Source organism: Lepidochelys kempii, chromosome 1, assembly GCF_965140285.1.
Source record: "Lepidochelys kempii isolate rLepKem1 chromosome 1, rLepKem1.hap1, whole genome shotgun sequence".
Lineage (NCBI taxonomy): Eukaryota > Metazoa > Chordata > Testudines > Cheloniidae > Lepidochelys > Lepidochelys kempii.
The window spans coordinates 161772485-161826393 of NC_136380.1; the positions used below are offsets into that span (position 1 = coordinate 161772485).

Consider the following 53909-nt stretch of genomic DNA (forward strand, 5'->3'; position numbering starts at 1 on the left):
TAGAGCATATCCTTTAGGGTTTGCACAGCTCTAATTCTGGTCAAGTGCAAGTGAGCTAACATTTTTCTTGGCATAAAATCATAGAAATGTAGGGCTGGAAGGGAACTCGAAAATGATTTACCTTAATGGCAGAACCCAGTGCTTCCCAGACCTAGGCCTAGCCTGCATACATGACACACCCAAAGCTCACACTCAGGTAAACAGGCACTTATCTATGTACCAGGTTTGCCAGATCAGGGCCTCTGGAGTTCACTACTGCCACTGGCAAAAGCACACCTGGGGCTGAAAGGAAACTCATTTCTAAATTGACAGGTTTCAGAGGAACAGCCGTGTTAGTCTGTATTCGCAAAAAGAAAAGGAGGACTTGTGGCACCTTAGAGACTAACCAATTTATTTGAGCATGAGCTTTCGTGAGCTACAGCTCACGAAAGCTCATGCTCAAATAAATTGGTTAGTCTCTAAGGTGCCACAAGTCCTCCTTTTCTCATTTCTAAATTGTATCGGACAGCTGTTCTTTGTGCAGAAGTATGTTTCCCATTCACCACTGGTTTCTGCCAATTCCCTGTCTAGCTAAAGTGAGTCAATCTGTAAGCTTTGCTTTTGCTATATGTAAATGAATATTCCAAGCATATCCTAACTACCACACCCTCTGACTGCACCACAAAGAAATCAGCAATTGTTCAAATTACATTCCTTTATTAATAGAGTGGTTTAATAGACCGAAACTGAAATGGATCAAAGGAATGTTTGTCCATTAAAGTGGGCAGAAACAGTAAATATTGGCTACAGATGTCATCAAGATTTCATTTAACAAAAATTAAATATGGCCCATGGCAAAACAAGCAACCTTCAGAAATGTATTGTTAGGCTGCTAGTAGAAATGATTTACACTTTATGAAAACAAAAAGTCTTGGCAAAGCCAGTTTTAACTCAGTTAATTACTGTTTTGATTCAGTGTTAACTGCCCTCAGCTCTCTCCCTAGATATTATATACAAGCCTGCCATTAACATGGTAAAAAAACAAATGAGTGTTCAAGAAACTAATGGTCCCTAATGGAGCTGAGAAAACCCTTTTAACAAAGCCCAGCGGGCTATTAGTGTACAAGTCATTTTCTCTCTCTCAGGATAAAAGAATGTGTTTACCAGCTATAGGTTTCAGAGTAGCAGCCGTGTTAGTCTGTATCCGCAAAAACAACAGGAGGACTTGTGGCACCTTAGAGACTAACCAATTTATTTGAGCATAAGCTTTCGTGAGCTACAGCCCACTTCATCGGCTCTCCTCTGGGATATAAGAAGTTCTGCTTTAGCAGACGGCACTAGTGGATTCTACTGTGGCATTCAAGCGGACAACCAGTTCAAAATCTCCCCACTGTACTTTCCACTGCATACATCCAATGAAGTGAGCTGTAGCTCAGGAAAGCTTATGCTCAAATAAATTGGTTAGTCTCTAAGGTGCCACAAGTACTCCTGTTCTTTTTACCAGCTATAGTATGTCTGCATTGATTGAACCACACTTCTCTCACATTAACTTAGTTAAGACCACGTAAAGAGAATAAAGCACTGGTTTGAAAATAAACATTTTAAAGGAGCCTGTTTCCTTCTGGAAGCACTTGTGTGCTAGCTTTGAGATCCCACTGTTACAATTAAACCATGGCAAATACCTATGTGAAGAAATCTTCTCATGGTATCAAAGGCCACTTACCAAATGAAAAGTAGTATGTCTGATCTGACAGTTGGTACAAGGCAGATTCTCAAAATAAATCCAACTCTGTTAAATCATTATGATAAACAAAGAAATCCCACCTAATTAAAACAAATACTCAATTAACAACTTGACTTGACAAAAGGACAGGTTTACTCTATACCAAGGTACTTGCTTAAGAGGTCTCTGATGCATTTTCTTAAGAGCCATACAGTATATAATGTATGCTTTTGTTTCAGTTTGTAAATAGGCATTACTAATGTTAGAGTTTGCTCATACAATCAAACATTGCTTTGCTGTAACAACATTGTTCTCAGTCCTCTCTCTCTTTCATCTTCCTGTCTGTATCTCTCTTCTAGTTTCTGTTTTTCAGAGTCCATGCTATAAAAAGTAGTGTCTACACTTCTTCTGATTTGCTCAAACTGACTAAAATCAGCAACATATTTACCATTTTGAGAGAGAGAAACCACAGGTACAAACTCATAACCCCAGTGGATCTCCTCTGGGATATAAGAAGTTCTGCTTTGGCAGACGGCACTAGTGGATTCTACTGTGGCATTCAAGAGGACAACCAGTTCAAAATCCTTTTCTTTTAGGTTTTGGGGTGTGAGATCTCTTAAAGGGCTACTTTCATCCAATATATGATAAAAGGTTAAAGGTAAAATGAGAAAAGGACTTTCTGAAGAGGAGTCAACATGGAATTTGACACTGGCTTGGTTGAGCAGGATTCTCTCCCCTTCTTTGGTTTCATAGGTTTGAAGAAGCTTCCCAGACAGCTGACACTGAATCAGAAGGCTCTTCCTCATATTTGCCACTCTGATCACAAGGCAAAGCTCTCCATTGTGTTTGGTAATTACAGCACAATGACTGAACTTAATAGTCTCAGCCCGTTTTTTGGGTCTTGCAATTTTGGCCAAGAAGGTACCAGTGATAAAGATCTCAATCAAAGTTGTGATGACCAGCTGAGCAACCAGGAGGAATATGGCATGAGGGCACTCCTCTGTGATGAAACGGAAGCCATAACCAATAGTTGTCTGTGACTCCAAAGAAAAGAGAAATGCCCCCGTTAGTGAGTTTACTTCCTTGACACAAGGCATATGTTTGGGGGGGAAAGGATCCCTTTCTAAATCTCCATGAAGAAATGCAATGGCATAATAGATAACTCCAAAGAGGAACCAGGTCATCACAAAAGTAGCAGCAAACAGGGTAAGTTTGTATCTCCACTTCATGTCTATAACCGTTGTCCACAAATCTTGAAGGTAAAGCAGGTATATACCATCTACTTTGTCAATTCTCACATTGCTGTGACCATTTTTGGACATCACTCGGGGTCTGTGTGTCTTGAGGTCAGCATTGATGATACTGTTAATGAGTGGGGCACTCGATGTATTGATTTGAGTGGTGCCCATTTTCAGTTCCTCAGTTCTAAGAAGAGAAAAAAAGAATTTAGTTATTTAACAAAGTCAAAGTACACGAGCCTTAAAAATCATGTGAAACACAGAAGGACAGAAGGTACACAATCATGACCGCATTACAGATGTATAGTAAAGGAATGCCCCTGGAACAAAAAGCTACCATCATATAGTGTCTGATATTAAAGCTAGTTGACTTTTTTTTTTTTTAAAGTAATACCTTGACTGTAGTGACTGCCATATAAGGAGAAATGGACTATCTTTTGGTAGCTTGGAAAAGAAATTTGACCAAGCTAAAATCCTATGTTAGGACTGTATTTTTTAAAAAGGCATGAGGTAAAATTCTTCTCATATATTGTCGAGAAAGCAGGAGAGACTTGTTTTGACTACTACATTTATTCCCACTCATGCACTCAGGAGAGGGATTTCATTAAAATTAAACACATTTTGATGCTTGATTTAGAATGCCGGACTACCTTTGTCTCGCAAAACAACACAGTCAAAATAAGCAAATCAAATTTTGTTCATGGCTAATTAACTTCCATAAGTGATTTAATCAATCATTTCTAGCTCTTCCCTAAACATAGAACTAAGCTACAGGGAAACAGCATAGTCCTGTGAACACATAAAGGAGAGTTTTGGAAAGAAATATTTGCACCTGAAAACTCTTCAAGGCTCTTTGTAACATATAGCACTCCAATTTCAAACAGTCAGTGGAAAACAGGAGGCAATTCACAAATTCAGCATTCTAGCATTAGGCCCTGACCTGTGTAAACACAGGACTCAATGGAGCACAAGACTCAAAAGGTTTGTTTACTGTGAACCAAGTTCAGTGCAGATGGAGATTAAGTGGGAGTACATTCAGGACAGAACAAAGCCCACAGAGTGCAGGAGAAGGTTGCCTGTGCCAGTTTGATGAGGCAAATAAAGAAACACTGCTTCCAGGACAAGACAGTGGTTGCGTAGTGCAAGGACAGGGGATGTTACAGTGGTAGTTTCCAATAACAAAACTTCCTGCTCTAAAAAAAGCCCCCATGCATCCTTTGTGCTTTTGGCAGTTCGTACAACAAACATCGGTTTGTTCCATTGTTTTGCTTAAAAAGAAGCTTTAATAAGTGTTTCTTTTTTATGAACCACAGGAAAAAAAGTTCTCCCTTGTAACTACTTAAAAGAAACTTGCAGGAAACTCAAGACCTATTTGTGGGGGGGAGGGGTGCCTGCCCCGGACAACAACATAATTGTTCAGTGTTGTAACTTTCCTGTTATGTCAATAAAAGAGAGTTTTGTTTACTAAATACACTGATAACCACATTACAGGTTTTTCAGGGGGAAAGTAATTGCAATTTTATTTGTATTGTCACACTGTAATTCATTCAGATTTTGTATTAATCGTTAAAGCTCATTTTAGGCTCAGTTCTAAATTATGATGATCCCAGCAGGAGACCTTTTATGGGACAATCAAACCACCACACAGACTGGGCAGCATGTCCAGATAAACAGAAAAAAAGAAGAAAAAAAAATATCAAGTGATCTTAAAAAGAACTACAGGAGGAAGCAGAAAAAGCAAAACAAAACACAGCAGCATATGAGCAACTGCTATTTAGACAAGCCCAGAACTCAAATGGTGCTGCCAGAGAAAATACAGCTTATGTAAGTATATGCAACATGCAATGCAAAACTCATGAGGAAAAAATTCATGCCATACAGTCAAGAAGCTCCATTGCCCTCATCAAGCATTACCATGATAAGATATTGATATAAAAAGTGCCTAAAATCTGTCCTGGTATCAATCCTATCTCCTCTAATGCTCACTTCTCCGTAGTCTCTGCTTCCATTCACGAGAAGTGATGGGTTACAATCAGTTCTCTGCCACAAGTAGCTTTAATCTTCTAAAGGCCAAATTGTACCTGGACTTTGAGGCCATGCAGCAGAGTAAGGGCCAGCCCACTCCCCTGTGCAGCCCACCAGCATTGCTGCTTTGTGTGCAGGGGGCAGAGCAGGCTCCCCAGAGCTGCTACCTCCTCCCAGTTGTGCAGTTGTGTGAGGCATGGGTGGAGAGAGCCAAGGACCTGCTCTCTCCCCTCAGTGCACCAGTCAGTGGAGTTGAGCTGTGGGGGGATGGCAAATGATGGGCCTGTGAGGTGGGAAGGTCCCAGAGCTTGGGCATCTACACCGTAATTAAACAGCCCCTTTGCCTAAGCCCCGGGAGCCCAGTGTAAACATACCCTAATGGGCTATAGCAAAACAGTCTCCTCCAAGACAGCAGGGAGGAGCCAGGGAAGAAACTGTGATTCTAAGGCGTGATTCTTTCTCAGGGTTGCTCGGAGCAGGGAACAGTTACAACTTGTGCTGCCTCTTCCGAAGACATCAGATTTCAGTTCAGCTGTAAGTGACCTACAGAATGTTCCAAGTAACCTCCCATTCACCCTTTCACTCAAGCGACCTGACGCTCTGTTCCTGACATCCCCAGCCTTTTCTCCACTTCTGTGGTGGGGACTTACTGATCTGTAGGTTGCTGGATCTCCCTTAGCTTATATACGCATGATAATAGCTTCATTCTGGTCTTTGCTAGGCTCCTCTCTTGATTTTTTTTCTATATTATCTCAAGGCTCTCAGCTCTTCAGATACTTCCTTTGGTATTCTGGAATGGATCCCATCTGATCCTGGACTTTTTTCTGACTTCCTGCATTTTCCCTGTTACATCATCTATTCCTGCACAAGTTTGAATTCCTTTATTATATTTATTCCTCTCATGGGAAATTCATGTTGGTTTTTTCTTACTGTAAAAGTACTTTGCTTGGTGTCATCCTTGCTGCATGACAGAGGCATTGCAATACTGTACAAGACCAGCAGCCCATCTAATCCAGTGTCAGATTCTTCAGAGGAATGAACCCTTTAGTAACTAGTTATGGGATAACCTGCACCCAAGGTAAATTTTCTCCAAACCCAAATAGTTAGAGATTGGCTTATACCCTGAAGCTTGAGGGGTTTTATCCCTTCCAAAGCTCCTGGTTTTAAAAATGGTTTCTATTTTAACAGGATAGTCTTGTTACTCACATAAATATCTAATCCCTTTTTGAACCTGCTAAACTCCTGGCCTCTGTGATATCTCGTGGCAATGAGTTCCACAGGCTCACAGTGAGCTGTCTGGATAAGCATTTCATTTTTGTATTTGCCACTTTCCAATGTCATTGAATGTCCCCTTGTTCTTGTGGAGATTAGAGAGAAAGATTGAACAGAAGATGCCAATCAACCTTCCCTAAATCATTCATTATTTCATATACTTTTATCTGATCCCCTCTTAGTCAGTTCCTCTCTAAGGTTAACAATCCCAATCTTTTCAATCTCTCTTCATATGAGAGCTTTTCCATGTCCTTAATAGTTTTCATCACTGGTCTCTGAACCTCCTCTAATTCGGAAATAGCCTTTCTGAGATGGGGTAACCTGTACAGTATCCCATATGAGGGCAAGTCATTGAGTTATACAATGTCATTATAATATTTTCCTTAATATTCTCCATCTCATTCTGTATGCATTTTATAAACAGGCACCTTAAAATATTTCTACAGGGGGACTTCCTTACATCTGGAAGTTTTTAGTTCTGTCTTGATTCCCTGCCCAGCTTTTATTCTACTTCTTTTCCTTTTAATTTTTTCCTGAATCAGCAAACATTCCTAAAACAACAAATTTACATTTTTCAAAGAAACATTCCCAATAACAATGACATTTGCTAGTTGTAAGGGAGCAAACTAGTTGATTTATACTGAAGTGAAAACTATCAGGTTACTTAGCCAAAATACCTTGTTAAAAAAGAAACCAAACCCGCCCCAACTCTAACATTTGAATTAATTGATAGCTTAAAGAAACAGTAGCATAATAAGGGCAGGGAAGGAGTAGTCTCAGATTTATTTTGTACTGTAATGCCCAACAGTTAGCCCCTCCAGATTTCTGGTCAGAACTTTGTAACCACCAAAAAAGAGATTCCCCACCAGACTGTGTACTGGTAAAGGACTTTAGTACACACAAGATCAAGAAACCTTAGGGTATGTCTACACTACGAAATTAGGTCGATTTTATAGAAGTTGATTTTTAGAAATCAATTTTATACAGTCGATTATGTATGTCCCCACTAGCACATTAAGTCGGAGGACTGTGTCCTCAATACCATGGCTAGCTATCCCACAGTTCCCTCAGTCTCTGCTGCCCATTGGAATTCTGGGTTAAGCTCCCAATGCCTGATGGGGCAAAAACATTGTCGCAGGTGGTTTTGGGTATATGTCATCAGTCGCCCCTCCCTCTGTGAAAGCAACAGCAGACAATTGTTTCGCGCCTTTTTTCCTGGGTTACCTGTGCAGATGCCATAGCACAACAAGCGTGGAGCCCGCTCAGCTCACCGCTGCTGTTGTGAGCATTGTAAACACCTCACGCATTATCCTGGAGTATATGTGCAGACCTGGGCTAAGAGACGCCAGCATGAGGACAATTGTGAGGAGGACATGGACACAGACATTCCTGAAAGCATGGGATGTGGCAGTTGGGACATCATGGTGGCAGTGGGGCTGGTTGATACAGTGGAACGCTGATTCTGGGTCTGGCAAACAAGCACAGACTGGTGGGACCGCATAGTGCGGCAAGAATGGGATGATTCACAGTGGCTGCAAAACTTTCACATGTGTAAGTCCTCTTTCCTTGAACTTTGTGAGTTGCTTTTCCCTCACCTTGGACTTTATGAGTTGCTTTTCCCTGCCCTGAAGCGCAGGAATACGAAGATGAGAGCAGCCCTGAAACTTGAGAAGCGAGTGGCAATAGCCCTGTGGAAGCTTGCAACACCTGACTGCTACCGGTCAGTTGGGAATCAATTTGGAGTGGGCAAGTCTCCTGTGGGGACTGCTGTGATCCAAGTAGCCAATGCAATCAATGACTTTCTGCTATCAAGGGTAGTGACTCTGGGGAATATGCACGTCATAGTGGATGGCTTTGCTGCAATGGGTTTCCCTAACTGTGGTGGGGCAATAGACGGAATGCACATCCCTATCTTGGCACCAGACCACCTTGCCAAGCAGTACGTAAACCGCTAGGGCTGCTTCTCAATGGTGCTGCAAGCACTGGTAGATCACAAGAGACATTTCACCGACATCAACGTAGGATGTCCAGGAAAGGTGTATGACGCTTGCATCTTTCGGAACTCCAGGCTGTTCGAGCAGTTGCAAGAAGGGATTTACTTCCCAGACCAGAAAATTACTGTTGGCGATGTTGAAATGCCAATAGTTATCCTTTGGGACTCAGTTTACCCCTAGCTCCCATGGCTCATGAAGCCATACACAGGCAGCCTGGACAGTAGTAAGGAGCAGTTCAACTGTAGGCTGAGCATGTGCAGAATGGTGGTAGAATGTGCCTTTGGACGTTTAAAAGCTTGCTGGCACTGTTTGCTGACTAGGTCAGACCTCAGCGCAACCAGTATTCCCATGGTTATTCATGCTTGCTATGTCCTCCACAATATCTGTGAGAATAAGGGGAAAACGTTTATGGCGGAGTGGGAGGTTGAGGCAAATCGCCTGGTGGCCCATTTTGAGCAGCCAGACACCAGGGCGATTAGAAGAGCATAGCTAGGTGCGCTGCACATCAGAGAGGCTTTGAAAACCAGTTTCATGACTGGCCAGGCTTCAGTGTGACAGTTGTTGATTTTAATTCCCTGTAAGCCAACCACCCTCCCCCCTTCGATCATAGCTGGCAAAGGAAATAAAGTAACTATTGTTTTGAAACCAAGCATTCTTTCTTTATTAATTAAAAAAAGGTGAGATAACTGACAAGGTAGCCCAGGTTGGGTGGGGTGCGGGAGGAGGGAAGAACAAAGCCACATTGCTTATTGTAGCCACACTACAAATCAAAACTGTTCAAATGACAGCCTTCTGTTGCTTGGGCATCCTCTGGAGTGGAGTGGCTGGGTGCCCGGAGCCTCCCTCTCCCTGCGTTCTTGGGCATCTGGGTGAGGAGGATATGGAACTTGGGGAGGAAGGCAGGTGGTTATACAATGGATGCAGTGGGGGTCTGTGCTCTTGTTGGCTTTCCTGCAGCTCCAACAGATGCTTCATCATATCCCGTTTGCTCCCCCATTAGCCTCAGCATCGCCTCCTGCCTCTGCTCTTCGCACTGACTTAATGCTTTTACGGCCTCTGCCACTGAATGCCTCCATACATTCAGCTGCACCCTATCAGTGCGGGAGGACTGCATGAGCTTGGAAAATATGTCATTGCGAGTGCGTTTTTTTCGCCTTCTAATCGGTGATAACCTCAGGGACGGAGATGATGGGGAAGCATAGAAACATTTGCACCTGGGTGGAGATAAAAAGGGAGAGTAAAATGTAAGATGATACATTTCTGAGAACAAAAGGGAGACTCTTTCACAGCGAATCAAGCAATCTGCAGCAGATAGCACATGTGCTTTAGGTAAAGGTCGCATTTTCCCTTTTATATTGAGCACCTGCCGGTATGGTGACACATTGCACATGGTTGGGCAACAGAATTCGGTTTCCAGGCAGCCATGGTAAGCTAAAGGGTACGCAGGGTTGGCTTCCTACGCCTTCATAACATGTGGGAATGGTTTCAAACTGCAGCGCCCTCCTTTCCCATAGCAAGCAATGCTGGCTGGATTTCACATTTAAAAGGAGGGGCTGCAGTTTTCGGGTGGATGTGCAGCACACACCTCCCCCCAACCCTACCGTGTGGCTGTTCTCTGGGATAATCCCTTCACCCCTCCCCCCACCACGTGGCTATTCTCCAGGATGATCCCTCTTAGCCAAGCGCAAACAACCCAGCATGAACGGGGTCCTTTTACTGTTCCCTTACAAAAATTCCCCTATTTCAACCAGGTGACCATGAATGATATCACTCTCCTGAGCCTGACACAGAAAGATAAAGACCAAATGTTGCTTGAATGCAACCAAAACCCAGAACCATTCACTGCCATGCTTTGTGCTGCAGTGATTCCAGACTACTTGGTACTGGCTTGGCGTGGTAAAGTGTCCTACCGTGGAGGATGAAATAAGGCAGCCCTCCCCAGAAACCTTCTGCAAAGGCTTTAAGGGTACCTCCAGGAGAGCTTCATGGAGACGTCCCTGGAGGATTCCCACTCCATCCCCAGACACGTTAACAGACTTTCCCAGTAGCTGTACTGGCCGCGAATGCATCCCAATTCTTCAGGGCAAATCAAACACTAGTTTCTATACCCCGTACTGTAGTTACAAATGTGTACTCACCAGAGCTGTCTTCTCTGGCTTCAGGGTCGGGGATCCCGCTTTGGGAGGGTTTTGGCTCCAGGGTGATGAAAAGGTCCTGGCTGCTGGGGAGAACAGATTCACCGCTTGCGTGCTGCACATTCTCCTCCTCCTCCTCGTCCTCATCCACAAAATCCTCCTCCGTGTTGTGTGAGACTCCCCCCTTGCAGGTGTCCACGGGACACCTACTCCTCTCGCCGGGGAGGCATACCAAAGTCGATTTTAAGAGCCCTTTAGGTTGATGGAACGGGGTTGCTCGTGTAGACACATTCATTATAAAATTGACCTAACGCGGCTACATTCAACCTAACCCCGTAGTGTAGACCAGGACTTAGAGTTATGTATCAAACCACTGACAATCAGTATCTTGATGTTAACACTGACGCCAAGGGCCACATTATCAAAGAGCTGAGACCCACTTGCATACACACAAAAATGTCCTCACCATGCAACTAGATATGCTTGTTTAGGATCTGCTTGGGCCTACACAAATCAATTAAAGAAGTACAAAAGCATTATTTGATCAAATGGCCTCAAATGCCTCCTTTCTTATCCATCAGATATGCTTTGCCAATGGAGCCTCCCCCACCCTCCTCTTGAATATAAATGGCTAAAACTTACATTGCTCTTTTAGCCATTGTAAGCTACCAGCATTTGAAAAAAAGAAAACAAACCTTTTTCATCTTGAGATCTTTGGCAGGTCACACATAGGGTTGCCTGGTGTCCGGTTTTTGACTGGAATGCCCGGTCGAAAAGGGACCCTGGCAACTCTGGTTGGCACTGCCAACTGAGCCATTAAAAATCTGTTCGGCGGCACAGTGGGGGCCCGGGGCTAAGGCAGGCTCCCTACCTGCCCTGGCTCCTCATTGCTCCTGGAAGTGGCTGCCAGGTCCCTGCAGCCCCTAGGCGCTGGGTCAGACAGTGACTGGGAGGCTCCATGTGCTGCCCGTGCCCCAACTGCTGGCTCCGCAGCTCCAATTGGCTGGGAACTGCAACCATTTTGAGCTGGGAGCGGGCAGCACCTGCAGGCACAAAGGCACCGTGCACACCTGTCTGGCCACCCGTGCGCCTAGAGGCCGCAGGGATCTGGCGGCCGCTTCCTCGGAGCCAAGGTAAGTGATGCCGGGACCCTGTAGCCCCGCCCACACCCCAAACCCCTCATCCCCAGCCCCACCCCAGAGCCTGGTGCCCCCTTCTGCACCCAATCTCCTCATCCCTGGCCCCACCCTCAGCCAGAGCCCTCACCTCCCCCACACACATACCCCACCTCCCTGCCCCAGCCCGGAGTCCCCTCCCACACCCCAAACCCCTCATTCCCGGCCCCACCCCAGAGCCTACACCCCGCCAGCTGGAGCCCATGCCCCCTCCCAAACTCCAAACCCCTTGGCCCCATCCTGGAGCCCCTTCCTTCACCCCAAACTCCTTATCCCCAGCCCCACTCAAAAGCCTGCACTCCCAGCCCAGAGTCCATACTCCCTTCCGCACCCCAACCCCCTGTCCCAGCCTGGTGAAAGTGAATGAGGGTGGGGGAGAGCAAGCGAGGGAGGGAGGGGGGATGGAGCAAGCGGAGGCAGGGCCTTGGATAAGGGGTGGGGCATGGGCAAGGCCTCAGAGAAGTGAGCGTAGGGGGCAGGGCAAGGGTGCTCGGTTTTGTGTGATTAGAAAGTTGGTAGCCCTAGTCACACAAGGTTCAGAGGGTTGTAAACATGTCTCAGAAATTCTCACAACTTTGTCCACCATCCCTCTGGGCTACACAAGTGCTGGACGGTGGCAGGTTCTGCTCTGTGACAGTCGACCAGCTAGACCCTCCTCCATGTTCCAACACATGGAATCAGAAAGGTGGGCAGTACCTGAAAATGAGCTCCTCATCTTCCCCAGGCTGCAGCATCCAGTAATAGAGCCTTGTCACCTGAAACCCTGGACTCTTCCAGTGACTGTTACTTCTAGGCTCCTGGCTAGGCTCCAGGCTGGAGTAACAGTCTTCTCTACAGCTGGGAGAAGGGAAGAACAGGCTGGTAGCCCATCTGATCAACAGTGCCAATATGTTTTTTAAATGAATTGCCTTTTATTTGTAAAAAGGCTGGACTCTCATGCCTATAAATATATCTGCCTGTGGCTGATAGATCAGTTCCTAAAGCTAGCCCATCCATTTGCCTCTCCCCAACCACAAGTTGATACTAAGGCACATAAAACAGAGTCCAATGGATGATATGAATAGCTCTATCTGACTGAACTTAGACATGCATCTCTCAGCAAAGGGAGTAAAACATCAAAATCCAGTCATAGGTCTTCATAAGTTTTTCTCTGCCTGACTGACATTTGATCAGTCAAGGATGAGGTCAAACCAAAGAAGTCTGGGTGTTCCACTGTGTCCGGCAGAGATTCATATCTCTCCAAGGCCATTGCTATTGCTTTTATGTGTAAGATGCTCAGGTACCACAATGACGGGCAGAAGAAAAAGAAAGCAAGCAAGAAAGAGAAAATCCATCCAAGTCAATGGAGAGATTCTGTTGTTTTCAATGGGCTTTAGATCAGATCCCCAAACAGGTTTGAGGAACATAGACCCTGCAGTATGGAGAAGCTTTCACTGCCACTGCCCATGTTCAGAAGATAAACAGAGGGTTTTGCTGTCCACAGAGCTATCAATCTGGAATCCTTCATGAGCACCATTTTTTAAAACAAACTAAACTGTTACTAAAGTTTGTTTTTCTGTTGTATGAAACAAGTTATAAAATGCTGCTGGAACAGAGACAAACATTTATGTGAAGCATCACCAGAAACCTGTTATATTCAAACCTTTTTATGAATGACTTTTTCTCAGTTACAAAATGTTCAGTACTTTTTTATGTGGCTTTTGCTGGGGTATTATTTTTTCAAATTCCTTAAGTTCAAAGTGCTTTCATCTTTACTCTGTATTAGTATAGCCAGGCATTCTGACTCCCAATTCCTGAGTGGTACTCTGCCCTCCCATCATCCTTCCCCCAGTTCATTCTGTGCAAACCTTACCTGTCTCTTTAGGAGGGCAAGTCTAAACAGACACTAGTTCATTATGAAGTCACACTTTCCATTTCTGAGGCTCGGAGTGCTAGAATTAAACTGCAGGTTACAAAGAGCCATTATCAGCTGAACATGCTTATCATAATAATACTTAGCACTTCCCCACTGTATCACTTACAGCTTCAAAGTGCTGTACAAACACTATTTAATGCTCACAACACTGCTGTGAAGCAGGCAAGCATCCCTAGCCCACTTTATGTAAGCAGAAAGGAGCAGAGAGAGAGGCCAATGTCTTATCCAAAGCTGCATAACAAGACAGTAGCCGAGCCAGGATTAGAACTCTGGAGATCCTAGAGACTACCCATTTTCTTGTCCAGTAGGCATTGCTGTATGAGGTTCCCCATTTTTTTTCTCCTTACCTTGTTAGTGTGCCCTTCTGGGGGTCCTCCATTCCCATGTCCTCTCCCCCTTCCCTCTGGGGTGTGTCTTTTCCCTGTGAGGTATTCCTTGGTGTCCTGTTTTCCCTGGTCCTGGGAGGTATCCCCTTCCTGTCCTGCCCTCCTTAGCTCTTTGAATTAAAGGGACTCTACATATTTACATGTGTGTTACCACATTCACCACCACAGTATCTTGGTCTCCTACAAGTTTTATTTATTGCTTTACAAATATCGTATGTTAGGCAAGACTGATAGCACCACCTACAGTGAAGGTGGTCCGACACTTCCCATTATCACACCCTGTTTTCAGTTATAACTGCCAAACTTTAACCATTTGGGCTCAAATTTTCCATGCTCTGTGTCTGCTGCAGGGTGAATTATTTATGGGAGTTTCCGCCAAAATGGTTCAACCGTTTCCAAGAACGAGGCTAGGGAAAAGTATGTTGTTTTATGTAGTGTCAAGTGTCTACAGTTCTGGGGCAGCCCCATTGTGTGGCTGGCTTTGGGGATAGAGACCTCAGGGCTTCCAGGGTCCATGGTTCCAGGGCACCTCCTCTCTGGCACGGAGCCAGGAGCCTGGAAACTCTGGGATCCGCTACTCTAATTATGGCTTGGCTCCAGTCTCCATAGCAAGGAGCCTGGAAACCTTGAGGTTTTCCCAGGGCTTCTAGGCTCAAGCTGTGGAGCCATAACCTGGAAACCCTGTGGGGTTCTCAGGACTTCCCGGCTCCCTGCCATGGAGCTGGGAAGTCCTAGGATGGATTTCCCAAATGCAGCTCCTGGGCAGCCCCATCCTACAGACTGTCATGGGATATGGAACCCAGGGCTTCCAGACTCCCAGGCCAGCTGGCTCCTTGGGAGCCTTCTGTCTGGAAGTCCTGCCATCCCCAGCTCAGGCAGTCCATGAAGCAGGGCTGCGCCTAGCCGCAAATCCTGTAAGCCCTTCCCTGGCAGCTTGTGGTGAAATTGACAGGATTTCTGTCAGATTTACTGCTGCTCACTCCTGAATCCTATCAAGATTCCTGTCAAGACAAGAATCCTATCAATTTCATGCAGCCTAGGGGAGCCTTTTTCATTTCAGAAACACTCTGAGTCAGCATTTTCAAAACAAACCATTTCTGGAGTTTCAGGTTCACAGAAAAATGTCAAAAAATTGTTTTAGTCCAAGTCAGAATGAAAAATTTTTTTTAAAATGTCAAAATTTCTTGTGAACTAGAAATTCTCAGTTTAGGCCGTCGCTAACAAAGAGCTAATTTCTAAGCAGCCAGCAGCAATTAATTGATCTTAGACTATTAGTGGTAAATGTGCCCAGTGGCCTGTGATGGGATGTTAGATGGGGTGGGATCTGAGTTACTACAGTTCTTTCCTGGGTGTCTGGCTGGTGAGTCTTGCCCACATGCTTAGGGTTCAGCTGATCGCCATATTTGGGGTCGGGAAGGAATTTTCCTCCAAGGCAGATTGGCAGAGGCCCTGGGGGTTTTTTGCCTTCCTCCGCAGCGTGGGGCACAGGTCACTTGCTGGAGGATTCTCTGCACTTTGAAGTCTTTAAACTACAATTTGAGGACTTCAATAGCTAAGACAAGGGTTAGGGGTTTGTTACAAGAGTGGGTGAGATTCTGCAGCCTGTGTTGTGCAGGAGGTCAGACTAGACGATCAAAATGGTCCCTTCTGACCTTAAAGTCTATGATTCTATACTCAAGGTGCTTAGCACTCTTAGCTCACTTCACTGTGAGAAACAATGCATACCAAGGACTTTGCTGCAACAGACAATGCAGAAGACTTTATGGTATGGGACAGTGAAGGGGACAACAGTTCATTGAATGGACGCCCCTTAGTAAACCTGAATTATCAAAATGGGTTAAGTGGTGGTACCTCCAGGCAGGACCAGGTAAGCTGCTCCTTTGGGACTGGAGAAGACCTGCAAAGGGACACTTGGACTACTGATTCCAACAATGAGTGGGTCTTGGTGGATGGGTGAGGCAGTACAGTCAGGGGACGCCCATACCAGGGGGCATGGAAGTTAGGCAGGCAGACGACCGCCAAAATTACTGAAATGGGTTGGGTTTATTTGCATATACATTCTGGTGCTGTGTTTTCCCAACTTTAGCACTGGGTTCTCTTTCCCCTACTAAAGATTTTCTTCTGCATACGCAGTCGCAGAGAGCTTGTGCACAAGGAAGTTCAGTCTGACTGTGAATGGCTAGGATGCATTTAACTTTCCCAGGTTACTGGGAGGGGGCTCAAGACATCAGTTTAGTTATTTGGTGAGAGGGACCCTACTTGTATTGAACCTCGCCCTTATTGCTGCTGTTAACTTCCTGGCAGAAGGATTACCTATGTATATACCTTAAGAGACACTCACACTGTTGCTACCAATGAGGACTAGAACTGGTACCTGCCTCCCCTGCTGTATGCTGCAGAATCAGAGACAAAACTAGAAGAGGAACAGTCCCAATGGGAGGTGGAGGAATACAGTGCAAATAGCCAGACAGATGATGAAGCAGAAAGCAAGGCAACAGTTGCTTCTTAGACAGCTCCTGCACAAAGGGACCCGCTGCTGGCACCTGGGGAGCAGCAGCACTAAAACCTCACGCAGGGCTTGTCTTCACTGCCATGCTAATTCGGTGCCACTGCATCAAGTGTTTTCCTGGTGACTTAATTACTTCACCTAAATGAGAGGCAGAAGCTATGTTGGCAGGAGAGCATCTCCCACTAACGCAGCGCAGGGTAGATAGCGCTTTAAGTCGATGTAAGTTACATTGGTCGTGGGGGTGGTTCTTTCACACCCCTGAGAGATGTAACTTATATCGACTGAAGTGGCAGTGTAGACGAGCCCTCAGTCTCAGTTGCCTAGGAACCAGAAATGGGGCAAATCAGGACTCTCCCAGGCAAACTGGGCAGCTGGTAAGTCAGGCTTGATTTTTGCTAAATGCTGATGCTCAATTTTGCGAAATTGATCAGGATGGTTAATTCTGGATCTCAGCCTCTGTGGAAGCAGAACTATCACTGGTCAAAACCTCTATCCAGGGGCTCAGCAACCTTGGGGGCGAAGGGGAGTGAGACAGCGGCCTCCAACTGCAGGCAGATCATTCATCCAGTTGTTGGCTGGACACTCCTGTCTTTGTAAAGTTTGTCTCCCTGTCCAGGACTGATATAAAACCGGGCATGGTTTTGTCCAGCATCATCGCGACGTGGATGCACGGAGAACGTCATTGTACAGGGCATGCTGCCAGCATGGCCTCACCATTGCGCCCCTGGATGGAGACTTTTATCAGTGATATTTCCATTTGGTTTATACCATGTTATGTATGACACGGTCGCTGAGCCCCAGAATTTAACATTGTCATCCATTTAGCAAAATTGATCACCAGCACTTAACAGCAAGTCAGGGTCACCCTGTGGCATGACTGTGCATGTGAGGTCACGCTGCTGGGGGCGGGGCAGCAAGCTCTGCAAAATAGCATCCTCTGTGTAGTATGACTGAGTAGCAGTGGGGTCATGACAGCAGGGGTGGGCCCACACCATTCCAGAAGTTCATGCAACCAAGCTGGATGTCCTGTATTCTGGGGATGCATCAATGGCCTTCCTACCCCCTTTGGCCCCTGACCAGAGCAGGAAATTTGAGTGGCATTGCGCCCCCATGCACCAGATTGCAACTCCACTCCCTGGACAGCAGGGCCACATTGGAATAGCGTTGCAACCCCATGTGCCTGCTTAGCCCCCCAACTTTTGTAGTCTTTCTGGTGCCCATGGGCATAGGGGCTTCCCAGCTCCTGAGGAGAAGTGGAGCAGGAGGTACCTGGAATTCCCAGCATGGTGGGAGGGCTTTCAGTGCTTTCTGGGGAAGTGGAGATGCAGAAGGGATCTGGGGCTCCCAGAGCTGCCTAGACCCTAGTGAGGATGGTACTCTTCAGCCTGACTGCCTCACTGGGTAAGAGCATGGAGCTGGGTGTGGGGGCAGAGAGACTGCGGGCCTTGGTGCAGAGCACATGGGGCTGAGTGAGTCTGGGGGCCACAAGAAGGGACTGCATGTGGAGCTGGGTGCAGGGCGACAAGCACAAGTCTAGGTGCAGAAGGAGAGAGCCTGGGGGCGGGGTGCAGGGCTGGGGAGGGAGAGTCCTGGGCCCCTCCTTAGGAAAATTCTGGTTGTACCCCCCCCTTTATCCATCTGCCATATCTATACTGCCCGCATTACCATATTATCTGAGTATTGTATTTATTAACAACACCTCGGTGAGGTAGGCCAGTGCTATTATCCCCCTTTTACAGATGGGGAAACTGAGGCAGAGAGAGAGATTAAGTGACTTGTTCAAAGTCACACAGGGAGTCTGTGACAGAACCCAGGGCTCTCAAGCCAGCACCCTAACCACTGGACCATCTTTCTTCTCCCCAAACCGATTTATTAATGTTAATAGGAATAGGCTCTTCGATGTTTACTTCAGCCATTTTCTACTTAGCACCATTCCCCCTCCACACAACCACATAGTAAGAGACACTCCCTGCTCCGAACTCCTCAGAAGCCAAATAGACAAGGTAGATAAAGATTGAGAAGAAAAACAGAGGCACAGCAAGGTAAAAAGTGACTTGCCCAAAGTCCCACAGCAGGTCATGGCATAGTCAGAAAGAGAAACTAGGTCTCCTGGCCTGCAGATGAGTGTTCAAGTCACTGGCTAACAATGCATCTAAAATTAACTAGATTACACTAGTTTTTCACGTTTCCATTTAACTTCTCAATGATTTCAACCCAAACCAGCTTTCCCAATGCAGCACTGTTGCAGAGTGGAGAAAATATATTTTAAAGTGTTCCGCTTTCTGCTGGGAGCATAATTGTTGACAAAATTGACAACTCGGTAACTCACAACAGTATTAACTTACTCTGGGCTTTTCCTAGTTAGGAGTTCAGCAAATAGATGAGGAAGCAGACCAGAGTTTGTCTTAGGCTCCAGCGATACTTAGTGAAATGGAGAGTATAGTCGCACCTATAGGTATCGCTTTTAAATGGGCAAGGTTTCTTCATTGTAAATAAATTAGGAATAAACAACAACCTGGATGACTCAGAGAATTCGTACCAGAGCTTTGCTAGGTCACAGGTTCAATACTGGCCCACATGCACTAGCAGTGACCAATGTGTTACCATTTGTTTGGCTTTCTGGGAACTATATAAGACTGGAACTTAGCTGGTGTAAATTGGGGTAGGTCCATTTACTTCACTAGAACTTGGACAGTTTATAACAGCTGAGCATCTGGCTGATAATTTGTTTAGGTCCCAAAATAATTGATCTTTCATTGCAGGATTTTGCCCAGAGAAGGCTGCCGTGTCCCCTCTGTCACCGATTTCAGTTTTTCTTTCTCTCTTTTAACAGACCAGACCTTCTCGCTGCTACATCGCTCACAGTTACTTGCTCTCCAGTAGAGGTTACTATACGTGGCCCAGATCATAACCCTCCATGGAAAATCCCACAAGGGCGCTGGGGCCTACACAAAGTTCCCCTCACGGATCCTCCTGTCAGTTGGTCAGGGAGTCCCCCCATCATTGAGGAAAGAGGGGCTTGGTCCCCACAACCGAGGATCTTAGGGCGTCAGTGGAAGGCGGGACCATGCACTGCCCTTTAAACCCTCCTTAAAGAGGATTCCACAGCCTGGGCTGGGCTTTATTCCCCACAGGGTTAATTCACTCCTGAGTTTGCTCTCCATGTGCTTGGGGAAGGAGGCGGGAGGAGTAATGCATGGCTTGACCAGGCACAATCTGCCCTTAGGAACTAACACAGTAGATCAGTTACATATTGCCATGCTATAGGAGGGTTGGTTATGCTTCCATATATTGCATCATTCATACATGCGCTGAAGAGCTCTTTCTTTTAGGTAGTTGCAGTAAACTATTGCTAATTCATTTCACTGCTGCCTGCATGCGCTCTATTACAGTCAAGTTGGGGTTTGTTTTTTAATTAGTCTCAATACACTGTTGCTTTCATAGCAGAGGGTAGGTATGGCAGCAAGGTGTGGCTCACTGGAGGGTGTCAAAATTTTGTTATGGCAGATTTTGTAACAAACTCACTCCTTTCTTTATTCAGCACCTAGAAGGCCTATAGCATCACGAACAAAGGGTGGGTAGGAGAAATAATCAGAGAACCTCCCCCCTCCCCGTAATCCCCGAACACTCTTTCTCGCTCCAAAATAATTTTATTTGACACATTGTAATGAAAATACCAAGCATAACTCTGAAAAGGGCTTAGTAGAACATTTATGATGAAATAAAAGCTTTGCATCAACCTGGAAACATCTTCGTAAAATAAAATTCTTCTGGTATACAGGAAGCACAGCATGCTATTTAAAACCACACTACAGCTTCATAAGGGAAGAAAAGGGGCAAGGAGTACAAAGTCCTGTATTAAAAGGTCAGTATATTGTTGGGTCTTTTGGTCAGCTCAGATCTAATGCCGATAGACTCTAATCTAGCTGGGGGAATACAGCATATTCGTTCCCAGAAATGGGAGAGACCCAATCACACTGCTAGAGTTTTCCATCTCTGAGAGCTATGGGCCAGATTCACCTGTACACTTCAGCTGCTATGCAAAGTAGCAATAGATCTAACATAACCTGCTAGTTGAATCAGATTTGCATGACCAGAGCGCACCAGTGAATCTGGTCTGATGATTTTACAATATTACAAAGTGTGTTTCCAAGAAAGGATGACTCCTCTTGTCAAGGTTTCATCTCAAAACTTGTTCTATGCTGGTTTTCTCAGGAAGTGCTTGTGCTATGCGGGAGAATTCCATTGCTTGTGTGAACACGTTCATGCTGTGGAAGGGCAGATGATAAGACAAAGCATCTTTTTTCCCCATCTAAGTCTATTAGTTTTTAAAGCAAAGCTTTAATTTCATTCTGCTAAACACTAACTCAGGCCAGGTCTACTCTACATACTTGCTTTGGTATAACTACCTTACTCAGGAATGTGGAACAATACACCCCTGAGCGAGGTAGATATACCGACCTAACTCCCTCCCTTCCCCATGTAGACAGTGCTCTATCGGTGGCAGAGTTTCTTCTGCTGACCTAGCTACCACCTCTCACAAAGGTGGAGTTACTAAGCCGACAGGAGAGCTCTCTTCTATTGGCTTAGAGCGTCTTCATCAGAAGCACTACAATGGAGCACCACACTGTTTGTGGTGCAGACCTGCCCTCACATACCACATGACAGCATTCTGCTCTAAGCTCAGCAACTAAAAAACCCAGTTACAGCAGAACTTCACTAATTTGCACGAGCAGCTAAGAAACACACGACAGCTTACTACAATCTGGGTGAAATTCACTCCTGTATAGCTGGCCAGTACAAGGTCTGTGTGCCACTTAAGCTACAGAGGCGAAAGTGGGAAGTAAATGGTGCCTTAGACTTCATGCTGATCCTTTGCACAAGCGCGAATTCCACCCTTTGTTAATCAGTAAACAGCCAGGATGAAAAACTAAAACTATTTATATTTTCAAAATGAAAAACTGGGTCACTTGTGTAGACATTCTTTTTAGGGCTGCGACATAGCCATTCAAAAGATAAAAGTACACGGTGGGTAAAAATGCGCTGAAGTCAATGGCAAAACTCCCACTATCCTAAAGGGTGAAATCCTGGCCCCCTTTATTTTGAAAATGTGTGCTGGTGTCATACTGCCAGCTTCTGAAACAGCAGTGACACAGGCATGTTACTCAGAGTGGAGGATTTTCTTGCAGCTACTTTGGGTTTTGAAGGAGCTGGTCATGTAGTACTGAATAAGCATGTTGAACGCTCCCTCAGAGTCACAGAACAGCTTCTAGAATGGCCCCTCTCATTTGAGTTTTTGCTTTAAACGCCAAATGTTGTAAAGCACACAACCACTTATTCCCTTGGACTGTTTGTTTCTGGTAAACACAGAGCAAATTCCACTCAGGCTTGAACAAACACTCTGTAGCTCTTAAACAGACAAACTTGTGAACTGATGAAATGAAAAACTGGTACTGTCTGGGAAAATCAGGACATGGAGTTGCCTTACAGCTGATTCATCAGTACCTATACTTCGTTCATTTATTCTGACCACCTCAGGTTAGCTTTCACTATGTATAATGGCACTTCAGAGGACAGTACTCTCTTAAATGACCAGTAGTATATTTTGTAAAAGTAACTTTTGGTGCAGCAGCAGGGTCTACACAGACCTATTAATGTGCAGCACGGTAGTGTGCTTTAGAAAGTACATCCCTGTAATGTGCATTACCCACCATATAGACATGTCATTGGTAACATGATCTATCAGTGCAACACTCATTTGCTGCATCTTTGTTGAGTAGTGGCTTGAGAACAAGCAGTTGCAAGTATGAGCAGGTTTGCCTATTAACCGAGTGTTAATTTGTGAGGTATTGCTGGATCTAGGCTCAGTTTGGAAACATCTGGTTTTGAATACACATTCCTTTGCACGTCTTGCCTACAGAATTGCTAGGTTCAATGAGGAAAAGTCTTTAGATCGTGACACAAATGGAACTTCTGAACTGATCCTTTGTGATGCCTTAGCCATCTCACTAATGTCCAACAAATACAGGGCTCGGAGTATTCTCTTTGAGCTAAATCTTGAAGTTCTTCATCAAAATGCCCACTGAGTTTTGCCAATGGGCCATACAAACATGCAGTTCATGTCCTCAAAGAGGCCCCTCTAACCTATGACTGGCTGCTAACTGAGCCGTGCAAAAGCGCTATAGCAGAACGGAGAATTGGGCCCTAAGCCCAGACTGTGAAAGGTACTGAGGCACCTAACTCCCAATGGGAGTATCACGTCTAAACACCTTTGAGGATCTAGGCCTACTGCTTTACTCTGGCAGCAGCTGCTGGTGCATATGCCACTGAGCCCTCACCATCACCCATGTGGATAATGGCTTAAAGCTACAGTCTGAACTTATAATGAGCACTAAAAGAGTGACACGGTTCATGTAAGCAATTAAAATGCTTGGGCAAAAGGGGAGTCTTTCACCTGCCACTATGAAACTAATGGAATGATATTTAAAGTGCCAATGGCACTTTCAAATGGGGGCAGTAGTGCTTGTTTTCAGTGAGTGTATTATTTCAGGGCAAATTTCTGTTTCTTTCCTCACCAGTCCATGCATGTGATCAATTTATGGTTTAAAAGGCTTTCTCTCATACACACCCATATATGTTTTCCACTGAAGTCTGTGCTTTTTCCTAGACCCACCCAAATTCCAGTACATAACTCACTTGTGTGCCAAGTTTTCATACTCTCCATGCAATGAATGGAAAAAATGCCTTTCCCCCCCATTTCTGCACATTTCTGGGGAGAGGAAGGAAAGGCCTCCAGAGGAATTTGGTTATACCTGCTGTTTCAGAGCAGAAACATGAGAGTGCCACTGTTAACGAGAACATTCTAGTGCTGCCTGTGGAAGGAAGTTTCTGGTGTTGGAATCCCAAACTATTTGATTGTGTTTTCAAGCCATAAATATAGAGTGCTACAGAGACTTTTCAGAAAAATAATTATAAAGTGAAAATAATATAAACTACTAGATTGTGCGGCTCCCTGGCTGTTTATACAAAGTATTCCAATAACACTCTTGAATGCATTGTTGTTTTATGAGGGAGGGCAAACAAAAATCAAAGCTCCATGGGGAGAAATATTCGGGAGCTTTATAAGGAAATGGTAGCTTGCAGCTGTAACCTCAGAGACTCTCTTTACTCCAATATGGCAGGGGATTGGAGAGGCTTTGTGAAAGGTGCTGGACTGACAGCATTGCAGTCCTCTCCTTATCCACAGTGCAGAGAGGAGAAAGGCGGCAGCACTTTGGGCTTCCCCACACTGCCCCAGTTGCTGCTTTAGAGGGAACCACTTTTAGTGCTGAAGGGGTCCACTGGCTGCATGCCTCTTCGAGCCCCACCCTATGTCCAAAGCTAACTGGAATGCCTGTAGTGTTCTGAAAGGCCTGATTCTGTTACCTTTACTCACACTGCATAGTAGCTTACTCCACAAGTGGCTCCACTGAAGCCGGTGCCCCAGCTCATCTCCATGGTGGTAAGGCCCTCAGGACAGGCTCTGAGGGCATTTCCTCATATGGGTGGCAGGGGTTTTTGTCAGCTTCCCTCCAACCTGGCCCTGAGAATTCCCAGGCTATCTGCTGGAGGTCAGGGCCATCCACACAGAGCTCCTGGGCAGTATGGCTTCATTGGACTGGGCTGCTGTGGCCACTGGGCTCCCATATGGTGCGGTGCTCTGTGGAAAATAATACATCCCCAGGCTTCTTGTTTTCCACGTAAACTCCAGGGGAATGTGTATGTCCCCTTGGTCCTTTACCCACTTTCCCACTGCAGCCTCTGCCCCATCCCACAGCAGAGACACCCCTCCTCCCCAGACCCTCAGAGAGATCATCATGGATTCCAGAAAGGGAAAGCGTACTGTGGGTAAGTGCAGATAGGGAAAGGCACTGTGAGCACCCCTTCTGCATGGGTCATCTCAAGGGCACTCTCTGAGACAATGAAACTATTTGTGGAACAAGTTACTACTCATCCTAGGTAAAGGGAGCAGAATCCATGCCTAGGGTCTTTATTTGGGGGGATAACTTTGTGGTATTCCATCCTAATTTATTTTCTCTTCACTTTATGACTCTTTAGGAAACCCTTGTAAAACCTGTGGCTATGCTGCCCTGCAACATACTTCAGAGAACAATGGTACATTCCCAACAAGATAAATACCAACCTGTTTTTCAAAGTAAACATATATATAACTTTACTGAAGGGAGCTTGCATTGCTTGTTTATTTACACTCCATCTTATCTTTATTATTGTTTCTTTATGATCCTGTCTCAGCTCAAAAGTTCAGTGATCTTACGCACTAGGGAACTTGAGAAAGTCTAGCTTTGATCATTGAAGAATTAAACTGGATATTACTTTCATGTTCTGTTGAGAAATAGGTTTGTTCTTTTTTCAGAGGTCCCCAAATTTATTCTTAAAACTCTACAAAATTCAACAACTTGAGTAACTATATTACATTATTTTTGTCTTAACTTTTCCAGATGCTAAAAAGGTCAGAAGTTACTTTGATGTTTTCCAAGTCATCTGCTTTACCAGAATAGCAAATATGACCCTTCCCCAACTACCTTATTATGTCACTACTAGGTGTTTGGTTGACAAGAATAACTTTTATTTATCAGGCTTTTAATGGCTTCATAATGTGTATCACAGAAGAGAACAGAGAAACATTTAAATTTAAACATGAGAGCTGGTTGGAAAGTGGGGTTTTTTTCCGCTGAAATTTTCAGTGAAAACAAATTATAACTTTTCAGATAAAAATTGAAAACTAAACCAAAATATTTCTAGTCAAAAATGCTATTGCAGTGACTAAGAGGAGCTGTAGTTTGAATGTCTCATGTTTCTGTTCTCTTGTACAGGCTAGGCTCTTTGGTCTCCCTTCTTGGGGAGGGAAAGTAGTGCATCATAGGAGTCCTGGTCCATAAAGAAGAATGGGGTCATGAGAAAACCAAACCACATCCCCACCATGAGACACACAGCAGCATTTCTTGAATCAAATTGTTTCAGATTTCAACTGAAAACATTTTGGTTTTCAGGTGTCTGTTTTTGGATGAAAAATGTAAATTTTCCATCAAAATCAGACACTTTTAATGAAAGATTTTGTTTAATTGAAATCCCAATTTTTTGATCAGCCCTAGTAAACAGCCATCTGTAGTCTCATTAAGTGATAATCCTATATAAAGGTAGCTCTTATTCTATCATGAGTTGTTAAAGAGAAGTGAATCTAACAAGGAGTTCTGAAGCTTGAGTTGAAAGGTACTGTAGGCTACAATACTACATACTATTACAAATCAATAAATGTAAGAAAATCGTTTCTTGTTTCTACTACATAGCACACTATGAGTCACCTACTCTTGGTGATAGATAATAATAAAAAAAGACCCATGAGCATTAATTTGCAGTAGTATATTTCAGTGGAATCTGTTTGTAACCACAGTGATGGATTAAAGACAGATCCAGTCCTCACACTCCAAAAGGGCACAGACCACTGTGTTTGCATTATGGATTATGCAAATGATACAACATTCTGTCATCTTGACGCAAATATAACATCAATCCAATTCATTTGTCCCCATGTTAACAAAGTGGCACCCCTGGAAAACCCATAATTTACAAAAGGAACATTTTCTGTGGGATATAGCATCCCTTGCTTCATTCATTAAATGAGTAAAACTCCTCCCTTTCTGTTGGCAGCTAGACACTACAATATAGCCAAAATCCTTCCCTTCCTCTGTGAACCCACTGCCCAACTCTGGTTCATTAGCTAGGTGTTTTCTAATTTGCCTACTGCAACCGCATGTTCTTAGCCCTTCTCTACCTTATGGCCTAGCCATCCAAAGTGCTGATGCAAAGATCATTTTTCTCTCCCATTATTCTGACCACGACTTCCTCTTTCCTCAGTACTTGCACAGCCTTCCCTTCCATTACTGCACAAAAGCATAGCTCACCTTCAAAGTTTCCCATAACTCTGCCTTCATCCACTCCTACCTGGCCTCCCACTTCTTCTGATTCACTTCTGACTGCTCCTTTTGTCTCCTTTGCTGATATATCACCTTGAGATTTTTCTCCTACCACTTCATGTGCCTGGAACAGCCTCCCAATTAACATATATAAAATCCCATCTCTGGCTGCTTTCAGAACAACTTCTCAAAACACATCTGGTTTGATGAAGTATTCCAGCTATAGTAGCTACATGCCACCCTATGTTTGCCTATAGAGTACCCGTATCTGTTGTTTGTGCTGTATCATGCTCCACTTGTGCTGTTAGATCTGCAGTTCTTCAGAGCAGGGATTCTGGTCTTTGACAGCAGCACTGTACAAATAATACATTCAAATTATGGACCACATTTAGAGATTACAAGTGGCTTAGTAGCTTGGAGGTATGTGTATTGCTTGTGAAGACAAATGACCTACCTTCAAATTCCACAGAAGCCCCATCAGGTGGATGGAGATAGGGCTCCTATAGGACTTCAGCCTACATGAGCTAAATGTTTCTTCTGACCTTCACATCTGTGAGTTTAAGTTATATATCTGTAAGCAGGTGTAAGTTATACACAAAGGAGGCAGAAGAGAGGGACAAGGAAAACAACTAACTGAAAATATAAGGTGTGGGGATGTATCTTATCCTTTTGATGCTTTTCCTGCCCCAGTTCACCCCCTCTTCCATCTCCTCTTCATGTAAACTGTACCACCTTAGACTCTCTTGTACTGACTTACTGATGCATAACTTACATCACTGGGAAGAATGCAAAAAAAGCAAACCAGTGTTGGCATTAAGACAGAGTAACAGACAGCAAGACCTGCCTGAATAATTCAGATGGACTTTCAGGACCAAAGAGTCATGGAAATAAGGGATAAAAAAGACCTGTTAAACCATCTAGCTCCATCCCCTACTGAAGTGTAGTCTCACCAATCTAACGCTGTACAGGACTCGCAGCTCCCTAATCCATGATGAGATCTAGCTACACTTGCAAGTTAAGAGTGCATTAAAGCAGCCCCTGGCGCCCTAACTCCCGGTGTGTCCATACTGGCAAGGCACGTAGAGCGCCCGGACTCTGCAGCTGGAGCACTCCTCGTAATCCACCTCCACGAGAAGCATAACGCTTACTGCGTCCTGGCTGAAACGCCTGGGTGTCAGTGTGAACGAGGTGTTGCATTACTGCACTGTGATTGTCCTCCAGAAACGTCCCATAATCCCCTGAAGTCAAGTGGCCACTCTTGTCATTGTTTTGGAATCAGCTGTAGGAATGCGGATATCCCCTTTCAAAGCTCTGTTTCTGACAGCCAGCATGCTTATCTGCTCTGGGACAAAGCAACCATTAGTGTGGAATGCTGCTGCTGTGAGAGAGAGAGGCAGGGGGGTCTGCTGACACACTCTCAGCACCTCAAAACACACTGTCTCTCCCCCCACATACACACAATATACTCCCTGTCACATTCTACCCCTCTCCCCCATTTGAAAAGCACACTGCAACCACTTGCATGCTGGGATAGCTACCACAATGCACTGCTCTCTGTTGCCTTGCAAGAGCTGCTAATGTGGCCATGCCAGTGTGCTTGAATTTGACAGTGTAAACACATGGCAGCGCTTTCCCTGCTGCGCTCTCCGAAGGCTGGTTTAACTCCCAGGGCTCTACATTTGCAAGAGTAGCCATGCCCTTAGATGAATTTACTTTTAAGGTGAGTGCACAGCTGTTGAAAGACTATACTCAAAGAGTTGTAATCAATGGTTTGCTGTCAAACTGGGAAAGTGTATCTAGTGAGGTCCAGCAGGGGAGAGTCTTGGGTCTAATACTACTCGATATTTTCATTAATGACTTGGATAATGGAGTGCAGAGTAGGCTTACAAAATCTGCAGATGACACCAAGCTGGGAGGCGTTGCAAGCACATTGGAGGATGGAATTAGAACTCAAAGTTACCTTGATAAACTGGAGAATTGGTCTGAAATCAACAAAATGACATTCAATAAAGACAAGTGTAAAGTACTACACTTAGGAGGGAAAAATCAAGTGCACCACTACAAAAATTGGGAATAATGGGGTAGGTGGTAATACTGCTGTAAAAGATCTGGAAGTTATACTGGATCACAAATTGAATCTGAGTCAACAATATGATGCAGTTGCAAAAAAGGCTAATATTCTGGGGTGTATTAACAGGTGGGTTGTATGTAAGTCACAGGCTCTCCTTGCACTGGTGAGGCCTCAGCTGGAGTACTGTGTCCAATTCTGGGCACCACACTTTAGGAAAGATGTGGACAAATTGGAGAGAGTCCAGGGAAGAGCAACTAAAATGATAAAACTTTTAAAAAACCTGATTATGAGGAAGAGTTAAAAAAAACTGGGCACGTTTTAGCTTGAGAAAAGAAGGGTGGGAGCTGATAGTCTTTAAATATGTTAATAGCTGTTAGAAAAGGACTGTGATCAATTTTTTCTCTGTGGCCACTGAAGATAGGACTTGAAGCAATGGGCTTAATCTTCAACAAGGGAGATTTAGGTTAGGTATTAGGAAAAACTTTCTCAATATGAGGATAGTTATGCTCTGGAAGAGGCTTCCAAGGTAGATTGTGGAATCCCCATCAATGGAGTTTTTTAAAGAAAGGTTGGACAAATACCTGTCAGGGATGGCCTAGGTTTACTTTGCCCTCCTTCTGCACAGGGCAGGTGGACTTAATGACTTCTCAAGGTTCCTTCCAGCTCTCATTTCTATGATTCTACATGTATGCAACTCCAAAAATGGTACTGACTGTTTTTAGTAGCACATTTCATTGTAAACGCATCCAATTCCCTGTCCACTGTCAACCCTACATCTTTTGTAACATCACTTTGATCTTCCAAAATTGTATATGTTTCTTAATTCTACCATTGTTTCTTAGTGACACTTGCATTCCCTGAGAATTAGCCAATAACCAATAGAAAAAGAGACAAAATTAGAGCCATACACTGTCACCACAAGCCTCTGACAGATGTCTTTGTCTTTCGTCTTAACATTTTCAAAGTTACTGATCACCCACAAATTCCACTGATTTCAACCTGAGGTCTGGATGCTCAGCAGATTCTGAAAATCAGGTCCATTGTTTTCTAAGGCTGAGAAACAATAGTCTGTTTGTTGTTCAGGCCTTTTTTATATATTCCCATGTTAACCTTTCAGCTCCTACAGCCTGTGTTTCTAAGCAATGTACTTTAACTGATGTTTTCAGAGGTTATTGCCCTCTGTGGCACTTTCACCCTTGAACAGTAAAAGTTACTGTAACAGCTTAAAATGATTAACTAGTTTCATAAGACTGTCTAAAGTATCTAGAAGTAAATGGTTTGTTTTGTTTTTGTTTTCTAGCTATTATTCAGAAGCTTTCCAAGAGAAATGGGTTCTACAAAATCTACAGAGAACCACTCTTGGAAATGTAAGTCTACAAAATCATGACTACACTCAGCAAAAACAAAACTCCTTTACAGGATACTGTTGGAAGATATATCATTGGGACTGCTCCATTGAACTGGTTTCTGCACTCCACTAAAGGACAAACAAGGACAAATGGCATCAGGGTAGTATTTTCAAGTTCTCCACCACACAGGAGCACTGAATATGATGTTGCAAAATTGATGCAAACATTATTTTGAAGCCTTGAAACTCAAGTCACAATTTGTCTATTTATATTGGAAAGAAATAAATCAAGACCAAAGGGCAAATTTTCTGTTTCAGAAAATCCAAATTTACTGTGCAGTACATTCTTCAATTGCAACAACACTCCTGAAAAGGGATGAACTCAAAGGGCCACATATCCTCAAATCCTGTAGTCACACTCACACTATTGTGTACGGGAGATGCAAAAGGGAAGAGAAGTATGTAGCTTTAAGTATGTTGGTAGAATTAGTTCAAGAAGAGCAAGGATATGAAGAAAAATAAGAAACTGTTGGGGGGAAAGTAAGCATAGTAAGCACAACTGCACTATTGTGTTTGCCTTTTAATTTATTTGAAGTTGAGTTTAGTGCTCATGAATTCTAGCCGACTGATCTCACCGGAGGCAAAGGCCTGAATCTCACGTGCACCAAGAGCTCTTTACACCACTCTGGCAGTGTAAAGGGACCTTAGTGGGGATGAAAAAGAACAGGCTGAAGAAAATTGTTTATCCATAGTGTACTGATAACAATGCAATATTGTTAATCTATCAAACTATACTCTTAGCCCAGCAGAAGAATCTGTCCTATCTCGGGGCATCTCCTTCTGCCCCTCCATCCCCACGAACATGATACAGTTCTGTGGTGACCTAGAATCCTATTTTCAACGTCTCCGACTCAAGGAATATTTCCAACACACCTCTGAACAACGTACTAACCCATAGAGACCTTCCTACCAAGACTACAAAAAGAAGGATTCTGGGTGGACTCCTCCTGAAGGTCGAAACAACAGACTGGACTTCTACATAGAGTGCTTCCGCCGATGTGCACGGGCTGAAATTGTGGAAAAGCAGTATCACTTGCCCCATAACCTCAGCTGTGCAGAACACAATGCCATCCACAGCCTAAGAAACAACTCTGACATCATAATCAAAAAGGCTGACAAAGGAGGTGCTGTCATCATGAATAGGCTGGAATATGAACAAGAGGCTGCTAGGCAGCTCTCCAACACCATTTTCTACAAGCCATTACCCTCTGATCCCACTGAGGGTCACCAAAAGAAACTACAGCATTTGCTCAAGAAACTCCCTGAAAAAGCACAAGAACAAATCCGCACAGACACACCCCTGGAACCCCAACCTGGGGTATTCTATCTGCTACCCAAGATCCATAAACCTGGAAATCCTGGATGCCCCATCATCTCAGGCATTGGCACCCTGACAGCAGGATTGTCTGGCTATGTAGACTTGTTCGTCAGGCCCTACGCTATCAGCATTCCCAGCTATCTTCGAGACACCACTGACTTCCTGAGGAAACTACAATCCATTGGTGATCTTCCTGAAAACACCATCCTGGCCATTATGGATGTAGAAGCCCTCTATGCCAACATTCCACACAAAGATGGACTACAAGCCATCACGAACAGTATCCCCGATAATGTCATGGCAAACCTGGTGGTTGAACTTTGTGACTTTGTCTTCACCCATAACTACTTCACATTTGGGAACAATGTATACCTTCAAATCCCTGGCACTGCTATGGGTACCCGCACGGCCCCACAGTATGCCAACATTTTTATGGCTGACTTAGAACAGCGCTTCCTCAGCTCTCATCCCTTAATGCCCCTACTCTACTTGCGCTACATTGATGAGATCTTCATCATCTGGACCCATGGAAAAGATGCCCTCAAGGAATTCAACATGATTTGATTTCCATGGTTTCAACAATTTCCATCCCACCATCAACCTCAGCCTGGACCAGTCCACACAAGAGATCCACTTTCTGGACACTATGGTGCTAATAAGCGATGGTCACATAAACACCACCCTATACCGGAAACCTACTGACAGCTATTCCTACCTACATGCCTCCAGCTTTCATCCAGACCACACCACACGATCCATTGTCTACAGCTAAGCTCTATGATGCAACCGCATTTGCTCCAACCCCTCAGACAGAGACAAACACCTACAAGATCTCTATCAAGCATTCTTACAACTACAATACCCACCTGCTGAAGTGAAGAAACAGATTGACAGAGCCAGAAGAGTACCCAGAAGTCACCTACTACAGGACAGGTCCAACAAAGAAAATAACAGAACACCTCTAGCCGTCACCTTCAGCCTCCAACTAAATCCTCTCCAATGCATCATCAAGGATCTACAACCTATCCTGAAGGATATCCTATCAACCAGTCCTTGCTTACAAACAGCCCCCCAACCTGAAGCAAATACTCACCAGCAACCACACACCACACAACACAACCACTAACCCAGGAACCTATCCTTGCAACAAAGCCCGTTGCCAACTGTGTCCACGTATCTATTCAGGGGACACCATCATAGGGCCTAATCACATCAGCCACACTATCAGAGGCTCATTCACCTGCACATCTACCAATGTGATATATGCCATCATGTGCCAGCAATGCCCCTCTGCCATGTACATTGGTCAAACCGGACAGTCTCTACGTAAAAGAATAAATGGACACAAATCAGACGTCAAAAATTATAACATTCAAAAACCAGTTGGAGAACACTTCAATCTCTTTGGTCACTCGATTACAGACCTAAAAGTTGCAATTCTTCAACAAAAAAACTTCAAAAACAGATTCCAACAAGAGACTGCTGAATTGGAATTAATTTGCAAACTGGATACAATTAACTTAGGCTTGAATAGAGACTGGGAGTGGATGGGTCATTACACAAAGTAAAACTATTTCCCCAAGTTTATTCCACCCCCCCACCCCCCACTGTTCCTCAGACGTTCTTGTCAACTGCTGGAAATGGCCCACCTTGATTATCACTACAAAAGTTCCCCCCTCCCGCCCCCGGCTCTCCTGCTGGTAATATCTCACCTTAAGTGATCACTCTGGTTACAGCGTGTATGGTAACACCCATTGTTTCATGTTTTCTATGTATATAAATCTCCGCACTGTATTTTCCACTGAATGCATCCGATGAAGTGAGCTGTAGCTCATGAAAGCTTATGCTCAAATAAATTTGTTAGTCTCTAAGGTGCCACAAGTCCTCCTTTTGTTTTTGCCTGCTCTATGTTCTTCCACTTTTACTGGTGAAGCAGCACTTCACATGCTGTGCCATTTCAGTCTTTGACTCTCTTGTGAGACTGCCAAAAAGGACCAGTGTGGTGGCAGTGGTTTTTATGGTGTAACATCAGTATACCAGGAACGGCGCTGAGGCCAAGGGCATGTTTCAGATGGGCCACTAAAGAGTGGCCAGATGGAAATCAAAAGTTTCCTGATCAAATACTTATTTCTTGAATCACCCAGTCCCCTGTATTCACTCAGTGAAATGTTATGCAAATGGTGCCTCAGTTAATTTCTTCCTAAGAAAATGAATGACAATTACACATGTGCTAGAACATCTAAGCATCACCACATATACACCAGGGCCAAGGCCTTATTTATATGAGGGACAATCTGACTCACATTTCCACGAAAATCACAGAAATCACATTGGCTTTCTTCCATTATTTCTCATATTTTTTTCCTACGCTGGCTGCTTTTGTAGTTTTGTGTCATGTCTTTTTAGGGGGAAGGGGGCGTATTGTTAATAGATTTAGCATCTAGGAAGTTAGGGCAGATGCTTTTGTGGATGGCTGCAGGTAGCTAAGGCCGCAGGGAAGTAAGGACTGTTTGCTGAGGCTAGAGAATGACAGTGGATTCACCAGCTGAGAGGAAAAGCGAAGATGCTGGGAGTGGGACCAGCCAGTGGTGCATTATAATCAGAGCTTGTCAGACAATTGAGGGGAGGGTTCATGGAAAATGTCAAAAAAACAAAAAAAATTTTCGTTTTCATTGAAATTTTCCACAGAAAATGTCGCCTTATTGACCCCCCTCCCTAAAAGAAACAAAAAACCCAACCAGTTTGGACAAGAAAACAGTTTTGATGAAAAATGTTCAGCCAAACGTAGGTACAATTTCCATGGCTCTGCCGTGACTAAATTTGCCTTTATCTCCCAGGAGCAATTATTCTTGATGTGATGAATTGTGCCTATTGTCCACAAAGTTATCTAAAAATGACAGAGCTGGTGGAAAGATTCAAAAAAATTATTTTTTATGAGATTGTCCAATTTTGTGATGGAAAAAGGGGAGCAAGTTTGATGAAATATTTATGATGTTTTTCCATGTTTTTTCCACCAGCTCACTCTAATCCACTTTTAAGTCAGAAAAGCAACACATACCGCATTTTTAACAACATGCATTGAATTAAATGTGCTGTGTTGTACATTGGTCCATTACAAATTACACTCATTGTTTCAACAGATAGTCCTTATTATTAAATATCCTTAATAAAAAAAGTGTTAAGTTCAGATAAAAAAAGTGTAGATGACAATAAGACTTGAGAAACTGGATGTTTTGTAAAAGCTCTGCTCTAGGAATTATTTCGGGGAATTTCTATGGCCTGTGCCATACAGGAGGTCAGACTAGATGATCACAGTGATTCCTTCTGGCCTTGGAATCTACGAAACTAGTGAAGAGGAACAAGCTGTGATTTAATCTGGTATGAAGCACTTGAGTTGAAGCTGTGGAAACAAATTGAATCTAACCAGGTCATACTAGTGTGCCATTGCTGATCAACACCTTATCACTTTCGATTTATAAAGGAAGTTTAAAAGCTCTGTCTACCTTTTACACTTATTTAAAAATACCAGGCATACAGCAAGTCCAGCTGCCAATCCTCACTACATAACAAAAGTAAACCAGCCAAGCTTTTAAAAAAACAAAACAAAAAACAGGTGAAAATATCTCACCCTTCTCAGCTGCTAATCCTCAGGTGTCCCCATCCCTCCCTAAAAGCCAGAGGGAGAAAAGAACTTTGTAGCATGTCCTGAAGGTCAACAAATTGGGCTCTTTTGAACCAAGTGGGGAGCAAATTCCTTAGGGACCCTCCAGGAAAGTAACACACCCGCAACTCCTTTGCTCCAGCTTGAGCACCTCTGCAGGTTTCAGCTGCAGCATCTGTGGAACAGGCTAAGGAGGCGGGAGGAATCTCTCAAATAGGCATCTCCTAAGCCATTTACAGCTGCATAGGCCAAAATTAACATCTTCAGTTCCACAAAGAAATCCAAAGGATGCCAGTGTAGTTCCCAGAGCACCAGTGTAATATGGCATCCCATGGTGAAATGTACAGGGAGGAAAAAGATATTCTTAAGACTTAGGGTATGTCTACATTACAAAATTAGGTCGATTTTATAGAAGTCGATTTTTAGAAATTGATTTTATAGTCGATTGTGTACGTCCCCATTAAGCGCATTAAGTCGGCGGAGTACATCCTCAATACCACGGCTAGCATCGACTTACGGAGCAGTGCACTGTGGGTAGCTATCCCACAGTTCCTGCAGTCTCTGCTGCCCATTGGAATTCTGGGTTAAGCTCCCAATGCCTGATGGGGCAAAAAGATTGTCGCGGGTGATTTTGGGTACATATTATCAGTCGCCTCTCCCTCCCTCCATGAAAGCAATGGCAGACAATCGTTTCGCACCTTTTCCCCTGGATTACCTGTGCAGACGCCATACCATGGCAAGCATGGAGCCTGCTTAGCTCACCGCTGCTGTTGTGAACATTGTAAACACCTTGTTCATTATCCTGGAGTATGTGCAGAACTGGGCTAAGAGACGCCAGCATGAGGACAATTGTGATGAGGACATGGACACAGACGTTCCTGAAAGCGCAGGATGTGGCAAGTGGGACATCATGGCGGCAATGGGGCTGGTTGATACAGTGGAACGCTGATTCTGGGCCCTGCAAACAAGCACAGACTGGTGGGACCGCATAATGTTGCAGGTATGGGATGATTCACAGTGGCTGCGAAACTTCCGCATGTGTAAGGCCACTTTCCTTGAACTTAGTGAGTTGCTTTCCTCCACCCTGAAGGACAGGAATACCCAGATGGCAGCTGCCCTGACAGTTGAGAAGCAAGTGGTGATAGCCCTGTGGGAGCCTGCAATACCTGACTGTTACCGGTCAGTCGGGAATCAGTTTGGAGTGGGCAAGTCTCCTGTGGGGACTGCTGTGATCCAATGTGTGTTTCTCCAATGCAATCACTGACATTCTGTTATCACGGGTAGTGACTCTGGGAAATGTGCATGTCATAGTGGATGGCTTTGCTGCAATGGGTTTCCCTAACTGTGGTGGGGCAATAGATGGAATGCATATCCCTATCTTGGCACCAGACCACCTTGCCAAGCAGTACGTAAACTGCTAGGGCTACTTCTCAATGGTTCTGCAAGCACTGGTGGATCACAAGAGACATTTCACTGACATCAACGTGGGATGTCCGGGAAAGGTGCATGATGCTCACATCTTTAGGAACTCCGGGCTGTTCGAGCAGTTGCAAGAAGGGATTTACTTCCCAGACCAGATAATTACCGTTGGTGATGTTGAAATGCCAATAGTTATCCCTGGGGACCCAGCCTACTCCTAGCTCCCATGGCTCATGAAGCTGCCCACAGGCAGCCTGGACAGTATTAAGGAGCAGTTCAACTATAGGCTGAGCAAGTGCAGAATGGTGGCAGAATTTGTCTTTGGACGTTTAAAAGCTTGCTGGCACTGTTTTCTGACTAGGTCAGACCTCAGCGCATCCAACATTTCCATTGTTATTGCTGCTTGCTGAGTGCTCTATAATATCTGTGAGAATAAGGGGAAAACGTTTATGGCGGAGTGGGAGGTTGAGGCAAATCACCTGGTGGCCCATTTTGAGCAGCCAGACACCAGGGCAATTAGAAGAGCATAGATAGAGCTCGACCACATCAGAGAGGCTTTGAAAACCAGTTTCATGACTGGCCAGGCTACGGTGTGACAGTTGTGTGTGTTTCTCCTTGCTGCAAACCCGCCCCCTTCATTGATTTTAATTTCCTGTAAGCCAACCACCCTTCCCCCTTCGATCACAGCTGGCAAAGGAAATAAAGTAACTATTGTTTTAAAACCAAGCATTCTTTCTTTATTAATTAAAAAAAAAGTGAGATAACTGACAAGGTAGCCCGAGTGGGGTGGGGTGCGGGAGGAGGGAAAACAAGGCCACATTGCTTATTGTAGCCACACTACAAATCAAAACTGTTCAAATGACAGCCTTCTGTTGCTTGGGCATCCTCTGGAGTGGAGTGGCTGGCTGTCCGGAGCCTCCCTCCCCCTGCGTTCTTGGGCATCTGGGTGAGGAGGATATGGAACTTGGGGAGGAGGGCAGGTGGTTATACAATGGATGCAGTGGGGGTCTGTGCTCTTGTTGGCTTTCCTGCAGCTCCAACAGATGCTTCATCATATCCCATTTGCTCCCCCCCCCATTAGCCTCACCATCGCCTCCTGCCTCTGCTCTTTGCACTGACTTAATGCTTTTACGGCCTCTGCCACTGAATGCCTCCATACATTCAGCTGCACCCTATCAGTGTGGGTGGACTGCATGAGCTCAGAAAATATGTCATTGCGAGTGCGTTTTTTTCGCCTTCTAATCGGTGATAACCTCAGGGACGGAGATGATGGGGGAGCATAGAAACATTTGCACCTGGGTGGAGATAAAAAGGGAGAGTAAAATGTAAGATGATACATTTCGAGTACAAAAGGGAGACTCTTTCACAGCGAATCATGCAATTTACAGCAGACAGCACATGTGCTTTAGGTACAAGGTCGCATTTTCCCTTTTATATTGAGCACCTGCCGGTATGGTGACACATCACACACAGCTGGGCAACAGAATTCGGTTTCCAGGCAGCCATGGTAAGCCAAAGGGTACGCAGGGTTGGCTTCTTACACCTTCATAACATGCGGGAATGGTTTCAAACTGCATCACCCTCCTTTCCCATAGCAAGCAATACTGGCTGGATTTGCCGTTTAAAAGGAGGGGCTGCAGTTTTGGAGTGGATGTGCAGTGCATCCTTCCTGCCATCATGTGGCTATTCTCCGGGATGATCCCTTTTAGCCAAGCGCAAAAAACCCAGCATGAACGGGGTCCTTTTACTGTTCCCTTACAAAAATTCCCCTATTTCAACCAGGTGATCATGAATGATATCACTCTCCTGAAGCTGACACAAAAAGATAAAGACCGAATGTTGCTTGAATGCAACCAAAACCCAGGACCATTCGCTGCCATGCTTTGTGCTGCAATGATTCCAGACTACTTGCAACTGGCTTGGCATGGTAAAGTGTCCTACCATAGAGGACGAAATAAGGCAGCCCTCCCCAGAAACCTTCTGCAAAGGCTTTCAGAGTACCTCCAGGAGAGCTTCATGGAGATGTCCCTGGAAGATTCCCGCTCCATTCCCAGACACGTTAACAGACTTTTCCAATAGCTGTACTGGCCGCGAATGCATCAAGTCTTTAGGGCAAATCAAACATTAAACACTATTGCTTTTAAACCCTGTACTGTAGTTACAAATGTGCACTCACCAGAGCTGCCTTCTCCAGCTTCAGGGTCGGGGATCCCGCCTTGGGAGGGTATTGGCTCCAGGGTGATGAAAAGGTCCTGGCTGCCGGGGAGAACGGATTCACCACTTGCCTGCTGCACGTTCTCCTCCTCTTGCTCCTCATCCTCATCCACAAAATCCTCCTGCGTGTTGCGTGAGACCTCCCCCCTTGCAGGTGTCCACAAACAGTGGTGGGGTAGTGGTAGGGTCCCCCCTAGAATGCCATGCAGCTGATCATAGAAGTGGCATGTATGGGGCTCTGACCTGGAGCGACCATTTGCCTCCTTCGTCTTTTGGAAGGCTTGCCTGAGCTCCTTAACTTTCATGCGACACTGCTGTGTGTCCCTGTTGTAGCCTCTCTCCACCATGCCCTGTGCGATTTTGGCATATATATTAGTATTTCTTCTTTTTGACTGGAGTTTGGCCTGCACAGATTCTTCTCCCCATACAGCAATCAGATCCAGTGTTTCCCTTTTGGTCCATTCTGGAGCTCATTTGCGATTCTGGGGTGACTGCATGGTCACCTGTGCTGCTGAGCTCATCTCGCTGACCAAACAGGAAATGAAATTCAAAATTTCCTGGGGCTTTTCCTGTGTACCTGGCTAGTGCATCAGAGTTGAAAGTGTTGTCCAGAGTGGTCACACTGGAGCACTCTGCGATAGCTCCCGGAGACCAATACCAACGAATTGGGTCTGCATTACCCCAAATTAGACCCAGCAAGGTCTATTTTAGTGCTCCTCCCCTCGCTGGGGACGAGTATAGAAGTCGATTTTAAGAGCCCTTTAGGTTGATGGAACGGGGTTGGCTGTATAGACACATTCATTTTAAAATCGACCTAACACGGCTAAATTCAACCTAACCCCGTAGTGTAAACCAGGGCTTGGTGACTTTACAATCACAGAATTTCCATAGTTTCACGCAGGTGGGAGGATGGGCTTTACCTCATCACTCAGCCTAGTGGACCCTGGAACATCTCAGGTGATCATCTTGCAGAACTCAGTAAGTCTGAACGGAGCACCTGCCCCTTCATGGTATTCCTTGGCCCCAGCATTGCTCCACTCTATACCTGAGGTGTAATCATGGTCTCACTGAAATCAGTGGGAGTTTTGCCACTGATTTCCTGGAGTCAGGATTTCACCCTGGACCATAACTACACTCCCTGAAGTGGGCAAATATGAGCGGAGCTGAGTTTTTCAGAAACTAACTCTGACCCCCCCCGCAATTGCACAAGAGTTTCCATTGGCCACTAGGGGAATTATGATACACAGAGCCATCCTTTCTAGTTTTGCTCCCTTTCCACCTGGCTATGTCTTCCAACTTAGTGAGCCTCAAAATATGTGCTGTCCATGCAATGGACTTTCACATGTTCCTGGGCAAGGAACAATGCTGCTGATATTCCTTCCCCCTCCCATATGAAGAATTTATCAGCTGGTTTGGGCTGGTATGCGTTGCATTGAATCCTATGCATGTCTAGATACCGAGAGAATCATTTGGCCTTTCACTTTAAACTCATATGCAACAGTTATAAGAGTGCTGTCTTTTTCAACTGTGCCATTTACTCCGATAGTGCACACTCTTGTCTTAGCTCCAAGCCTTTTAACATATTAGTAGCACAGATATACAGAGTTCTGAGGTGATCCTGGAGTCTGTAGTAACTTATTCAAGTAACTCATGAATGCTCTTTCACGCCAGTGAGTTAGGGACATCACAGCAGGAAGGCAGCTTTCAAATACTTGACATTTAATGGATTCAACTCAGATTAGAGATTTTGAATTTAACTGTTTGAGGGTCCAGTCAACGTTTTCCCTAATTACATGTATATTTTTACAGGCAATAAGATAAAGATTGCCTGACCGCGACCTCCCGACAAAATAAATACAAACCCATCAACCCACAATTCACTCCAGTTTTTCCACAAGCTAAAAGAATCCAAGTTTATTTCAAAATGTCCTGAGGTTCAGTGTGCAAAACGATTAAGTTTAGTTTTTTGGTCTCTACCTGTACCCAAAAAATACAGCTGGTCTCTGCTACTTGTATGTGTCAGGAAAAAAAACAGGGGTCAGAGCACTTTTTGTAAAATCTGTGCAAACCCGAATTTCAGCTCCAATCAGTATTGCGAGCGGATGACGTGGTTGTTTTTCTCCTTTGCATGAGCAACGGAGGTAAAAAGCACTATTTGTTTTTACTTGAAAGGCTATCAAAAGTAACGGGACTAAAATGTTAAAAGAGTGAAGCCCAAGTCATCTGTTGCATTTTTTGTCTCTAGTCCATGCCTAATTTACCCACATGGAATTCTTTTGGAAGTTTTGGTCTCCTCAATGCTCCAGTTTGCAAAAGTGATGCCAGTTTGTAATGTACGACCAACTGCACTAAGTCATGTTTTGAGCCTTTCTTCCCCACATAAGCTGGTTACCAGAGAGTGCAGAGAGCCCAGAGCAACATTTTACAACAGAGAAAAATAAAGCCGTTTCTGTAGCAGCTCTCTGTTTTGAAAATGCCCCTGCTGCCTCCCTGCTTTGAAAGAAGAAATTGTGAGTGATGATATCAAATCAGAATTAAAAAACAAAAAAAGTTGAGGTTTAAGGTGGGCACTCGGACACTAAGATGAAGAGGCCTCTAGAAATGCCTATACATATAAGCAAAGTGAAGTGGAGAAACAATGTTAGTTATAAAGATCATATAACTCTCCATTGTTCATGTAGAAAAGCTAGTTTTGTTGCATTTTCACACCCTACATGACATGGGAAAAATAATTTAACTACAAATATGTTCAAAGCAGAAATTCTACAGGAAAAATAATAGTGGGAAGGTACAACTAAGCTAAACAGAAGTAATGGGGAATTTGCAACTCAGATGGGAGATTCTGATTGTTGACAGTAAGTCATACTCGTTATACACTTAAGGAAGAAATATAAAGACACCATCCAGGAGCTGGGGGAAAGTGCATCGTGCTCTCCAAGTCAGAATTGTTTACATTCCTATACCTACCACAGAACACTTACAAACCCTTATTCAGATATGCACCAAAGGTTTTTAAATGTTTTGGTCTAGTTTCCCACTGTGGAAACAAAAACTGATTTCCCCACTGGAAAAGGAGAAATAACTGACTGAAAATTAACAAAAGCAGATTTTTAACAGAACAAAAATCATTAAAAATGTCTTCAGCAAAACACCATAACAGGAAAAGTCTTCCAAAGATAACTCTTGTATTATCCCCTAAGAGACCAAAATACTACCCCCCACTTTAAACATAATGTTTGGAATATTGTATCAATAGGAAGAATAAAACATAACAGCTTTTGCTGCACCATCACTAAACTGCTTTGTAGTTCTATTTTTCACATGCAGACATGATCTAATAAGCAGATTTTCTCTTGCAGATAGTTTCTGGAACAATACATTATTAAAATAGTTAAAATAGGACAAGAATGGACTCATTAAGCTTTACTTGAAACACAACGTTTTCAAACCTCTCTTAAGCACATATGCATTTTTTTTTTTAAACCGATGACTTCTTCTTACCTGTGAAAGATCAATGTTCAGATTCCTTACTAGATGTTATTGTCATGACAGGTCAAACAACTCTTTATAAAAGAATGAGTCTCCTTTAGGTACAGCATAACATATGTATGTTTTAAACACTCCTCCTCTATTCCCCTAAAAAGTCTTCCTTAATTCACTGTCAGTCAAAAACAAGTTGGTAAGAGTCTGAGTTGGAATTACCTGAAGGAGGAAACCGGAGAGAGAGGGAAAGGAATCTGAGAGGAGATTCGGTGATGTCAGCAGTATGTCTTAAGGAAATCTAGAGTTGAGCCCAGCAAACTTTATAACTACAATAGCACTCAACAACCCAGTTACGTGGTAAGCAAATACCTGCTTAAAAGGAAACTGATGTACTTTTAAAGAATGTCAGTTAATCTTTGAAGAAACTTTAGCCACACTGAGCAAAGTCCCTCAAAGGCCTTCTTGCCGAAACAAATAAGCTTTGCACATGTGAAAAAAAAAAAAAAAAAGAAGAGACCCAAAAAAAAAAAAGTCAACATTATTGATGATCCCCTTCCTTCTGGCAAAAAGGAGACTGAAACCCATCTGAAATGAATTTATACCAGGACTATTTTAGCACACTGAACCATAACAATCATGGTCATAGCTGAAATCCCTGAACACTAATGTTTCCAAGCTGGTTAGCCACAACAATATTTCTTTTTGATGACTTATTCTGAGCTTTCCTGTGGGCCATTTCTTCTGTTATTTACCAGATGCAGAAAATAAAGCAAGGTGGTAGAGATTTGATTTGGGGAAAATTTGGATGCTTCTGAATGTGAAGAGTGAGTGGTGTAGGTGTTTTGCCATACATAACCCTTCTGAAGTGCCTTAGGTGCTACTTTCTTGTTTGATGGGATTCCCAGAAGTAAATCCCAAAAGCAGAAATGCAAGGGAAGACATTACAGCACTGGAAACACTGATCTGCTGGCTCTGGGATATTGTTCTCTGACATACATCCTCCCAGATGCATGGCTTCACGGAATTATGTCACAGCAAGCCAGTCCAATGCAACAGATCATAGAGACAAGCAACCATAGAGACTTCTGAGGGAGCACTTGATGCTAGATTGATCTTGCCCCCTTTAGTGTTGAGGTGCAAGAGGTGTTTTAAGTATGGGTTTTTACTAACAAAATCACAACCATCTCACTTCAAAGAAAACACACTAACAGAAACGAAAGCTCTTTTTTCCACAGTGGCGTTGGTAAACAAACAATCATGTCATCGATATGCAACCATAGGAAACTAGAGGCCTGGAATTCTGCCTTCATGTGGTTAAGTATGTAGGCATTTAGGCAGTTCCAGCAGGCAACAGCTGTTTTAAATTTAGAAGGACATAAGTAAGATGTGATTTTATCTCTTTGTCGAAGACAAACAAACTTCACACCACTCACACATACACTCCTCCCCCAATTCTTAGACATGTGGCACGGAGTGTCCCTTTATTAATTATTATGAGAGACGGAGCTGGTAGCTACCCCTGTATTTAGGTTGTCTAGTGCCTTGCATTATAAAAAGAGTCCAGTGACCTTTTTTTTGAGATGCTGTAACTTTACCTTTGTTTGCAGCAGGCCTTTGGAACTGGGCAGGGATAAAACCCTTGAGCTAGAGAAATTCCATTCAGGGTTAGCTGAGCTATGAATGATTAAAATTGCTATTTCCCGGCTCTGACTTGTGTTCCTCAGGAAAATGGTGGCAGCTTGCTAACATAATAACAATGTGAATATACTAAAGTGTCAGGCCCACAGTGCCACTAATGCAGCACACGCTGCACTGGGAAAGCCTGGTAGCTGCCAAAGCCAGTATAATGGTGGGTGGGGTGGAAAGAGAGGCAGACTGGGCTCTCATCAGCCCTTGCACATGGTTTCAGCATCCTAGCCTCCCTCTGTGGATATCAAATGGGGCAGCAATTCCTCCAACTCCCAGACAGTGAGGAGAGAGAAAGAGGTGGCTGAGCTCTCCCACCAATCACACCTTAGACCCAGAACATGCACCAGCAACAGATTTCCTCTGAGGTAAGAGCCTTCTCCTGCTGTTAACTGATGCAGTTAGCCTTGTATCTCAAGTGCAGTAGGCTGTACTGCAGTGCTGAAGGTTCAGAGTTCACACCCTGTTAATGATGCATGATGATATATATCTACCTTTTCCCTTCTTAGAAAAACCTAGAAAATTACTTGCAAAAAGTTATGTTAAGGTTGCAAAGTTAAGCACTTGAAAATTAGGAAATGCCTGTTGTACAGTTGCCTGTGAATATTTATTCAGACCCTTTGTACATATGTGCTATGATACAGTCTTTAATTACATGAGCTACTACTATTTCTCCCACAGGATGCCTGCCTCATTCAGTGCACAAAGTGGTAGAATTAAGGGTCCACAGGTAAATATAAATCTGACATTTCCCAACTTTTGCATGCTTGACTTTGCAACTCAAATGCCTTTCTCTTAATGTAGCTTTTTCTGCGTAATTTATTATACACAGTGCCCATAGCATGCAAGACCCTTTACAGAGAATTGTCAATACAAGATCCCTGTCTTAAAGCACTTACACTGCATGTAATGTCTTTTACTGTACCCCAGTGCTATGGCTCACATTTAGAACAATGATAGGGAAGAGTATAACATCCCAGAAGTTCAGTTGTTTATCTGTAGTTTTTGGATCTATAAATTTGGGCAGGAAATCTAATGATAATAATTTACTTTCTCGTGGTATTTCCAACTCTTACACTGTTTTTGGAGAGAGTCAAGTAGGGAAGAGACAGAAGAAAACAAAAATTTCAGGCAGAAAATGATTCAGACTTGCAAAAAAGTTTTAGTCAAGGTTCAGTTCAACATGTGTCTGCATGCATCCCAAAGGGGGAATAAAAGTCATAATGAACATTTGAATTTTAGCTTTTCCCTATCACAAATATGTCAGAAAAATGTTTTACTGTCTCTCTGAAATAAAAATAAAGATACACATTTCATTGCACAATTTTTTCTAGGTAAATATATATAGGAATTAGCAAAAGTTGTGTTACAATTTATGATCATAAACAAGTGCAGAAACACATCTTGACCAAAATGCATCTCTAAGTTCTATTTCCTAACAAATAAAAAAATTCTTAAATCTTTAATTACATGCATTAATTAGAAGTTTCAGGGTCACTGGGTGGGTTAAGCAATGGAAGAAAGAGGCTACTTCCACCTAAAGAGGATAGATGTGCTTGAGCCATGAAGTTCAGACCTGAAATTATATTTGAATCTGGATTCAAAACTCTCCCAAAGTTTGGGGGAATTTAGATCTAAGATTTTGGCCCAGCTCATTACAGAAATAGGAGCAACTATGCACTGCTCGGATCCTGATCAAAATGTCCTGCAAAGGTATTTGAATCAACGAGTTTGAGTGAGGTCCACATCTAATTATTATTGAAGAATTTGGGGAGAAGAAAAAACAAATTTATGGTGCATCTCAAAAGCTTGGAGCAGCGGAAGGCATTGTTTCCAAGGGACAACATGTTCTTTTGGAAATGCTGGAGCTATTTTTGGTGAGCTGGTAGACTGAAACCATTGACTTAGCCGGCACATATTGCCTAAGACACCCACCTAAGTAGGCAGAGACCAGTTGGTCAGGCTAACCTCACAGTATGGTTCACTCTCCTGAAAGTTGCTTGTGCTGAAGAGGACAGTTCTTGGGATACTACTGAGCACCTTAGAGGAAAAATCCTAGCTATGTATAGCCAATACAACCAAAACTATTCCTTTCAGCATAACAACTTTTCACACACACAAAGAACTAAGCTCAAAATGCATTTTTATCAATCACTCTAATTAAATGAGATCTGATTATTTAATATGTAAAATCTACATAAAAAAGCCAATTTCCATTCCCATTTAAAAAATGGTAAGAAAATACACACTGCACTCTATAAATGATATTTTAATTAAAAAAACAAAAACAAAGATGCTAACTTGAAACTTCTTTTTAGATTCCTGGGCTAATTAGAAAAGTCTACAAACCCAGATCCCTACTGACATTCTATTCTGCAAATACTCATGTATCGCTTTCCAAACTATAAAGCTTGATTACAAAAGATCAGTAGAAATTTGTCAGAACTGCTTTTTCCACTACAAAAGTCAGTTACCCTTTTTAAAAAACCCCATTGACAACTGTGTACTCTCTCCTTAGTATATTTTCTTTCATTATTTTTAAATAACCTTGTATTGTTTGCATACTTTTCCTGAGATTAGAGATTTTATTTGTAACTATATCTAATTTTGAATCAAACTGGCAAATCTGTTTCTTAATGACTGAATTGTTGATAAAGTTAGATGAAGAGGTAGCGGGGATATATGTTTCAACTGAATGCGCTGTTTCTAGGGCAGTTGTGAGCAATGTGACCATGAAAGGAAATGAGGCCCCACTTCTGCTCCACTGAAATCAGTGGTAAAGCTGTCATGGAATTCAATAGTACAGGATCAGGTATTGAACAAGAAGACATCCTCTTCAGTGTCACTCCCTCCCATTTAGGTATCATCATGGTCGTCACTGCTCTCCACTTCTGTGTCTTCATCTTGCTTTTGTCATCTCTTTGAAGATGTCACAGAAGTCCACACTAGGGGGATTGTACCATGGTATAGTTAAAGCGATACACTTTGTGTATGTAGACAAGCCCTCCTTCGCCTGTCTCTTAGGGTGAATGGGGATGGGAGACTCAGGTGTTGGTTGGCAGTTGGCAATGATATGCCTGTAAGAGTACATAATTGGAATGGGCTTCTTTTCCACTTGAAGAGCTTCACACACTGAAAGATTTTGGTGGGATTATCAAAAGCATCCACCACTGGCTTAACTGCTCCTATTGAAGTAGACTGTAAATTTTCCATTGACCTTAGTAGGAGGAGAGTTACTCCCACCAACTAATGCCTTTGAAAATTCTTTCCTTTTTATCAACTAATTTTATTTTACCAAGTGAGCTATTGCTGAGATGGTTCTTATCAGTGCATGGTAAGGAATTTGTTTGTTTTTCCACCTGATTGGTCGTGTTATCAGAGCAGCAACAGAAGTGATATCTTGTTAGTTACGTGAAAACTTCCATTGTAAACCCAGTTTAAAAACTGGATTTAGGACAAGCTTTTCAAAAATGGACATTGAAAGTTAGGTTTCTACATCCTGAAGTTTGGTCCCAAATGACAGAAATATTCATATATTTCAGCTCATGATGTCAGGACTCTCAAAACATTTCGCAGGATGGCTGTAATCTCATGATGACAGCTGTTCCTATGAATTTGTGGCTTCAGTTTAATTAAATAAGTTAAATTAAACCCTTCTAGTTTTGATTGTGGCCCAGAACCAAGACTGAAGGGCTAGATTTACATGCAGGAATTCAAATACAAACAGCCTTCAAGCCCCAAATTGGAAATTTTAAAAGGCTTAGATTCAAGAAAGTATTTTTTTCGGCCTGATATGTTCATGCAGCTTCAAAGCAGCCAAAATTCACCTCACTTGCCTGAAACTCAAACATGTCCCTTTCTCAAGACGCTTCTGGTTAGTGGCTGACTGGTCCATCTGCTGTATTTTGACGTGGGAGGACAAAGTGAGCTTTCGCTGATTACACACACAATATCCCTTCAGGGGAACAGATTGCCCACCTGCTTGTAACATACTAACCTACACAGAGGCTTCACCTACACCCCTTCTTTCCTTCCTCTTAGATCAGGAACAGAAGGATCCAAATGATTCATCCAGGTCTCTCAGGCTGTGTCTATACTACACAAATGCTTTGTGCAATGGGGCTGAAAATGAAAAACCTCTATTGAGGTTTATTCCCTAGGAGGTCATGATATCTACCTCTCAAACAAGGAAATCGCTTCAGATTGATGATCCTAAACACTGAGAAATACCTTTATCACTTTTGCAATCCAAGGATGTTCAAAGGAGCCCTGCTTTGGAAAATTAGTGCAAACAATGGATTAATTTAATTAGAAAATGGTTTCCATGGACCAGCAATATGGGACCTGACCCAACATCCACTGAAACCAGTGGAAATTCTCCCACTGAATTCAATAGAGTTGTGTCAGGCCTATGGGGATTTGAGCATCAAACCATGGAATTAGTACAATCAGTTTCAAATGCCCAGAGATAAGATTGATTCTCTGTAAATAGAACTAAAAAAACCCAAACCAAACCAGTGCCTCATTGCATTCCAAATGTGTATTCCTGGAAAACAGCATCTTGAATAAACATTTGAGAATTCTTCATCATCTGACTGTAATCAAAGGAAATGAAATCTGTGTTTTTGCAAATGTGTTACTAAGAAAGGTTTCAGAACTGAGCCTTGAGAAAACTACTGAGGTTGACAATGCCTATGAAATTTTATTAAAAGTCCAAGAAGTGATGGTAATAAAGAGAAGACTACACATATCCTGTACCTCAAATCTGGTACAATGATTATCTATCTCAGAGAGATCTTTTTATTTCTACCATGGAAAAAGTTAAGAAATGCCCTTGGAAGGTCACAGAATACATTTATTTACAGATGTAGCTAAAATTACTCAAGCTTAGGAAATAATCTATAGAAATAATAATCTATAATCTTTATCCTGCTAAATTCAGAGTTGAGAAGTGCTAAAAAAATTCTTCCTTCTAATTAAGTTGGTCCAATAAAAGACATTACTTTGCCCACCTTGTCTCTCTAATATCCTGGGACCCACAGGGCTAAAAAAACACTGCAAACACTAAGAGACAGTGCTTTTCTTCAGAAGAAGATGTGATAGTAGTTCCTGGCCACACCTATTATCACTATAGTTGCAAAATAGTTTCCATTATAACCCTCTGTTTTCACATGCTCAAACATTGCAAAACGTTGACCTTTGGGGCTTCATTTTTCCATAGTTGCTCTCTATCCTGAAGGTGAATTCTTTTAGAAAGTTTGAACAAAATCCTTTCAGAGACAGAGGCTATTGTTTTCAGGCAGTCGCTGGGATAATTTGCCTGAGGAAGATTGTACAGTAAGTTTCAGAGTAGCAGCCATGTTAGTCTGTATCCGCAAAAAGAACAGGAGTACTTGTGGCACCTTAGAGACTAACAAATGTATTAGAGCATAAGCTTTCGTGGGCTACAGCCCACTTCATCGGATGCATAGAATGGAACATATAGTAAGAAGATATATATATATACACATACAGATAAGTTGGAAGTTGCCATACAAACTGTTTCAGAGTAGCAGTCATGTTAGTCTGTATCCGCAAAAAGAAAAGGAGTACTTGTGGCACCTTAGAGACTAACCAATTTATTTGAGCGTAAGCTTTCGTGAGGCTAATTAGTTAAGATGAGCTATTATCAGCAGGAGAAAAAAACTTTTGCAGTGATAATCAAGATGGCTCATTTAGACAGTTGACAAGAAGATGTGAGGATACTTAACTTAGGGAAATAGATTCAATACGTGTAATGACCCAGCCACTCCCAGTCTCTATTCGAACCCAAGTTAATGGTATCTAGTTTGCATATTAATTCAAGCTCAGCAGTTTCTCGTTGGAGTCTGTTTCTGAACCTTTTCTGTTGCAAAATTGCCACCTTAAATCTTTTACTGAGTGGCCAGAGAGGTTCTTGTCAACTGTCTAAATGGGCCATCTTGATTATCCACTTCCTGGACACTACAGTGCTAATTAGCAATGGTCAAATAAACACCACCCTATACCGGAAACCTACTGACAGCTATTTCTACCTACATGCCTCCAGCTTTCATCCAGACCACAACACACGATCCATTGTCTACAACCAAGCTCTACAATACAACCGCATTTGCTCCAACCCCTCAGACAGAGACAAACACCTACAAGATCTCTATCAAGCATTCTTACAACTACAATACCCACCTGCTGAAGTGAAGAAACAGATTGACAGAACCAGAAGAGTACCCAGAAGAACCAGAAGAGTACCTACTATAGGACAGGCCTAACAAAGAAACTAACAGAACGCCATTAGCCATCACCTTCAGCCCCCAACTAAAACCTCTCCAATGCATCATCAAGGATCTACAACCTATCCTGAAGGACGACCCATCACTCTCACAGATCTTGGGAGACAGGCCAGTCCTTGCTTACTAACAGCCCCCCAACCTGAAGCAAATACTCACCAGCGACAACACACCACACAACACAACCACTAACCCAGGAACCTATCCTTGCAACAAAGCCCATTGCCAACTGTGTCCACACATCTATTCAGGGGACACCATCATAAGGCCAAATCATATCACCCACACTATCAGAGGCTCGTTCACCTGCACATCTACCAATGTGACATATGCCATCATATGCCAGCAATGCCCCTCTGCCATGTACATTGGTCAAACCGGACAGTCTCTACATAAAAGAATAAATGGACACAAATCAGATGTCAAGAATTACAACATTCAAAAACCAGTCGGAGAATCCTTCAATCTTTCTGGTCACTCGATTACAGATCTAAAAGTCACAATATTACAACCAAAAAGCTTCAAAAACAGACTCCAACGAGATACTGCTGAATTGGAATTAATTTGCAAACTGGACACCATTAAATTAGACTTGAATAAAGACTGGGAGTGGATGTGTTATTACACAAAGTAAAACTATTTCCCCATGTTTATTTTCCCCCCTACTGTTCCTCACATGTTCTTGTCAACTGCTGGAAATGGCCCATCTTGATTACCACTACAAAAAGTTTTTTTTTCTCTCCTGCTGGAAATAGCTCACCTTAACTGATCACTCTCGTTACAGTGTGTATGGTAACACCCATTGTTTCATGTTCTCTGTGTATATAAAATCGTCCTACTGTATTTTCCACTGCATGTATCCTATGAAGTGAGCTGTAGCCCACAAAAGCTTATGCTCAAATAAATTTGTTTGTCTCTAAGGTGCCACAAGTACTCCTGTTCTTTTTGTGGGTACAGACTAACAAGTACTCCTGTTCTTTGTACAATAAGTGTTTTGTTCCTCTGAGGTAAAGTCAAACCTGCCATAAACCATCTGCAGCTGAAAATTACAGGCATGAAATATAATCAGGGACTTCAGAATTTTAAGGTCTGCAAGGAATTTTTTAAGTTTTCAGGTGGTTGGGGGTAGAAAGGGGGAATAATTAACTGGAAAAGTTATTTTAAGGATGATTGTCCCTTTTTCCCCTCCCCCACCCAATATGCATCTCCTTTAATGCAGACTATATAGAGAATTCATATTAGCAGAGTATATTCCTCTCAAACTCTTGGTCTGATGGTGCTGATCACTGATATTTGAAACATGCTGAAAGGTATGAGTAAAGCAGGGGGAAAGGATTTTCTCTGTTTAAGGTGATGGCAACCAGGGAGAACCAGCCAGGTTAGTGGATGTCTACAGAAAACAAGGATCAGTTTTTCAAACTTGATGCCTAAAAAGGAAAAATATGTCACAAACTTTCTCTATGCAGCTTAGCAAGGAGTAAGGCAGTGCCTTTCTCCCCGTATGATCTTTGTGCATTGCTGGGGAGAACAGGCTCCACGGGCTCATTCCTCCATCCCCCTGACACACACAGGCAAGAGGGGACTGGACAGATGTGAGCAGAGAATGGATGAAGTTTTGGCTCCCACCCAGCTACACCTAAGCTGGCACAGAGTAGGAAGCAATCTGCTACTGTTATAAGCCAGTAGCAGATTAGTTCCTCTCTGGAGCAAGGGGGAACTGGTGAAGGAACTGTGAGTCTCAAAGCCCCTACGACAGGGGAGCTACAGGTGGTCTTTTACACAGGAGGAGACAAAGTCATTGTGTGAAATTCTTACCCTGTTCAAGTCAATGGGAGTTTTGTCATTGATTTCAGTGGAGCCAGGATTTCACTCTTAGTTAGGCACCTGCATCCAGCAGATGCCTAAGTAAATGACCTGATTTTCAGACATGCTGTGCTCACAGCCTATACTGATGTCAATGGGAACTGTGGGTGCTTTGCACCTCAGAGAAATCAGGCCACTTATTTAGGACTCTAAATAAAAATTTCAGTGCCTAACTTCAGATACCCAAGTTTGCAAATGTTGGCCTTACAGAATACGTATCGATGTTCATAATCCAGTGCTGTGGCAATCATGGATTAAAGTATGAGTAAGGAACGAGAAGAGCAGCAACACCCAAAGCAAAAGTAAGATACGGCATTAAACTACAACGCTCCAGGGAGTCTGCAGCCTCATGTGCCCACGCTCCTGAACGTGTCATCAACATAAGACATGTGGGAAAGACACTGTACAGACAGGAAAAACAAATTTCCCTAGAGGCAACAGCAAAAACTAGAGCTGTCCAAAGATTTCTCGGTTTGCAACTAAATTTGTTTCGTTAGGACTAATTTGTGATGATTCATCTCACGCATATTGCATGTTATTCAATGCCAAGTTGCAGCAGATGAAAGTTGGCATTAGTTCACTACCATTTGGCTAATGCCACATCTCCAATGTAAAGCTGGTTGGGAACGTTTGACCAATCTCGTTTTTGTCAAAAAATGCCATTTTTGTCTCAATCAAAACTTATCACAAAACAGGGGCATGTTCAACAAATTTCCTTACTCAAAAAAGGCCACGAAAAAAATGTAAAATTATTAAAATGTTTCATTTTGGCAATGTCAAAACAAAAAATTCTGGTTTTCAGTTTCAAAATGACATTGTTTCAAAACATCAGCTCATTAGAGTGAAAAAATGAAAAAAGATCAAAAGAAAAATAAAATGTTTCAATTAACCCAAAACAAACAAGGTTTTGGTTTGTCAGTTTACAAATATTTTTGAGATTTCAAATTTGCCTCTTGATTTGAGAAAGGAAAAAATGTGGAACTCTTGCAGAAATTCCCAGGATTGGAAAACGATTTCTCACCCAGCTCTGCTCCAATGGCAGAGCACCTGCAGGGATTTCTACTTCGTCTTAGATTTTAATGCACCTGACATTTTGAGGTAAAACTAAATGATCTACTTTGATCATGATCAAGTTATGCCACCCTGGCCCCAGCACTGCCATCACCCAAAGCCCAACTACAGCCCCTTGAAAAAGCTGCCTCTCTGTAAGCTGCCCCTTGAAAAAGCTGCCCCTTGAAAAAGCTGCCTTCTCTGGAGTATGGTCTCAAGTTGCTGTGGAGGAGGTTTAGGTCGGATATTAGGAAAAACTTTTTCACAAGGAGGGTGGTGAAGCACTGGACTTGGTTACCTAGGGAGGTGGTGGAATCTCCTTCCTTTGAGGTTTTTAAGGTCAGGCTTGACAAAGCCCTGGCTGGGATGATTTAGTTGGGGATTGGTCCTGCTTTGAGCAGGGGGTTGGACTAGATGACCTCCTGAGGTCCCTTCCAACCCTGATATTCTGTGATTCCTGCCTGTTGCTTCACTGGCTTTTTCTGCTCTGGCACTGCTACTGCTGACCATCTTCATTTTCGTTTTGCAGTTGGTATGAAACAAATATTTATCTTGGTCTAACAAACAGGGAATGTGGGCCTGCAAAATATACTTATAAGACACTTAGGATATGTCTACACTGCAGTCAGAAGGTGGAACTGCAGCTCATGATATCTGAGCAAGATCAAAGAGAGCTTGAGTAATAATCTCAGCAAAGCTGAGGCAGCATGGGTTGGCTGCTCACGTATGTCTCGAGGGTCCTGGGTGAGCAAGTGTAAGCAGGGGAATAGTCCCGCTCTTGCGCAGAACTTTCCTGGCTTCTGCACTACCCCAGCGAAGTGGGCTAGCGAAAGGATCTGAGTCCTTGCTCCCACTTCCTTTACCCTGTGGCCTCCCTTCCCTTGAGGACTCCCCTTCCACTCTCCTGTGTGGCAGAGTCCTTGTAACCCCAACAAGGCTGGGCCCAGGATTCCTGGGGGCTTGACCCCCAACCCTGCTGTGGTCACCTAGGACAGGGGCTAGGGTGTCCCCACTCCAGGGTACTCTCTCTGCACTGGGCACTTCTCTGACCCACTGACCATTACATACAAATTAAAGCAAATGCAAGTTATTTAATCAACAATTAA

At 43.5% G+C, this 53909-nt stretch overlaps 1 protein-coding gene across 6 annotated transcripts; it reads right to left on the minus strand.

Moving 5' to 3' along the window:
* Positions 1-443: 443 nt before the first annotated feature.
* KCNJ15 (potassium inwardly rectifying channel subfamily J member 15) lies at positions 444-42248 on the minus strand. Of its 6 annotated transcripts, none has more exons than XM_073360806.1 (2): positions 42119-42248; positions 444-3127 (listed from the first exon to the last, which is right to left on the minus strand). In XM_073360806.1, exon 2 carries the CDS (start codon positions 3109-3111, stop codon positions 1984-1986), a length of 1128 nt encoding a protein of 375 aa, XP_073216907.1. In that variant the 5' UTR covers positions 3112-3127; positions 42119-42248; the 3' UTR covers positions 444-1983. The 6 variants fall into 6 exon arrangements, 2 of the variants coding, with proteins under 2 accessions (XP_073216907.1, XP_073216897.1); XM_073360796.1 differs by lacking the exon at positions 42119-42248 and adding an exon at positions 41918-42109; XR_012160915.2 differs by lacking the exon at positions 444-3127 and adding an exon at positions 36929-38609.
* Between the last annotated feature and the right edge of the window lie 11661 nt (positions 42249-53909).

What these genes read in the sequence shown, in the direction of transcription:
- KCNJ15 (XM_073360806.1), bottom strand. Translation starts at nt 3,111, where the DNA reads ATGGGCACCACTCAAATCAATACATCGAGTGCCCCACTCATTAACAGT.